The 72,089-nt window shown below is 42.6% G+C and overlaps 1 protein-coding gene across 1 annotated transcript; it reads left to right on the top strand.

The window, feature by feature from the left end:
• Nucleotides 1-26,458: 26,458 nt before the first annotated feature.
• Nucleotides 26,459-47,988, top strand: LOC147441941 (aspartic proteinase oryzasin-1-like). Its single transcript, XM_086528331.1, has 13 exons — nt 26,459-26,862; nt 27,073-27,133; nt 27,217-27,311; nt 27,478-27,590; nt 27,877-28,045; nt 28,141-28,180; nt 28,302-28,366; nt 46,089-46,202; nt 46,291-46,349; nt 46,722-46,872; nt 46,965-47,084; nt 47,480-47,562; nt 47,646-47,988. Exons 1-13 carry the CDS (start codon nt 26,512-26,514, stop codon nt 47,728-47,730), a joined length of 1,506 nt encoding a protein of 501 aa, XP_086384457.1. The 5' UTR covers nt 26,459-26,511; the 3' UTR covers nt 47,731-47,988.
• The last annotated feature ends 24,101 nt before the right edge of the window (nt 47,989-72,089 follow it).

The following is a 72,089-nucleotide window of genomic DNA, read 5'->3' as shown; positions in this document are numbered from 1 at the left end:
GCTCTCAATAATGTATTAATGTCTTGCGTTGAATGATGAAAGAAAGCTAGAAAGCTACAGCCGATTAAAAGACTTTTTGAGAAAGAGAAAAAAGCATGCACGACTTGAGAGAGAGAGAAAGAGAGAGGAGGGGGGGGGGGGGGGGGGGAACACAACCAGATGCTCATTAGTTCACCAATGGAGCATGAAGATTTGGGGCTATCAAAGAAGGAACTCTTTCGCAGAGCAAGACCAATGATTATCGATGAGGATAAAATGATCTTGCCTTAGGTGCACAATAGGAGGGTGCATTTGGGACAAGTTGGTGTCTCGCTGAAAGGATGTATGAATAATATGTCACTTGTGTAACCTATAAGGCTTTCTACTAACTCTAGAAGGGGTTTCTATAAGGTGGTGTTTAGGTCCCTGGCTGAGAGGGAGTGCATTTTGGGATTTGCAAGTTGGAAATTCATAGGGAGTCTAGTATACATTTTGTCATGGTCCTCTTGGATGAATGAGGTGTTGGTGTGCGAATGTCCGGTGTGGAGTTCCTTATCAAAATTGCATATACTCAATGAAACAAAAATCAAGCCCATTGATAGCTCTTATGGAAGGGTTCTCTATGTGCCTCTATGGCTACATAGGGAAACTCTAACTGCAAGGCACGTATCTTGCAGAATTGTAGGAATGAGCCGCTAGAGGTTATTCTACTATAGGACTCGCAAGGAAGTGAAATGGGCATATGCTCCATTTCTTGATGCTTGCTACAAATGTAGAGAAGTAGGTCAATTTGCAAGAGACTGCCCAATGAAAGTAGAGGAAGGTAAGTGAGTCTAATAAGAAGGAGGGTCCAATCTCTAATAATGGGACTTCTAAGGTTGAGCTGTCTGGGAAAATTGTTGTCTTTCCTTTTTTGTAAGCCAACCCAAAGCAGTGGAGCCAGGGGACATCCTTGTCTTATTGACCTCTTTAACTCAAAGGAAGGCGTGAGAGATCCATTCAGACAAACCTTAGACCTAGCATTCCCAAACAAGGTATTTACCATATTGATAAAGGGGGGATTTAGGCCCATATCTTGGAGGGATTGTGAGGTGCAGCCCCATTCCAATCTATCATAGGTTTTTTCAAAATCTAGTTTAAAGAAGAAAAAATCATGTTTAGATTCTTCTCCATACTCTATACCCTCCCATAGTGAGAAAATGGCCTTTAACAAAACCTTTTTGCTCCGGTCTAATCCATTTGGGGAGGAGAACAAATAATCTACTCGCAAGAGCCTTAGCAAAAAAAAGTATAAGCAGTGCACAACATAGTTATGGGTCTCTAGTTGGAAAGCACTTCTTTTTCCCCTTCTTGTGTATGAGCTTGATGACGCCTTCATTGACTGTTTTAGGTAGAGCACTAAAGTGAATGGATTGTTTTCGTACCTGCATAAGGGAAGAGATTAACAGGGGCTGAAATTTTTTGAAAAAACTTGAAAGGAATCCATCTAATCCAAGGACTTTTGTGATTCTTTAGAGATTGAATGGCTGCTTCCGGATCTGGGGGCATCAGCTCAGCATCTAATTGAAGAGCTAGGATCCACTACTTTAGCCCTTACCTAACTAATCAATTGTTTACATTTAGCTTTGAGAGGGTGCTTTGAAGGGTTTTCTAAGAAGATACTGTTGACGTGGTCAAAGACCATTTATACATTCTCTGCCTCATCTTTGGCAAATATGCCATCCTCTTTAATCAGGACAGGAACTGAGTCCTTACTTTGCTCCTTCTTCACTAGCTTGAGCATTTCTTTCGATGGCATGTCAACCTTACCAGCCCGTCGCTCCGTGAAAAAAAGTTCAAGGTATTGACAAGAGATTTCCTCCTCTCTTCTCATCCTTTGTTTCAAGACCACTAACTCCTCTTGGAGGGAGATGTCCCCCTCATCAATCAGCTTTTCTATTGCCTATAGTCTAAAGTGCTTACCATTTCTTCTTTCCTCTCTTATCCTATGCACATATTTCCTCATTTTAACTAGGAAAGCTTGAGTTTCTTTCACAACACTGGACCAGAGTCTTTGGCAGGGCTAGCTTTCCCTTCGAACTTTCCTTGCCATATTGTAGATATTCCTTGTTGCACTAAAGGAAGCTCAGGGTCAGTGTTGAAGCATGAAGCCTAGGATTTTCCATCAATTGTCTCCAGAGACACTGGGACAGGGTAGTGCTCTGACAAATTGATGGTGGTATAGACTGATAGCTTGGACTTGTTGTTTACCATCCAAAATGCATAACGTCTATCTAGCCTTGCTTTTCTCACATGCTCCCCAATCATGTTATTGGACCAAGTAAAGAATTTCTCGATCCTTGTCTCAAGCAAGTCATGGAAGGCTTTAGGGGCTTTTTAGGAGACCTTTTCTCTTCCTTGAATAGCATGGCCTAGCCCCTTCCACCTGTTGGACTTAGGGTTGCAGAGAAATACACACAGCTTGGAGAAGACGAAGGAAGCTCAAGGCACACAATAGAGAGTGTGTTACTTAGTGTGCAATGGAAAGATAGATAGCCCTAGAGTGATGGGCGTATATACAATTCACGGGGGAAGAAAACCTCCTAAAGAGGGAAAAAATGCCTCGGCGGTCCTAGTGTGTTCACACACATCACTACCACATGTATATGGTAACAAATCCCCCCTGGAGTGATGCGGTGAACGAGAGCTGGCACATGAGTAAAGGGAAGTGCCATGCCCTGAGGACAGGATCAGTCCACAAAGGGGAGTAAGCCCAAAGCTTTGCGGAAAGCTTCAAGCTTCTCATGAGACAATGCCTTTGTGAAAAGATCTGCAAGGTTGTCCTGTGTTGGCACATAAGCCAAGCTGATCTCTCCTGCTGAGAGCCTCTCCCTGACATAGTGGTAATGCACCTCAATGTGCTTTGTGCGAGCATGAAAAATTGGGTTCCTCGCAACTGCCAATGCGCTCTGACTGTCAGTGTAGATAGTGTTGGCAGTGTCCTGTCCAACACCCATATCAGCCATAAGGCGTCTGAGCCATACACACTCAACCGTAGCTGTGAAGACTACCCTGTACTCAGCCTCACAACTCGAAGTGGCCAGAGTAGGTTGCTTCTTGCTCAACCATGATATACATGAACTGCCAAGCATGAAACAAAAACCACTTGTGGACACTCGCGTGTCAAAACAACCAGCCCAATCTGAGTCCGAAAAAGCATGTAAGTCTGGCGGCAATGATCCCCCCTTGGGATAAAACAAGCCAAGATGTAAAGTGCCACTAAGGTAGCGGAAAATCCTCTTGACAGCCTGCCAATGCTTAGACCCTGGGCTATGCATAAATCTGCTGAGTTGTGAGACTGCAAACTGAATATCCGACCTCGTGTTGCATACATAAATGAGGCATCCAACAGCAATTTGGTAAAGAGTGACATCAGCAGGATCGCCAGCATCATGTAGACTCAACTTCAAACCTGTTTCCATGGGAGTGGGAATAGGTTTGCAATCCTCAAGTCCAAACTTACATAGCAATGTCTCTATGTAACTTTTCTTAAACTGTATACCCAAGTAATGATGCAACAACCCCAAATCTTTCATCTTGAAAGTAGCATTCAAATCAACCTTAAATTCAGCAATATGTCTCTCATTTGGTCCAGTGATCAGCAAATCATCAACATAAAGAACCACAATGAGAAGTACATCACCCTCACGCTTTACATACAGTGTGCTTTCTGTTGGACTGTTACGAAAGCCTTGTTTGACCAAATGAGTGTCAGCTTTCTCATACCAAGCACGAGGAGATTGCTTCAACCCATACAAAGCCTTGTTACATTTGCACACTTTGTCCTCTTGTCCTTTTATGACAAAACCGCGAGGCTGCCTTACATAAACTTCCTCAAATATGTCACCATTCAAGAAAGCAGTAACAATGTCTGATTGATGTACATCCCAACCAAAATGAGCTGCCAATGCAGATAGAAAACGTACAGTAGTCATACGACAAGTGGGAGCAAAAGTCTCTTCATAATCTATGCCTTTTTGTTGTGCATAACCCTTTGCAACAAGTCAAGCCTTATGGCGATCGATCTCACCATCCAGCTTGCGTTTCAACTTGTAAACCCACTTCGTACCAATGGCCTTTTTGCCAGGAGGCAAATCACATAAAGTCCATGTCTCATTCTCTATAAGTGCATCATATTTGATTGCATGGCAGCCATCCAATTTTCTGAATTCTGTGCTTCATCAAAAGACAGAGGCTCCTCAACATCATGTAAACTAGACACAGCCAAAGCATAACAATCTGATGCATAAGATGCATGGCGAGAGCCTGAACGAGTACGACTAGACAAAGGTGCATCCAATTTACTGTCACGCAAAGTGTGCACCAGCCATTTTGGCATACCTCTAGCCTGCTCATTTTCAGCCCTTTCCTCATCAAGTACATCATGTACATCTGCATCAGTAATAGGCTGATCAAAAACATTTTCAAAAACCCCCATAGGCTGTACATTTGCCTCATTGGAACTTACATTCGTATTTCCACCACTGAAAAGAGGCAACAAAGTGTCATAAATGTCCTGTGAGCTTACATTACTGTCTCTAGTACATGACAGCAAGGGCTCAACAGAATCTTCCACAAACACTACATCCCGAGAAACCAAAATACGTTTTGTTTGTGGATGATACAACCTGTAACCTTTGCTTTCAGCACTATAACCAACAAAAATACATTTGACAACCTTATCATCCAATTTTATGCGCTGCACTTGTGGCACCAAAGTATCTGCCAAACAGCCAAAAACACGCATGTGCTCAATAGAAGGCTTTCTATCATGCCAAGCTTCATATGGAGTAATAGACTGCAAAGATTTCATAGGACACTTGTTTAGTACATAAGTGGCACACATGATGGCCTCAAGCCAAAAAGAATGCGGCAAAGCTTGACTTTTGACCATACATCGCGTCATTTCCGTCAGTGACCTGTTTTTCCTCTCAGCAACACCATTTTGCTGAGCCGTATAAGGCACTGTACATTGGTGTTTTATCCCACGACTAGCCAGAAATACATTAAATTCATGAGACATATACTCCCCCCCTCGATCTGAACGGAGGGTGCCCATAGTACATTTCGAGACATTTTCAGCCATAGCCAGAAATTGTTTGAAGCACATAAAGACTTCGGACTTCGCTTTAAGCGGAAATACCCATGCATGCCTGGAGTAATCATCAATGAAAGTCACGAAGTACAGGTAATTGCCCAAGGACGGAGTTTGCATGGGCCCACAAACATCACTATGCACAAGCTGCAACCTGCACATGGCGCGAACTGAACCATCCTTTGGAAATTTAGAACGCTGCATCTTACCCCAAATACAGCCTTCACAAACATGTTTGACAGGTGCTTCAAGAGGTGGCAAAGAAGCAACCATATCAGATGTCTGCAAACGCAGCAAACTGGCAAAATTCAGATAACTAGAACGTGCATGCCAAAGTTTTGCATCTGAAATAGCCCTTGAATCTGCAATAGCATTTGCAAAATTTTGTCCACACTTGTCATACAAAGTGAGCTTATACAGCCCACGGCACAAAAGCCCAGATGCAACAATTTCATCACCAAAACTGAGATCATGAACTGTACATCTGTCATCCACAAATTTGACTACAAGTCCAAGTCTAGCAAGTGCGGATACAGACAAGAGATTCTTCTTGATCCCAGGTACATAAAGTGCATCAACAAGTGTGAAGGAACTGCCATTAGCAGCAGTGAACACAATCTTTCCAACTCCCTGAACTGGATAAGGCGTTGTTGGCACAAGTGGCTGAGTTCCCATGAGGGACAGACTCGAGAGAGGTAAACAATTCACGATGTGAGGTAATGTGCTTTGTAGCACCACTGTCGAAATACCACACATGTGAATCTGCAGCAACTGACAAGCATGCATCATGGACAACAGGATTGTAAGTGCACTCTGCGCTAAAAGCCCATTCTGCATCAACATCAGCATTACAGTCTCCTTTCACAGAAGACTCAACAATGGCTGCATTTGTAGTGGAACCAGCATTTGCATTGGAACCACCCTCTTTCTTCTTAGCCTCTTTGGCCTTCAACTTAGGACACGACTTGATCAAGTGATCATTGGCTTTACAATAATGGAAATGCATCTTCTTTTTGCCCTTATCACCAGAATTGCCAGACGAAGTACTGCCAGCAGAAGCATTAGGAACAGAATTTTTGCCACTCGCAGCAGAACCATAGGAAGTGACTGCATTACTGTTACCACCCTTTCTTTGAGAAGCAATAAAAGCCTGTTCAACTGCATGCTACCTAGTCCTGTTTTTTCTGGAAAGTGACTCTTGCAACAGCAATGTGCATAATGCATCAAACTTGACAACTTCTGGATTTCCTTGGGTCACAAGTCTCCAAGTACTAGCAAAATTCTGGTAAGAATCTGGTAAGGCATCAAGAACAGTCTGCACAAGGGAACTGTCTGAAATAACTTTACCTACAGAAATAAGTTGCTCATTGATATCCTTGACACTAGAAAGGAAAGTGTCCATATCATCTTCCTCATGCATAATCTTCGGCTCCAGCTCTTTACGCAGCAAAGCGATTTTAGCCTCATTGCGGCTTGCATAAAGACCTGCTAGAATATCCCAAGCCTGTTTTGCAGATTTTGCTGAACGGATGTGAGGAACAATGGTGCGCTTCACAGACAACGCAATCAATGCATGAGCCTGCGCATCCTTAACATCCGAATGAGCTTGTTCTGCCGTAGGCAAAACAACTCTAACAGCTGCAATCCTTGCAGCAAGACCTGCAACATCCTCAGAACCAGGACGTACATCAATGCCCTGCACAATGTTCCAGACACCCTTTGACACAAGAACATGTTGCATCATATAAGCCCACATAGGGTAGTTGTCCCCATCCAACCTGTCCTCAGCAGCAAACATCTTGAACACATATGTGTTGTTGTTGTCAGCCATGGTAAATGATGCACCTGATGTGAAAACTGCTCGAAAATAGGAGAAACGGAGCGGGAACAACCTGTGCTATATAGCACAAACCGTAGAAGACTATAAGGCACCTGTTATGCAAAAAACGGCGATGACAGAAATTATGCACAAAATGACGAAATAGCCTGTGCAGTACTGCCTGTAGTGGAAACGGAGGCCGAAATGAGCCAAAATCAAAATTCTGAGTAGACCAAGCTCTTCGAGTTCTCCCAAAAATTTTGTCGACCTTCAAACGCTCACCAAAGCTCACTGAAATTGGAGAAAGTGAGTAGGCGTGTGCTGGAGCAGCTGGCGACTAAGCCCAGGAGGATGTGACCTGCTCTGATACCAATTGTTGGAATTAGGGTTGCAGAGAAACACACACAGCTTGGAGAAGACGAAGGAAGCTCAAGGCACACAATAGAGAGTGTGTTACTTAGTGTGCAATGGAAAGATAGATAGCCCTAGAGTGATGGGTGTATATACAATGCACGGGGGAAAAAAACCTCCTAAAGAGGGAAAAAATGCCCCGGCGGTCCTAGTGTGTTCACACACATCACTACCACATGTATATGGTAACACCACCTATCAAATACATCTTCTACCATGTTAAAGTATCCAAGGATAATGATAGGATCTTTTATGGAGAGGATGGATTCCCATAGTTGAAATCTAGATGAAGCAAGTCCCCCAACATGCGCAATAGTGCACTGACGTTTACCTCCCATTTTAGCAGCTATCCATCTGTGGAAGGAGCTAAACAAGACCTATTCAATGCAATTAGCTATACTCTCTGAGATACCTAGTACACAACCCCCACTGCCCTTGAACATGACTGGTTATATACCATTTGTGATTTTTTGAGATGTTGTGAAGCCTGTTGAGAAGCTCTTCTCCTTGGGCCTTGACTTCTTGGAGGCAGATAATATCCAAGCTGAGGTTGGTGTCTTGCATCCAGCTTTTGATGATAACAGGTCTTTGAGGGTCTATTAGCCCCTTGACATTGTGTAACAAGATTTTCATGAAGAAACTTATTTGGGTTTTTTACCTACCTTTGAGGGGAGGGTGAGGCATTCTTGTCCTTGAGTCTTTTGGTGGATCCTTTTTTTGCTTCCTTCTTAGCATCTACTACAGTCTTAGGGAAGGATTCTTCTTCAGCCTTGGTCTCCTTGATAGTTGCTTTAAGCTAGATTTTTTCCTGGGGGGAATCCCATTCCCTACCGGGGAGGGGGGGGGGGGGGGGGGGGGGGGGGTGTTTTCTTTGTCTAAGCCTTGAGGGGTTTGAAAATCCATGTCATCTACCTCTTTGGCAAGATTGGAGGTGGGGACATATGTATGTTCTTGGGGCTAGATGGAGAGTGATACCACCTCAGCCTCTAAGTTCTCCTCCTCTAGATCAAGTCAAAACTCGCATACTCAACTTACACATACAATGTATGTTCTTGGGGCTGGATGGAGAGTGATGCCACCTCAGCCTTTGAGTCCTCCTCCTCTAGATCAAGTGACAAGCCGCATACTCAACCTACACATACAATGTATGTTCTTGGGGTTGGATGGAGAGTGATACCACCTCAGCCTCTGAGTCTTCCTCCTCTAGATCAAGTGACAACTCGCATACTCAACTTACACATACAATGTAAATCCAAGCAATCATCTTAACACACGATGCACACACATGCAAGCACACTTCTCTCTCAATCCCAATGTCAAAAAATCACTCTTAATGCAAATAAAAAGCGGGATTTACTATTGTTCTGCGAATGCCAGAACAAGAGCATGCAATGTCGTATAAGAGAAGAGATGGTTGAAACAAAAGTAGTACGCAGCAAAGGGATTTTTGGAGGAACTTACTATTTTGTCCAATTACTATTTTTAGCCAGTATGGAGTCATATGGACACCTACAATGGGCTTATGATGAGAATTGCTTCAAACTTTCTATTTTGAGCACATGAGTAAAGAATGCCAAAACAGGAATGATGACTATACCAAAATGGAAAAGTATCCAAAATGAGAAGCTATTTATTTAGAGCCTCAAACAAAGTCGAAATGGAGTGGTCTTGGTGATTTGATGCCGATCTGACATGACAAAGAATATAAGCCCATCCGAGGAGCTGGCCCGTAAAACAACACTTGTAACATTTTTGATATCATTTCATTTTAGCTGAATGGGCTCGAAAGAGTTCCAATTTGTATCCCAATTTTTAGATCTCTATTTAAGTTTTGGCCAAATAATGGCGGGGCACTTAGTGTGAAGTGGAAATAGGGTTTAAAGGAAAAAGGGGAAAAGTCACTAGTTTTGGCTATCATTTGGAGAACACTAGTTGGAGAAACTTGAGAGCTCTACTCTCCCTCTTTTTGGTGAAGCTCCTCTCCTCTATACTCTACATTTTATAAGCTAAGCTCTTCTATTCAATCAAAGAATGAAGATGTCCATCTCCTTCTTCTCTATTGTTTTCTTCTTTTTGCACATGGAATAAGCTAAGTGTATGTGTGAAGCTTGTGGTTTATACAAGCTTTCCATCGGAGCTTGTGGGTTCATTGTAATGCTTAGCCTTAGTGTTATGAATGCTTTCCAATGCTTGAATGCTTGATTTTAAGTGTGTGTGAGCTTGCTTGAATTTCTAAGCTTTCCATTAAAACTTGCTTGTATGTGTGTATGAAGAAGAAGTGCTTGTGGGTAGAAAGTGAACCATTAGGCTTGGGAATTGGGTTCTTAGAGTAGCAATGAGATCTCGCTTGCATGAATAGAATGAATTGAGTGATTAGGAAAGAGCATTAGCATCTCATGAGTGTGTGTATTCAAGTGGTCTAGTGTGTTTGAGTTCACATTCTTTCTCACATTTAGTGATAAGCTTCCATGCACCGGATAGGGTAGAGTCTCCTTGAGCATCGATAGAGGTTCCCACCTTGTTGGATGCGAGGTTTGATTCTGCGCCGCTTGCCTACAAGTGTAAAGAGTCTTCCAGTCTCTCCAATGGTATCGCTGCTAGGGAACTTGGCCAAATCCGATTGAGAGCTTGTGAAAATCACCACTATCTTTTCTTTGGTTGCAAAACCATAGGGTGGATTAGTTTTAGCATGGGTGTGTGATCCCGGAGCGAGTAGATAAGTAGAAGATAAGAAAAACCCATTGGGCGATTGAGATTTCTCCCGCATTGTTCTTATTGCTTTGTTGCTTTTATGTTTTTTCAAACACAATTTATTGTGCTTGCTTGCTTTGTTTTTTGTTATTTCTTGCTTTCATGTTTTTGTCTAACATGCATACTAACACTTAAGGCATAGAATTTTGTTTGTATATAACCACCATTTGTAAATTAGCATCAAGATAGGTAGTTTGTGCTTTTTGGGACTACTTTTGCTTAGGAAGCATAAAAGATAGGTTAGACTGTATTAATTGTGAGTCTGTTGCCTCATTTGGATGCATTAGCATGTGCGCTACCTTAGATATGTGAAGCTAGTCATCGAGCACAGCACCAATCGACATAAACAAGAGGTAAAACAAGGAAAGATTTCAATGTTGCAATTTTGGTAAACTCGAGGCCTTGCGAGGCTTATTTGGTAAGAGTCGAGTCAAACCGAGGTATCATGCGTGTTTAGTCGATTAAGCCAAGCATGTGGGAGACCATTGTGGGTGAGAGTGGGCACAAAGGTTTGCGGCGAAAGGCCTTATGATCGGAAAACACTCTCCAATACATTATATCTCACCCAACGGCTTATTTGGTCAAAAAAAGTGATTCTGAAGGGCTAAGTGTGTTCGAACATGCATATGCTTCATATATGTGCTGTCAGATTTCCAAAACCCCTCCTGATTCAATCTATCTGTGTGAACATGATTGTAAAGACCAGTCGTGTCCACATCCACGATTCTGTAGCAATTTTTTAACTGTTTTTGCATATTTGGAATCTCCTCAGTGAGTATAGCCTAGTTGTGTCAAAAATTTATAAAAAAGACAAACTTTTTCCAGTCGTGTTCACAATTTTCCAGTCTGTTTGATTCTAAGCTGCTGGAATATGTTGTTTTGATTCTGAGCATACTAGCATGTTGTCCTAGCTCTGTAGAGTCATCATCCCAAGTCTTGCATAAAACGAACATTTCGTGCTTAGGGTAAACCCCTGTGTAGACATTTTTTACTCACGAATTTACCAAATCCTCCATATCTGGTAAATTTAACCTCCAATCTGATCCAAATATTTATGAACTCATTAATTGCATCTTAGACTATAATCTACTTCTCAAAAAAATAATAAATAATAAATAATAAATAAATAATATGAACTTAAGCTTAGGGAGACGACTAGGATCATTACACGCCGATTTTGTCTCAAGAATATCCACACACGGGAGTGATACATGCTCGGTAGGGAACCTTGAAAGTATCCTAGAGTGCTTGTCTTCGGACACGCATTCATATTCAATATCCATGTAAAGGGACCAAGAAGAGTCATTGGACATGCATGTAAACAGATTATGCAAATGTAAAATGGTTAAAAATCCCTTTAAGGATCCAGGTGATGAAATGAATTTTGATGTCATGCTTAGCTTTCGAAACGCTAATACATATGGAGAAGAGATTTATAAGGACCCTCTGGGTCGTTATATGTTCAAATCTATTGAATGTAGAACCCCATTCAATGACTTATCGTTGGTAAACTACCAAGGGGATCTGTATATGGGAATAGATGGAGCTTGGTATGAGGTCACCATGTATCCGGAACAAGTGGATGCATTGGGAGTTCTTCAAACTGGTAGAGTTCTAACAGTAGAGCATGTAGCTAAATCGCAGCACGACCAAGCTCGAATTTCTGACAACCTACCAAATCCAAGTACACAACCTTCTCATTTAAATCAGCACGTGGAAAGAGTATTAGTTGAATTTGAAACATGAAGGGAAATTAAGGTCACTAAGGTGTTTCATGACAATCCTCTGCAAGAAGTCTTTAGGGACTCCGTAGATGTATATTACACCACCACTAAGTTACTACACTTGTACTATGTGGTCCAACACACTCTGACTTTGGAACGTCAGAAAGGATATGATAGTTGGATTGTAGATCAGTTTGGGAACCACTTTAGGACTTTAGACTGGTAAGTTGACCTGGAAGGGAAAGAGTCCCTTTCTAAATATTAGCCTACAACTACACCCAGGGCAAGAGAAATTGCATATAGTGGAGAGACAAATGAATTTACTTTTGCACAATCACCACCTAATGCGCCATCCTTTTCGGAGTGGACTACGGGAAGAAGGTTGAGATCATAGATGCCTACACCTCCTTGATAAGAACCTCGAGAACAACCAAATGTAAATCAAGTTTGGAATAGGGCGAGCAACATCACTTAGAGATCAGGTAAGGTATGCAAGGCCTAGAGACCAACTATAATTTGCAAGACCTCCAAGAAGGCAGAAAGATGAGAACTCAAGAAGGACGGGGCCATCCTCTTTACAAAAAATGATCAAAAAATATGATGGGACAGGGGATCCTCATGATCACGTTGCATCATACAGACAAGCTATGCATGCGGAACAAGTCTGAGATGTCCATACTCAGGTAGAGGGCTTTGGACTGACTCTTGAAAGTAAATCACTGACATGGTTTCAGGCGCTTGAATCAGAGTTCAAGGATTCTCTTACGGCATTAGAGAAGGACTTTATTGCTTCTTTCTCTAAAATCGGTGTTAAGCATAACCCTGAGGCTAAAATTTATGCATTTAAACAAAAGAAACATGAAACAGCCCGGGATTGTGTCAATTGTTTGAAGCAATACATAGCAAGATGTCCGGTAGAGGAGAAGACGAGTAAATCAAACTCATTTCTCTCTTCCTAGAAGGGCTTAAGGATAAAACGCTTTTTAAACATATTAACGCCAAGAAGCACGAGTCCTTTAATGATTGTTGCATAGATGCTATGGATTTGGACGATAACTTTGATAAAAACGATGGCGCAACGAGAAAGCCGACTAGGGTGGAAGGTGTTGGGGTATAAAGCCCAATGTGGTCGCCCAGGTAAGTGGGCGGGCCGCCAGGTATGTACACATATTATTTTGTAAAAACCTAATAAGAACTCACTATGCTCTACACATTACAGTAGAGCGAGTTCACCATATCGTCGTGCTCTTCTTCTCGCACTCTCTCTCGCGTCGCACTTCCGCTTGTACTCCTTCAACTGGTATCAGAGCTTAGATCGAGGCTCGGGGCAGCACTGCAGGAGGCTAGAGTCACCAACTCCGATTGGAGTGAAATTCGACAGGCGAAGACACGGCCCCAAATCTCGTGGGAAAGCCCGAAGGCCACGGTGTTGTCAGAATTTCATTCTGAGGTCATCTCGGCCACCATTCGGCTTCGACAAAGGTCTGCGCAGGCCATTTTCGACTACGTGGTCTCAACGGGTGCAGATCCGACTCTACAAATTTGGGGTTTTCGGCCTACGACTGCAGGTGCTGAGGATATCGACACTCGCAGAGTGTTGATTTGTGGCTGTCTACACATTGAAGGACGGCTCACAGTTCTTGGAGGCGTGTCACATACGACACGGGCGCATCTACACACAGACTGTAGGCGACATCCACTAGTTCATCAGGTAGCTTGTGTTTGCTGCTTGATATTCCAGATTTCATCCTGACATTGCAGGTACTTCCACATGGGATGTATTGTCAGAGATGATGTATGTCTGTTGAGGGTTTGCTGGCTGTGAGTCTTGCAGCAAACAACCGCCGCAGCGGTTACAACATACAGTGGGAAATTTGTGGATGTATGACTTTGTGGGAAGTCTATGTACTGTCAAATTTACTGCAGCCTTTGTTGAGGGTCGAGTGAGGTTTTATTGAGCTGGGGGATTCTCGAATGTTGAGATCCTTTCGGTGATACAGGTCTTGGAGCGATCCCTCGAGCACCCTTAGATAGGCAGCTAGGATGTATTGACTGTGAGTTAGACAGTTGGGATTGCATCTTTGCTTTACTGCCGTTGAGGTTGTCGCAGTCTATGCTTACAGGACAGTGAGAGACAGTACAGGTGCAGGACAGGTTTACCCGCAGCTTACAGTGTCAGAGAGACAGTGTTTTTTGAGCTGTTTTTTGGTTTGTTTTTAGTACACCAGAGCCATTTTACAAAGGAGACTGCCAAAATTTATGCGGAATCTGAAGCTTTCTTGGTTCATTTGACAGGTTGATATTGGTTCAGAGGTCAGTTTACAGGGGAAACTCTGCCGAATTTTTCCCAAAAAAAAGTAAACTACTGTGAAGCGTAGCTATGGCTGGATCACAGGACACTGCTCTTTACAATATCAAGAAGCTGGATGGAACCAATTTTCCATTGTGGAAGAAGCAGATTTGGCACGTGTTGGTACAAAAGAAGCAGATAAAACCTATAAAGCTCAAGGGGATAAAACCAGAAGATATGGACGAAGATGAATGGAGCGAAATGGATGAATTGGCACTTTCTACCATTATGCTGACTTTGGCAGAAAGCGTTTACTTCAATGTAGCAGACGAGATGTCGGCTTATCAAGCATGGTTAAAGCTGAGTGATCTCTATGAGAAGCAGAGTGCAGCTTCATAGGTATACTGGCTTAAGAAGCTTGTTGACTTGAAGATGAAAGAAGGGACACCTATGTCCAATCATCTGAATGAATTCAACACAATATATAGTCAGTTGTCAGCTCAAGGTGTCAAGTTTGATGAACCTGTTAGAGCTATGTTCCTGTTGATCACATTGCCGGAAAGTTGGGACACTTTTCGCACAGCTTTGAGTAATTCTGCACCTCCAGATGGTTTGAACATAGCAGGTGTAGAAGGAAGTCTGCTTACTGAAGAAACCAATAGAAAGACAATGGACAAAGGCAAAGGAACAGCCTTAGTTGTCAGGGGAAGGACCAAAGAAAAGTACAAAGGTGGAAAGAGGAATCAGTCTCGTAGCAAGTCCCGCAGTGCTAAAGGCAAGAGTGACATAGAATGCTACCATTGTGGCAAGAAGGGTCTCATGAAAAGAGACTGCAGAGAATGGAAAGCAGAAAAAGGCAAAGAGAAAGCTGAAGACCATGGTGAGAAGAACAAGTCCTCAGTGAAGATTCAAGAAATAAATGTGACAAACATTGTTGCAGAGGATGACAGTCTAGTGTCAGGAGACATCTACTTCTTGAAGAATACAATGGACTCAGCTCTTCTTACAGCATCTGATGGAAATGCACTGAGTGACTGGATTATAGACTCAGGGGCATCACTTCATGTGTCTCCAAACAAGGAGTGGTTTACTTTTTATGTGACCACTAAAGATCATGTTCGGCTAGGCAATGGGCAGACATGTGAGATCTTAGGTGTTGGAGATGTTCAATTGAAGTTTCAGAATGGCTCTTCTTTCACGCTGAAGAATGTGAGACATGTTCCCGCAACTACAAAGAGCTTGATCAGCATAGGTTTACTTGATGATGCTGGCTACGTCACCACTTTTGGACAGAACATGTGGAAGATATCCAAGGGTTCTATGACAGTAGCACATGGAGTAAAGTCTGGAGGCCTTTACATGATTTATGTATCAAATGTCTCTAAAAATGTAATCAATGTAACCGAGCAGCCGAACATTTCTTTGTGGCATAGCCGGTTAGGACATATGTCCAAGAAGGGAATGGAAATCTTGTCTCGTTCTGGTTATTTGCTTGGCTTTTCATTTACTGATTTTGAATTCTGTGAACATTGTCTGTATGGTAAGCAAACACAGCAGCCACATAAGCATAGAAGCAGTAGAAGAGATACACAGTTGGCACTTGTTCATAGTGATTTGTGTGGACCTATGCCTAACCTATCTCTAGGGGGAGCTTCTTACTTTATGACATTTATAGATGATTACTCGAGGAAAGTATGGGTTTACTTTCTCAAGCACAAGGATGAAGCGTTTAGTGCTTTCAAAACGTTTCTGACACTTGTGGAGAATCAGAGTGGCAAGAAGCTTAAATGCTTACGCACTAACAATGGTGGAGAGTATGTTTCAAAGGCCTTTCAGGACTTTTGTGAGTCAAAAGGTATAAAACGTGAACTTACTGCTCCTTACAATCCTCCTCAAAATGGTGTTGCTGAGAGGATGAATAGGACCATACAAGAGAAGGTCAGAAGTATGTTGTCTAATGCACAGCTGCCAAATGGGGTTTGGGTTGAAGCTGTATCAACAGCTGTTCATTTTGTAAATAGATCTCCTAGCAAGGTTTTGCAGAAGGATTCAGTGCCAGAGATGGTATGGTCAGGCAAAATGCCCTCATACAAGCATCTCAGAGTCTTTGGCTGTGAGGCATATACTCACGTTCCAAAGGAATTTAGGAACAAACTTGAGCCAAAGAGTAGAAAGTGCATCTTTCTAGGCTATGGTAATTCTGGTGAGATGGGGTACAGACTTTGCGATCCCGAATCCAGAAAGGTTGTCCGCAGCAATGATGTTCACTTTAATGAATCCAAATATCATTCTAAACCAGAGAGGGTTGAGGAGATTAGAAGAGTTGTCTTCCAAGAAGATGGACCTGCACGTGCAAGACAAAATGTCAGGGCTCAAGAGGAGCAAGGACAGGATAGAGTGGACCCACAGGTTGTGGCTGAGCCTGAGCCACCTATTGTGCATAGATCTGGACGTGTCACGCGACCTCCTGATAGGTTTGTTCCATCTATGAACTATGTCATGTTGACTGATTGCAATGAGCCTTCATGTTACAAGGAAGCAGTGCAAATGAAGGACTCCGGGAATTGGCAATTGGCCATGCAGTCAAAGATGACAGCTCTGCATAAAAACAAGACATGGAAGCTAGTTAAATTTCCACAGGCCAAAAAGGCTCTACCTTGTAAATGGGTTTACAGGTATAAGATCACCGCTCATGATAGTCAGCCAAAGTACAAAGCAAGGCTTGTTGCCAAGGGCTTTAAGCAAGAACAAGGCATTGACTTTGATGAAGTCTTCTCTCCGGTGGTCAAGATGACTACATTGAGATGCTTTCTTGCATTGGTTGCCATATTAGATTTGGTGTTGCACCAAATGGATGTCAAGACACCGTTCTTGCATGGTGATTTAGATGTGGAAATTTACATGCAGCAGCCAGAAGGGTTTGTTGAGAAAGGCAAGGAAGATTGGGTATGCCAGTTGTTAAAGAGTCTTTATGGCTTAAAACAATCACCGAGGGCATGGTACCATAAATTCCACAAGTTTATGCTTTCTCAAGGCTACAAACGTAGTGAGTTCGATCACTGTCTATATACAAAGAAGGCTAAGGATGGTAGTTGGCTGATCCTTATTTTGTATGTGGATGACATGTTGATTGCTGGCAAGCACTTGGAAGAAATTTCAGCTTTGAAGTCAAAGATGGAAAAATCGTTTGACATGAAAGACATGGGTGAGGCAAGTCATATACTTGGTATGCGCATTGAGAGAGACAGATCAAAGAAGTTGATTTGGTTATCTCAAACAGAGTATATTGACAAGGTTTTGCAACGTTTCAATATGGAGAAGGGAAAGGCACTGAGTGTTCCATTGCCACCATATGTGAAACTTAGCAAACAAGATTGTCCTGTGTCTGAGGAAGAACAGGCTGAAATGGATAAGATTCCATATGCGTCTGCAGTGAGTAGTTTGATGTATGCAATGATTGCTACTCGCCCAGACATTGCATTTGCAGTGGGAGTAGTAAGTCGATACATGTCAAACCCAGGCAAGAAACATTGGGAGGCAGTGAAAGGAATATTGAGATACCTGAAAGCTACAAAGAGTATGCGTATATGCTATGGGAGTCAGGAGCTAAGTGTAAAGGGTTTTACAGACTGCGATTATGCAGGTGACTTAGACAACTGAAGGTCTACGTCAGGGTATGTCTTTACATTGGCTGGTGGAGCAGTATCATGGCGTTCTAGATTACAAGATTGTGTTACTCAGTCTACTACAGAGGCTGAATATGTTGCAGCATCAGAGGCATGCAAAGAATCAATTTGGCTTGATCGACTAGTAACAGATTTGGGAATCAAAGAAGAGATGCCTGTGTTATATTGTGATAGTCAAAGTGCTATACAATTGGCTCGCAATCTAGTTTATCACTCAAAGACAAAGCATGTGGATGTGAAGTATCATTTCATCAGGGAAATGCTCGAGGATAAGCAACTTCAGCTTGTCAAAGTTCACACCACAGAAAATCCTGCTGATCTACTTACAAAAGGACTTCCCTCAGAGAGCTTTGCGCATTTTTGCAAGCAGTTAGGTGTAGGGTAGTACATCACTTCTCTACATCTCTTGTATATTAGCTTGTACAGTAGCTTCTCTCACACTTAAAGTACCACATTGGACTTTAAGTGGGAGGTTGTTGGGGTATAAAGCCCAATGTGGTCGCCCAGGTAAGTGGGCGGGCCGCCAGGTATGTACACATATTCTTTTGTAAAAACCTAATAAGAACTCACTATGCTCTACACATTAGAGTAGAGCGAGTTCACCATATCGTCGTGCTCTTCTTCTCGCACTCTCTCTCGCGTCGCACTTCCGCTCGTACTCCTTCAGAAGGACGTTCTCCTCAGAGATCGATAAAGAATGAGATGACGTCAAGCGGGGAAATAAATCCTTATCAAATAGTTGAGACCATTTTACGTAGGTTAGGACAGACATACATGCCACCAATGCGACAAACATGGAACTTGGTACCTCAGACGACTGGACCGTACAAGTGCAAAATCTACTCTCAGCCCCACTGCACAGAAGACTGTCCTTCGTATATGCTAGGAGTAAATCCTCAAGCACATATGAAGCGGTGTCAAGTGTGCAAGTGGAATCCCATGCACAAAACTCAAGACTATATATACATAGCCAGATTGGCCAGAGAAAGGGAAACTGTGTTAGCAATGCATAATCAAGTAAGGCAAGGTTACTCGCAACCAACAGAATATTCTAGGCCTATGTTGGGGGCACACAATCTCCTGCTCCATGTGCAGTCCATGCTGTGAGATACGTAGAGACTCTGAATTTCATGAAACGGGATGTGAGATAGTAACTCCGGGCCCTTATTACCAAGAACTGGAACCAAAGTGGTCAAATATTCAAAGTGACTTTGTGGACATAAACGGCCCCAATGATGGAGGCTATATAGAAACCAATGCTCGTAGGACCTGTGCCTTGTATGCAGCCTCAATACCCTCGTGGTACGGCACAATCCAGCTCTAAACTATGTAATGGTTCAGAAATTGAGCGTTTGATCGGCATCAACGGCCATGATTAGACCAAGCAGCTACTTTTGGGAGTCTCACTTTAAAAATCTCATTAGGCTAACCAACTAGTCTTTCTTGGTGGGCCTTGCTATATAACATCTATAGAATACATAGGACATATGCAAATTGACATTTAGTATCTCGCACTGAAGGAAACAAGATCAAGACTAATTTGGCAAGGGCGGCGTTGCATGAAAGGGATATACATTTGAAATAATGTTTATGGAAGGAGACAAAGTTAAATGCATCAATTATTTGAGATTATAGGGATAATTACAGTTGAGATTATGTCCAAGCGAGGTTGTCTACTGATGAATTTTTTTTTCTAGCATACATGCTACATGTAAATTCTTACAAACGGAAAGTATTTCAAAAAGAAAATTTTCATCGAATGGTTGGTAGCATAGAAGGTGGATGTTGACTGTGTTTTGCCTTTCTTCTTTTGTAGTTATTATGAGTACAATGAATGAGGACAGCGATACATGTAACCTCACCTTCTTTGTTTTGTGCTATGGCATCGACAACGCATGTTGCATCGTTTGCCACACCGATTGTCAAGTCGGTGTTTTCAGTGATCATGCAACACATCCCAATTGCGATCAAATCTAGCTCGTTGAACTTAGGCTCTAGGAGCCAGTACTGAAGGACATTTATGTTACCCCCGTTCATCTTTATTTCAAATTTTATAATGTCATCTTGATTGTACAACTTATGTTTTTATAGTATTGGAAGTCTCATCTGTGAGTACAAATTATCAAAGTAGAGTTGTTGATGTAGTTATGCATATGTGCTTCATCTATAATACATGTACCCAAGGTACATTTGATCTCATCTATAGCTGGTTTTCTTTCAAGAATAATGGTCAAGAACGGAAGCAATTCAAGGTCCGTTACATGTCTTACAGAGCATGAAATCCTATAGAAAGTTGCATGTAGAAAGTGGACCGATCTTGTGATATGGCATGTGTTACAAAGCTCCAATGCGTGACTACAATCTGGGGGTAGTTGGGCAAGATTGTCTTATGATAAGGTAAAATGTCGTTTAGATTAACATGGATAGCTCCTCTATAATTATAATATATGCCTTTTTTCAGTGCAAAAAATTCTAAAACAAGCAGATATAGATAAAGCATAAATGACCTGCAACAATAAATGAAGTGCTTTACCGACCTGCAATGTTGTACTGCTGCTTTTCAATTGTCCAATCTACAGGTCGATTTTTGAGTCCAGCTACAAAGAAGTGATGTGAATAGTTAAACATATCATCTTGCAATGAAATGTCATACATTGAAAGTGCAAAGTATACAGTGCACCTCATACAGAGGTACCATACTAAAGTATGGTGGAGAGTTGGCACTATGGTCTCTCCAAAAAATTATAAGAAACGGAAGCTTTGCCATGCCCCATAGCATTTATGTGTTGCACCAAGCAAATGCGTGCGTGTGGAAAATTGGATGCAGATAACAAACCTTGCAGTATTATCAAGCTGGAGTCGTGCTTGCTATAGGTGGTTTCTACCTCAACCGCCTGTTGCACAAAATACCTTTGAGAAGATGTGAATAAATTATCACTGCCCTAAGGAAAAATGAGTGTTTGTGTTGGCTACAATACCAAAATGATGTCTGTCATCTGCAGCCATCTGAACTTGATCCGATAGCTGCTGCGTACATAGACCTTTGCTAATAGGATCCACCACCGAATCATGGTTATTAGCAAGAGAAGCTCTTTACAGGCCGGAATATTGACAATATTGTCTATAGAGTTTATGCTATCCCACCGAGTTGTTGAATGGACAGTAGTGAACTGCTCCTGGAGGCTAATAGGTACTGGCATATTGGTATGCCGGTCTCCAGACATGCCATTACTCCGCAGTCCGTGTTCGTCAGCTTCCCCAAAATCAAATCTCTTTGTGTGGAAAAAAGAATTAGCTTCTGCTTTTGCTCTTTGACTATTCTTTTTATCCTGATCAGTAGCGTAGGCACCTGCATGATTTACTATTTGACTTCCACTGCAATGCTGTTGCATCTCCTTGGAGATACACATTAACCAGCTTCGACGGACACCATATTTCCCGTTGACTTGGTAATGAGAGATGTTTCTGTTTGTCTGCAGATTGTTCCGAAATGCTTGCCTCGTCAAATTTTCAGATAGGCTATCAACAGAGTTGAACGAGGAGGATGATTGAAGCCAACGGCTCATCAGACCATGACTTGCACTAATGACAATATTCCCCAATGCCTTTCCCTCGACATTGAGCTGTCTGCTAATCCCCTCACACACTCTGCTAAAAGGGCAAGCAACTAGCACTAAAGCCATTGGCTTATGATTACTTGAGGATAACCATCAGAAGCTTTGGTGTGATCGATCCTGCTATGCTTTTTTGATCTCATGTCCACTTGTGTTCTGCCTCTGCCATTTGCATAGCCAACAGCCTGATAGCATCGATAGAAAAATGTGTTGAACGGGCTTGGGAAGGCAATGAGTGTTGGCGATTCGACTCCAGATTAGGCCAACTGATCATTGATTGAAACCTGAAATCTTCAGTTTTAGTGCTACCTGTGCCATGGGTTTGATCGCATGAAATACCCGAGGGCTCATCACGTTGGCAAGCATCCGACGTACCCTTTAACTTGATGACCTGCGATGCAACGCAGCTACAAGAGTGCGCTTTTTATTTTATTCACCTGGTAGATTTTCATGGCAAAGTTTGGCAGTGGTGTTTTCTTTAAATTTAAATCTAATGCCACATGGTGGGTGCTACGTTCAGAACACCCTTGGGCTCATCAACAAAACATGAACAAGCACATAACATGCCAGATGGAACTGCTATAGGGAGCCGACGTGAGCAGGTTCGAGAGGCTTGAGGGCCATATTGCAGGAGCTGACAAAGCGACGCTTAGACCAGGAGGAAGAGATTGTCGTGCTTCAAAGGCACCTGTTGCCACTGGCTCAGCCTACGTCAATGCTCGCCTTCTAGCCTAGAGACTCAATTCACTGTACTCCGATGCCCCGACCTGCCACCATCAACGGGCTGCAAACGTTCCTCACCTCCTGCAAATTGGCGTTGGGTGCTATGGAGGACCTGCAGGATGGCCGCATGGTGCCAGGTTGGTACCTCTTGGAGAGTTCACGAGCTGCGGAGAGGCTATTGAGTTTATTTCGGAGCTGTTGCCCGTGCAAGCTCCCTGCGGCCTGCTTGGCTTTTCTTGATTGCGCACATGAGCAACGTTGATTTTTTTCCCCCCCGAGTGCGCGATCAAAAAAAGCAGGCCATGCCGTGCGATTCTGGTAAAAGCCAATGGCTTAGATCATGCCAAGCGGCCACTTCTCGGCTCAAGAATCGGCGTTAGGCTCACCAAGTAACTAGTCTTGCTTGGTGGGCCTTGCTATATAACATCTATAGAATATAACAAGACATATGCAAATTGACTTTTAGCAGCTAGCACTGAACAAAACAAGAGCAAGACTAATTTGGGAAGGGCGGCATTGCGTGAAAGGGATATATACTCGAAAAATGCTATGGAAGGAGACAAAGTTAAGTGCATCAATTATTAGAGATTATAGGGGTAGCTACAGTTGAGATTATATCCAAGCAAGGTTGTACTACTATGTCTACAGATGAATGTTTTTTCTAGTATACATGCTAGATGTAAATTCTTGCAAACGGAAAGTATTTCAAATATAAATTTTTCATTGAATGGTACAGTAATGCAACACGTCGGCTCACATTTTTGAAGGTGGATTGGAGTGTGTTTTGCCTTTCTTCTTTTATAGTTATTTGTGTTTTTCCTTTCTTCTTTTGTAGTTGTTCCTAATACAATGAATGAGGACAATGATACGTGTAACTTCACCTTCTGTGTTCTGTGTTATGGCATCGACAATGCATGTTGCATCGTTTGCCACACCGATTGTCAAGTCAATATTTTCAATGATCATGCAGTGCACACAAATTGCGATCAAATCCAGCTCATTGAACTTAGGGTCTAGGAGCCACTACTGAAGGACATTTATGTTACTCGCGTTCGTCTTCATTTCAAGTTTTGTAATGTCAGTTTGATTGTACAATTTATTCAAGACAAGGTTGTTATGGTGTTGAACGTTTGATATGTGAGTACAGATTATCGTAAGAGATTGTTGATGTAGTCATGCACATGCACTTCATCTATAATACATGCACCCAAGGTACAATTGATCCCATCTACAACTGGTTTTCTTTCATGAAAAAAATGGTGATAAACTGAAGAGATTCAGGGTCCGTTGCATGTCTTATAGAGCATGACATCTTGTACAAAGTTGCATGTAGCCAGTGGACCGAACTTGTGATATGGCATGTGTTACAAAGCTCCCGTGCGTGACTACAATCTGGGGGTAGTTGGGCAAGATCACCGAGCAAGAGAACACATTTTTTGTTGAAGGGGTCTGCCAATTTATTGCTTGTTACATTAATATTTTGTCTTACGATTAGGTCAAAAGTCGTTTGAGTTAATATGGATAGCTCGTCTATAATTATAATATCTACCTCTTTTATGTCCAAATATCGCTCATAGGTCTCATGAATAGAGAGAGGACAATGTTGATTCGTGGTTGGTATCTTGAACTGGTAATGGATTGTAGATACAATGCTATTAAGCCTTGTTGCTGCCGCTTCGATGACAAAGCGTCCAACAATAATACAGAAGTGAGGGCAATAGGAGTGTCTATTTCATTTATCTGTCGACCTCGTTTATTGCTATATATGTGAGGTATGCCATCTTGCAGCAGAGACATATTTCTAGATTGTGAGCGAAGATGTCACATTCCATGCTCCAATCTTTATACAATGCAGTGATTTCAAACCATGACATAGCATATGGATGGTAAGCTAGTTTCAAGCTTGTTGAGTTTGCTCTTTAGCTTAATGACGCTTGGACTGTAATCTTCTAGGTATTGAGAATTTTATACCGACACCTAGTACGGGAGAAACGAGGACATATATAGTATGAAATCAATTATTTAGACACCTAGTATGGTATAAATTATTCAGAGCTAAAGTAAAGATGTACAAGATGAATTCACTACTGTGATACACCACATGCTTCACTACTTGTGTATTCACTACTGTAAATACATCACATACGTTTGGCAAGCAACCATATGCAAAAAGTTGCATGTAACTCACGTGCAGATGTTGATCGACATTGAGTGTATAGTTCTGAAAGCGAGATCCAAATAACCAAAGCAAACGAAGTAATGCGAAAAATTCTAAAACAAGTAGATAAAGAAAGAATGAACTGCAACAATAAATGAGGTGCTTTATTGACTTGCAATGTTGTACTCTTGCTTTTTGATTGTTCAATCTATAGGTCGATATGTGAGTCAAGCTACAAAAAAGCAATGTGAATAGTTAAACATATCGTCTTGCAATGAAACGTCACACTGAAAGGGAAAAGTATATTGTGCACGTCATACAGAGGTGTCATACAAAAGTATGGCGGAGAGTTGGCACTGTGGTCTCTCCAAAAAATTATAAGAAACGGAAGCCGTGCCCTGCCCTGTAGCATTTATGTGTTGCGCCAAGCAAACACATGCACATGGAAAATTGGATGCAGATAACGGACCTTTCAATGTCGTCGAGCTGGAGTTGCACTTGTGCAATTGGAACGTGCACTGTTGTGAATATATGTCCTCCCTGCCATACACAAAACATGCAGATGTAACTCTATGCTCTATGTTCTATGATCAATATTACCCTCTCTCTCTCTCTCTCTCTCACACACACACACACACACACACACACACACAATTGTAAGCTGCTTTGGGCATCAATTATGTCTTCTTGCCTCCTTGCTGACTAACTTGCGTTATGTATCGATACCAGATTGATGTTTGTATTTGCAACCATCTGAACTTGATCCGATAGCGTTGCGTACATGGACCTTTTCTCATAGGATCTATGTCCACTTCGACGTTTATTCTTTCCATTTCTTCGGCCTCTTCCGACGTCTGCATCGCCAACACCCTGGCATCAACAGAAAAATGTGTTGAACGAGCCTACGAAGGCAATGAGTTTTGGTGGTTCGACTCTAGATTAGGCCAACTGATCATCGATTGAAATTTGATTATCTTTTGTTTCAGTAGCACTAGAAGAGACCTCTGCCATTTGTGGATCGCACGAAATATGTGATCTTTGAGAATGCTCATCACGTCGGCAAGCATCCGAAGTACCCTCCAACTTGATGATCTACGAAATATAACCAGGGTTTGAAAGGTCTCCGGTACTCCTTTACGATTTTCCCTGGCTTACTGCTGCACAGGCAAACTGCGCGGAAAAGAATTGGTGTGAATCTTGAGAATTAGGCATATGGGAACCTTCTGCATCAGAATATATACTTGGAGCGGCATAATGCTATCCATAACTAGTTGCGCCTGCAGAAACGAGCTGACTAAGGTAGTTGAATCTGGACATATTGTTCAGCTGGTGCTCCAAAATCTACTAGATAGAGTAGGATCTTTGTGGAACTGGATTTTGTGTGGATGCATGCACATTCACTCTGGTGCACAGAAATACAAGCTCCATAGTTTGTTACTCGCCTGTAGCACAAGGTTGTTCAATCTTTTTTTGAGCTTTTTGCACGGGGTATATTTTAGAGCTTTTCATGGAAGTGATGTTTAAAAAATAATAATTATATCTAATGCCACGTGGTGGCTTCTGCGTTCAGGAATGAGCCTTGGGCTCACCAAGTAAATAATAAATAAAAATAAAAATAAAAATAATAAATATGTAGTATAAAATTGAGGATTACGTAAATATGCAACTAAAAGTATGTGCCCTCAATTGTGAAAAATGTCGAAATAGCGGGAATCTTGAGGGGATACTCATTGTTTTCTAGAGAGGAAAGGCAAAAGGTCAGGATCAGTTGGCGGCTGAGCGTGCAAGGGTGGGCCGTGGCCATCAAGTGCTGGGCATCGCCACCACGCATCTGGTGTCGTTGCTGCTGGAGTGAAGGAGGAGCAGGCTGAGGAAAGCGACGACCTGAGAGCAGATTGGCCGATGGTTTATGTTTTTATATTAAGATTGGGCTCTCTGCATCACCTGTGACTGCCTGGTTTGATGGTTATCTCGTACGACTCTGTACTCCTGCTCAGGCTGCGAGAGTTCGAAACTTGTTTCCCATTTAACTTTTAATAGTTGATTTGATGTGATTGATGTGGGAATCCTAGAAGATTCTCCATAATAAAATCCGAAAGTCACCATTTATGTCAGTATAAACCACTACGACAAGAAAACGTTAAACAGCACCTCTAACAATATATAGTATATAGATTTAGAAAGCAACCTCTTCTTCCATCTTCGAACGAGAGTCTTGAGCGATGGCGCGCTCGCACAAGCTTCTCCTCCTCTGCTGTGCCCTCTTCCTCATCCTCGCAACCCCCTCTCTAGCTTCACAGAGGCTCAACAGGATCACCCTCAAGAAGCAGCCAATCGACCAGGAGACCCTTCGGTCCGCTCGTCTTCGCCTTCATGATCGCAACAGCGAGCTTCGCAACCTTGGAGATGCCCAGCAGCGTCGTCGCTATAGTGATGCAGTTGAACTGAAAAATTATCTTGATGCACAGTACTATGGAGAAATTGGTATTGGTACTCCCCCACAGGTTTTTACAGTTGTGTTTGACACCGGTAGCTCCAACCTATGGGTTCCATCCTCGAAGTGCCGACTTTCGGTACGTTCCACATGAGCCACTCAAAGACATATAGGATTACAACAATCTCTCCTGTTGTGGCACACTTTCTTGATCATTTACAAAGGAATCACCAATGCAAATGGAACAACACATGCATTTTTTTACTCAGCCTGATTACTCCTGTTTACAAATCTTTTTTGCTTAGTTTTAACATTATCTGACTCATCTAATTTGTAACCAATTTTGCAGTTAGCTTGCTATCTTCATCCCAAGTTTAAGGGAAGCCAGTCATCATCATACAAGGCTGATGGTACGTATCCGAGGTGCTCTTTGCTTAAGTTCTTGTCATCATGATGAGGATTGTCTCAAGAGATTCTGTATAATGTGTTGCAGGTTCGGAGTGCAACATTCGATACGGGACAGGAGCAGTTTATGGTGTTTTGGCCGAGGATACTGTTACTGTGGGTGACCTCGGGGTCACGAATCAGGTATGAGTAGGGAATTGTTGCCTATTTTTCTGATTGTTTTGGCAATATAGCTATGTGGGCATGCACACATGCATAGATGCCGTCATTGGAGCTGTGGGCTTGGTTCCTTCATGGAGGGATCTCTTTTGGCTTGTGTCATTATGATGTAAACTATCTCTCATTGCAGAAATTCATGGAAGCAACGAAAGAGCCGGGTCTGACCTTTATGCTCGCAAAATTCGATGGTATACTGGGGCTTGGTTTCCAGGAAATTGCAGTGGATAATGTCACTCCAGTTTGGTAAAGTTTGCAAACTAGCCCCATTTTGTTCCATGAAAAAATTACTGTTTTGCAAGCAGTGTTCCGGAAAACACATTTTTTTAACCATATTCTATGCTAGTTTGAAGAGGAAAATTCATAATTTTTTTTAATCAAACTTTTACAATATTTTTCTCAAATTTTCAGGGATATTTTTTTCTTTTTCTTTTGCTCCTAACCGGCATTATTATATTTTCAAGAGGCATGATTGTAAGCTGAGAAACATTTTTCCCCAGCACTGTTCCCAAGCTATGTTCTTTTCACTCAGGTACAACATGCTAGACCAGGAGCTTGTCTCGGAGCCAGTGTTCTCTTTCTGGCTCAACAGAAATGCTGATGACGACATTGGAGGGGAAATTATCTTTGGTGGCATGGATCCAGATCATTTTATTGGAAACCACACCTATGTGCCTGTCTCACGCAAGGGTTATTGGCAGGTTTGTATTGAAATACACTTAGTAAGGTTGGTATTTACACGTAGTAAGGTTGATATTTGGCTCTTCATCAAGTCACACGTGCTTTTGCTCTGCAGTTTGACATGGGAGATGTCCTTGTGGATGGGGAGAGTACAGGTAGATATAATTTGTGGATCTTTATCGAATTGATTTTGCAGATGTTGCATGCCATCACACTTTATTATGCATGGGGTCAGACATAAATATTGATAAGGCTTTACTGTTTTAATGTCGTTAGGCTTCTGCGCGGATGGCTGTGCAGCTATTGCCGATTCTGGGACTTCTCTTTTGGCTGGTCCAACGGTAAATTATTATCATATTTCTTGTAATTATTGCAAAAGTTCTGCAGCTTGTTGAAGGGGTCTTTGGTGCCCAAGTGATCGGGTGTCCCGAGTGCCATGCCACTCTTGCTCGGGTGTCCCGAGTGCCATCTGAACCAAACCATAGATAGTTGCGCACAAGGTGCCTGAGACAAGAGGCCACTCCCAGGTGTAGCATCCAGCATGAAGCGATATACCAAGTGGTGGCTAGCAAAACCTGATTCACCACAAGAGCTCGGTCTACAAGAGAAAGACAATGATTGAGCTCTTGCGGATAGAATCAAGCACCAGAGTGAACTGTTGCTCAAGAGTGATCTCAAGGCCAATCTGAAAGCCCAGTATCTACATGTTTGCCCAAGCTTTAACCAGGTGAATCCATCATCCACACCCCATGTGCATCGTGCATCTGTGCCAATCAGAATACCAGAAGACTTATTCCAATTGACACGAGCACCACTAGTTGTGCAAAATCGGTCTATCAAGCCACGAATACGGTCTAGAGAGGCCTCAAGCAGTAAAAAGCATCGTATCATCAACATACCCAGAATCAAGTAACTCCTACTGCTCACCAGCGGGCAAAGGAAACCTAAGACCATGCATAGCCGTGGCCTGTTTGCATATGAAAGACGAGAGCACCTCTGCAAAAAACAGAAACAAATACTTAACACATCGCCTGTGCTACTTCTTCTTCACTGGCGGGTGCCCACTTGACTGCTGTGAACACAATGTGAAAACGCAGAGTGTTCTGCTGTGCGGAATAAGACTGTGAGAATGCGAGAGAATGAGATAGAGATGTACACGGTAACCCTTGGGTTACCTAACATGCGAATGCTTGATTATGTATGCTTTACACTGCTGAAAACGCAGTTGCGTTTTCTGGCTAAAATCTGCAAAAACGCTGATGCACTTTAGGCTGAAATCTGCGTGTGCGCGGAGCATGAGACTGTTGACTGCGGGTGGGCGAAGCACGGGCTGCTTCTTCACGTGAGGCTGATGAAGTGGAAACACACTTCTGCTTGATGAATCATGAGAAAATGCATAGGCTTAGGTTTTCTTTTATATGCATAAATCAATTTGGTTGACTTACTTAAGTTTGTCTTCCAATAATTGATTTAATTTAGCCTATGATTTTAATGCAGTTTTAATGGTTTTCGAAAATGCTCTAACTTGCTTGTTCGGACTCGAAATTGAGTTCCGAAACTTGTTGTTAAATGCATATGCTATGTAGCTGACTCGGAGACTCTCATGAGTGGCGTACGACAACTGCGGGAAAACCCTAAAAATGCTCATGTGGGAAAATTGCAGGAAACTGCTGTTGTGCTTAGGCGCCAGTGTGAGAGCGTCACCGTGCATCGAGAGGTGGTGCATGTGGCATTCCCTTCTGCTTGAATTGGTGGTAACTGCATGGCGTCCAAATAGTCTGCCAACAATTGGGGAAATTTCAAGAAGAAATCTTGGGCAAGCCAAACCGCCTCATGTGTGCCATGGTCTTGGAACTTGGTGAGGAACTGCCTCTGCCGTTTTCCAGAACCATGCTTCCATTGGTGTAGAAAAATCTGCTCAGTTCAATGACTTCTGCTTTATCTAGGACCTCGGGCTGCTGCTCATTTGGGATGTCTATGATTTGAGGTCCGGTGTATAGCTTTAGCCATGACACATGAAAAACATTATGCATAGTCCATGAAGGAGGAAGTCTGTGCTGCATAGAAACTTCGTTGATGACTTTGTTGATGGGAAAGTGTCCGAAGCTATAAAAAGACAACTTGAGGCATCGCTTGCCCACCTGCTTGTCACAAGAGTCCCATGGCCATGGACACAAGAAAGCCATCTGGGCTTGACGTACGTCGCAACCCTAACATTGCGCGACATGATGCAAGTAGCAGGTTCCCAAAAAGTATGGGAGGTGCTAGGGAGAATCTTCCCACAGGACATTGTATCATCCAGGGAAAGCTTGTGCTCTTGCACAAAGAGAACATCCACATCACCGGAGAGAGACACGTGGTGCAGTTTGGGCCTGCACAGGGGGGAATCTGTTGCTCAGAAGATCTCTGTCTTTGAGGGTGTTGAGCAAAGGTCCCATGGCGTTGACGAGGTAGCCGAGGGCAATCATGAGCCAAATGACCAAAAGCTTGGCAGCCCAAGCACTGATCCGTGTTGGGTTAAAGGCCTAAATAATCCCTTTTTGTACATTTTTATACTTTGTCGAGGTTCATATTGAACCTGGACACATTTTTTTAAAGTCACTTATAATAAAAGTGAGAAAACCCAAAACTCATTGATTGAGTTTTTTCCAAAAACGTTAGCTCTCTCTCTCTCTCTCTCTCTCTCTCTCTCTCTCTCTCTCTCCCTGCTTCGATCCCTAGTGCTTCCTCTCTGCTGCACTCCGCCTCTTGCTTCTTGCCCCAATCCTGCACTACATCGCGACGCGCACCTACCGGTACCTTCTGCTTCGCGCTTTCAACTGGTATCAGAGCCCTAGGGTTTCTAAACAATCCTGCGTAGTCTGCTGGACAACGAGTTAAAATTGCTCTCCCGCGCTTCCATTGCGAAGCCCCTTGCTTCCGGAGTCGAAAACCTCACCAAAACAGCCCAAAACAGGCTGTTTTTAGGTCAAAACAGGTGATTTACAGGTTATAACTGGTCAAAACAGCAATACGCAGGTGTACCAAAGTTGTGGGATCACATGTATTGATATTTGTCGCGACAAATTGAGTGAAAAGCTGAGTATAGGTGCTTGAAATTGCACTTTTCAGCTGAAATTTCAGATTTGGACAGTTACATGTAAAGAAATTGTGGTCTATTGTATGCAAAGTCTTGTGGTTGCTCCTATTTGCTGAAATTTTCAGCCTATTGTATCTCTCTTGTATACACACTTGTGGTTGAATTAAAATGGCTTCTTCCTCTTCCGCATTTTACACTAAAAGTTTGATGGAAATCAAACGGTTCGATGGTCAAGGTTTCGACCTCTGGCAAGAACGCATGCAAGCCTCAAGGTATCCTTTTCTTAAAGGATTGTGAAGATGCACTGGAAGAGAATAAGCCGCCAGGTTTGTCTTACGAAGAGTGGGCCAGGTTGAATAAGAAGGCTATGGCCTACATCAAAATGGCTATCAATGATGACATTTTGACGGACATCAAGCGTTTGGACTCTGCTTATGCAATATGGCAAAAGCTAAAGTCCAATTATGAAAACACCACGCGTGTGAACTAGGTGCATTTGATGCGAAAGTTGGTGAATATGTAGCTTGATGACTCGAAGTCAGCTTCTGAGCATTTGAGTGCTTTTACAGGTGTATTGAGTTAGTTGCAAGACAGTTGACTTCAACAATTTGATGATAAGTTGAAAGCTATTTTCTTGCTTATGACATTGCTAGATACTTGGGAAACCCTAGTTGTCTCCTTGAGCAACAGTCCAACCCTCACGTATGACGGTCTATTCTCAATGAAGGTGGCAGTTCTGCCTACAATGTAAGAGGTAGAAATCAAAAGCGTGATGCGGGCAACAGGATTGAAAATAGAAGTAAGAGCAAGACAAAGGATAAGGATGTCACTTGTTATCAATGTGGCAGAAAGGGTCACAAGAAACCCGATTTGCAGGTATTTCAAGAAAGAGCAGGAAAGGAAGAAGTGCAAGATAAGAAGAAAGATGAGAAGAAAGGGGAAAAATCAGCAGGTGAGTTTCCTCTAGGGATGGTGAGAATGTAAATGTATCCTCTAGTGTGGTCATTGAGGAGTTGTCAGACGTTGAGGAAATCTTGGTTGCGGCTTCATGCCCCTCTGATTTGGTGATAGCTAATGCAGAAGACATGCTTATCTCGGAGAAAGATGTCATTGATGCATTGCTCAGTGCTAATGATGGCCTATCCCAGTCATGGATAGTGGATTCTGGTGCTTCATTCCATGTGACTCCATCTTTGGAGTGTTTTGCTACATATGCTGCAGGCAATTATGGCAAGGTGTACCTTGGTGATAATTTTGCTTGCAATATTGAGGGAATGGGTACTTGCGTTTGGCTCTTAACAATGGTCAAGAGCTTGTGTTAAATGATGTCAGGTTTGTACCAGGCATTAAGAAAAGTTTGCTATCTGTTGGCCAGTTAGATGCACATGGTTATACTACCATCTTTGCTGGGGGTTCATGGAAGTTGCTTAAGAGCTCTATGCTTGTTGCAAAAGGGTCTAAAAGAGGTACTTTGTACTATCTTCGATGCAAAGCTTTGCCTGGCAAGTTTCTTGCTGTTGCTGAAGTTGCTTCACACACGGGATTGTGGCATAAGAGACTTAGCCATATGAGCCAAAAGGGTATTGATGTGCTTTTCTCTCTGAAGAGGGTTGATGTAAAAGGCAAAAACTTGGATTTTTGTAACGATTGTCTTTATGGAAAGCAAAAGAAATCTCTTATTACTTTGGTGTCTCTCGCAAAGCTAATCCTCTTGATCTTATTCACTCCGATGTATGCACTATGCCTGTTAAGTCTTTTGGTGGTACATTGTATTTTGTTACATTCATTGATGACTGTACTAGGAAAGGATGGGTGCATTTGTTGAAAAGTATGAGCGAGACTTTTAATGCTTTTAAGAAGTTTCATGCTTTTGTCACTACGCAAAAGAGTACTAAGCTTAAATGTCTCAGATCTGATAATGGAGGAGAGTATGTATCTGTTGAATTTCAGCGTTTTTGTGATGAAAATGGGATTAAAAGGGAGTTGACAGTCCCTTATAATCCGTCTTCTAATGGTGTGGCTGAGAGGTATAATCGTACTTTATGCGAGAGAGTGCGTTGCATGTTGTCCACCGCTAATCTTTCCCAAGAGTTTTGGGAAGAGGCATTGAAAACTGCAGTTCATATTTGCAATCGCTTTCCTAATAGTACGCTAAAAAATGACATTCCAGAGGAGGTTTGGTCTGGCAAACCTGCCTCTTATGATCATTTGAGAGTATTTGGCTGCGAAGCTTTTGTTCATGTACGCAATGACTTGAGAACAATGAAGTTCATTAAAGGAGTCTTCCTAGGTTATGGGGAAGAAGGTGAAATGGGCTATAGAGTGTGGTTACCACAATTTAGAAAGGTAATATGCAGTCGAGATGTAGTGTTCAATGAGGCAAAATTGCTAAAGAATGCTACAAAATTTGATGCTGACAAAAAAACAGTCAGATTTCAGCCTTACGTGCCACCCATTGATGTTGAAAAAGAGCCTCATGATGCATTACCGCAAGCTGAAATTGATAATCAGCCGGTTAACCTTGAGTTAGAAGAGGTAGGACATGATTTTGATCCTCCTAATGAGGATGGACAGCCACCTGAATTGGCTGAAAATGATTTTCAGCAGCATGATAGAGCTGAAAATGAGTTGCCTTATGATGTAGAACTGTTGCCTGAGAATGTAAATCATTGGGTACGCAGGTCAACTCGTTTGAGAAGGCAACCGCAGAGATTTCACCCCTCTTTGGATCATGTAATGTTGACAGATGAGGGTGAACCTCTTACATATAAAGAGGCCAAATCATGTGAGTCAAGCAGTAAGTGGGAGCTTGCGATGCAAGAGGAAATGAAATCCTTGTATGCAAATGATACTTGGGATCTCGTGTCATTGCCTAAAGGGAGAAAGGTTCTTCCTAACAAGTGGGTATACAAGATTAAGATAGTGGATGAAAAACTGTAACAGACTTGGACACTCCAAGTCAAAAATCAATCACGACAGCACCAAATAACCACTTCAAAACAATTCACAGATCACAATAGATTTGCACTGGCCCGGCGGAGTTCCGTGCCTAGAGATATTGGCCCCAAAGACTGGCACCCCTTTCGGTATTTCTTTATGTAATAATCAATTTTCAAAGTACAAGAGAGCGGTTAGGGTTTCACTCTCAGACTCTGCATCCAGATGCTCTGCAGAGCGAGCCCTAAAAAGTTTACAAGGGATGCTCAAAAGCAGAGCCCCAAAAGCTTCAAAAATAAAGCAGACTCTGTTTCTCTCTCAAACTCTCTTTAGGGCTTTCATTCAAATAAAGCAATGGACTCTCTCTCTCTTTCATGCTCCAATTTGCGTCGCCAAATGCTTGCTTTTCTGTTCCGTAATTTTCGCCGCAAATCCCGGAATACCCTTACTACTGCCATGTGGCATTTTTGTTGCCGGAATTAGGGTTTCAACCACATTTAGGGTTAGGGTTTCCAGAATTAGGGTTTCTGGCAGAAATCAAGGTTTCTGCTCTTGGTAGCCACGTCATCACTTTTTGACATACTCCCCTCTTGAAAGCATTGTAATCGCCCTCGATTACACCTGCAAAACAAACAGAGGCCATAAACCGTCTTAGCAAACACTGACTATTAGTACCTACGTACTAGGAACACACATCTAGCACATGTACCAATCGATAGTCACATCACACGACATCACAGGACATCACTAGACATCACATCACATGACATTCAACATTCGTTCGGATCTTAGACCATGATTTATCGGCAATGTAGCTAGCAATCGCATCTAGATCCAATCGGGACCTCATTGATGTCCGATTGACCAACCCCTATTGCAACCATGTCTATTCAACATCAATTAGACCAAAATGCTGCAGTCATTTCGTCTATTAGTTTCTGCACTTAAAAGAAGTCAAGAACAAATCTGTATCATAATCAGGAATTCCATTTCATAAAGTCATATAGCAGAATATTGTCAGCTTTCAGTATCCTTGAAGCTCAAAGAGACATCAATGACTCTATTATCTAAATCAAGGCATTTGTTGACAAAGGAGCGGAGTGACTCTTCTCTTGTGCATCCCACTGCACCAGATCTCCGGCCAAGCTGAATTCTGGGTTCCATTTGGAGTAGACTATGCTAAACCAAAAGCATCGAGGTAAAGTTTCACAATCTGAGGAGTATCTGCTAGGTCCTCCTCCTCCATCCACTTTGCATCCAATGCAGGAAAGTTCTTGAACTTAACCAAGAACCGCCTTCGGACTTTACCTTTATTCTTCGTATCCTTATGTGCCAAAATTTGTTCAGGAACAAGGATCTCCTCGTTTTCTTCCACTTCCGATTGCTCATCAGGCTCCCCATCATCAGGCACATCACCTTTAAAAGGTTTCAAGAGACTCACATGAAATGCATTGTGAATCCTCCAAGTATCTGCCAGTTTTAGTCGGAAGGAGACATCATTTATCTTTTCAGGGATTTGGAAAGGTCCGTAGTATCGCATACTAAGCTTTGGAAAAACTCCTTTCTCTTTTTCTTTCTCAGGTGTGCCTTCTCAAAACGTAAGAGAAGCCAATCATCCTCCTTCAGTTTCAAGTCGCGACGATCGCGACTGCTGCGTTTTTGTGTCGTTCTTGAGACTTCTGCAAAGTCTCGAAACCTTGGCAAAAGCCGTATCTAAGTCTCGCGTATATTCATCCGCTTCAAAAATCTTATCTTTCGTGCTTAGGAAGGGTGGAACCTTCGTAGCACCTTCAACAATCTCAAATGGCGCCTTCCCCGTCGAAGAGTGTATCGTGTTATTGTAGGCAAAATCCACAAAAGGTAGGTACTTTTCCCATTGAGTCTTCTGATCCGAGATATAAGACTTCAATAAATCTAGAACCACTGAATTTGCAATCTCAGATTGCCCATTAGTTTGCGGGTGGAACGATGACGAGAACTGCAACCGCGTGCCAATGTTCTCCCAAATTGCCTTCCAAAACAAACTCGTAAATCTGGGGTCTCTGTCGGAGCCAATCGTCTCAGGCATGCCATGTAATCTGAAGATCTGGGCCACAAACAGTCTCGCTAAGTGATCCGGCTTGATTGTTTTCTTCACTGGAATGAAATGAGCCTGTTTGCTAAATCTGTCAATAACAGTTCAGATGCCATCGTGACCACTCTGTGTTCTCGGGAGATCAAAAATGAAATCATTGCAATACTTTCCCAGGGCCGGGTGGGTATGGGCAAAGGTTGTAACAATCCTTGTGCTTTATGCCTTTCAAACTTGACCTTTTGGCATACTAAGCAACTGCGCACAAACTCTACCACATTCTTTTTGAGTCTCGGCCAAAAGAAGTATCTCTCTACCCCTTTCATGGTGGTAGCAATGCCGCGGTGACCCGTAAAAGGTGGACAGTGGCATTTAGTCATAACCTTTTCTCGCAACGGCTTTGTAACGCACAACATGGTTTTTCTCATCAAGTAGCCTTCCCGAATGGAGTATCCCGCTACTGTCTCCCCATCCCGTATTCGTGTGAAAATATGTGCAAAATCTGTATCTGTGGCATACTGGTCGACCATATCCTCGAAGCTCCTATGATGTATCGCGGAAATAGCCAGAACCAACGGTTTTCGAGACAAAGCATCTGCCACCACATTCTTTTGTCCTTGCACATGGACAATGTGGAAGTGAAACTGTGACAAGATGTTCGCCCACCGCATTTGCTTTTCGAAAGCTGCTTCTGTGACAAGAAGTAGCGGCAAACTCTGATGGACTGTAAAGACAGTAAAATCTGCTCCGAGTAGGTAATGCCGCCACTAAGTAAGAGCATGGATAACCGCCAAAAGCTCTTTCTCATAAATCCGTGCTGTCATCTCCGGCCTTGAGAACAATCGGCTCTCGTAAGCAATGACATGGCCTTGCATTAAGACCGCACCCAGACTACGACCACAAGCATCACAATATACTTCAAATGACTTCTGCAAAAGTCAAAACTGGTCCCGTAGTCAATTTCTCTTTCAATGTGTGAAAGGCAGTCACCTCTGTGGGTCCCCACGAGAAAAGGACTCCTTTTTGTGTCAAGATATGCGAAGGGGAAGCAACCTCTGCAAACTTTCGAATGAACCGCCTGTAGTACGAACATAGTCCCAAGAAGCTTCTAACTTCATGGATATTCTTCAAATCGGGCCAATCACATATAGTCTCTATCTTGGCCGGATTCATTTGCACTGCTGCTGCTGAGACAATGTGTCCCAAAAAGTGTATCTCTGGTAGGAAAAATTCACTTTTCTTTGCATAATCACTAACTTGTGATCTCGTAATGCCTGAAAGACCTAAAGCAGATGATCTGTGTGTTCTGCCTCATTCTTGGAGAAAATAATGATGTCGTCAAAGAAAGTGCCAACAAATAGCCTGTACTCTCGAGAAATCCTGTCCATCATTCGGTTAAATGTCGCAGGAGCATTGGTTAAGCCAAAAGGCATCACCAAAAACTCAAATAACCCAAAAGTCTCCCGACGCGATTCTGATATGATGATATCCACTCTTCAGATCAATCCTGCTAAAGCACGAGGATCCCTGTAATCTGTCGAGTATATCATCGATCCTAGGAATCGGAAATCTGTTCTTGATGGTGATTTTGTTGAGAGCTCTATAATCGATGCACATTCTCCAAGATCCGTCTTTCTTCAAAACCAACAACACTGGAGAGCAATACGGTGAAGTACTAGGCTGGACAAGACCCTTTTCCAAGAGGTCTTTCACTTGGTTCATAATCTCTTCATTCTGTGCTCTGCTCACACGGTAAGGTGGCCGGTTCGGTGGTGTGCTTCCAGGTATCAGATCAATGGTATGATCTTTAGGACGAGCAGGTGGTAACTCGCCTGGTAGGCCCTTTGAGAAGCAATTGGTGTGAGAGTGGAGAAAATCTTGGAGTTCTTTATCAAATTTAGACATATTTGTCCTATCCTTATCGCTCAATTCTTTCATAAAGATCGAGTAAACAAACAGACTGGATTTCATTAATTTAGAAATGGCCGAAGCCGATACAATAGGGACAGACTCGCCCTTCAGTTTAATATCAAGTACAATGGTTCTGCCCTTCTCTGTAGTCAAAGTCTCTTTCCTCGCCCGATAATCGACCACAGCGTTGTTCTTGTGGTACCAGGGAATTCCTAAGAGAACATCACAACCCTCCAAAGGCATTATGAAAAGTCCTCATGCCCCAAATACCCATGACAATGCAACCGAAGTTTGCCAATGACAGGTGTAATGGCTACGTCCCTGCCGGGTGCCGCTAGAACTGCCTCCGCAAGTGGTCCCATCCGATTGGGAGTGATCTCGAGCCGCGCCGCCAATTCCGGTGAAATGAAGTTGCCTTGGCTCATCCATCAAAGAAGATCAGGGCTTCTTGATCTTTCACTTTGCCCCAAGCTCGGCAAAGTTCTGTACTCTCGTCCATGGTGTTGGGATCGGTACCCACACAATCTGGAACCAGTCCTGTTTTCATCTTGCCTTTTCGTCCACGTTCCTTAGCCTTTTCCCATCCGATCGGGAGTGATCTCGAGCCGCGCCGCCAATTCCGGTGAAATGAAGTTGCCTTGGCTCATCCATCAAAGAAGATGAGGGCCTCTTGATCTTTCACTTTGCCCCAAGCTCGGCAAAGTTCTGTACTCTCGTCCATGGTGTTGGGATCGGTACCCACACAATCTGGAACCAGTCCTGTTTTCATCTTGCCTTTTCGTCCACGTTCCTTAGCTGCTCTCGAACTCTCAGGCCTGTCGTCGTCCTTATCATTCTGTTCTTTCGGTGCCTTTTAGGGCACTTCGCGGAGATATGTCCATGTTCCCCGCATCCAAAGCACTTCCCCTCCTTGATGAAGCGAGCTCGCTCCTGAGGAGTAAGCTTGGGTTGTGCATCCTTCTTCTCTGGGTTGCTCTTTCTCTTTGTACTTTCATTCCCAGAAGTCTGTTCGGCTCGTTGTGTCATGGCCTCATCGGTGGGGTAGGTCAGATTGCCAGAGTGAATGGCAAGGCCCCGCTTCGCATGACTCATCAACTCCTGAATAGAAGCCGACTTCTGTTCCAAGCAGTGATCTCGGATCTCTGTAGGTAGACCCAAGGTGAACCGCTCAATCTGTTCTTTGAACGAGATCTTCTTGAATGAAGAGGCGGGTAGAAAAGAGCTCCAGAATCTTTCACAGTAAGCATTTATTGTATCTCTCTTGGTCATCCGAAGATGATTCCAAGCAGCTCGTATATCGCGTTCATACTCTTGCGTCAACCAAGAAGAAATAAAAAGCTTCTTAAATTTCAGCCATTTAACTGGTGCAGTCTTGTTTAAAAGAAGCGTGGACCACCAAGTTCGAGCATTCCCCTTAAAGTAAGAGGCAGCTCTCCGAATCTTGGAGTGCTCTGAGTAGCGTCCTCCCGCGAAAGCGATGCCAAACTGCTGTATAAAAGACAAAGCCTTCAAAGCATCTGAATATCCTGAAAAAGTGTCAAATTTGATTGACTGTCCACTTTCTTGCTTTTATCTTCGAGAAAGTCGTACTGGTTGGCTTTATAAAAATTCTTCTTGTTCGCATAAAATTTTCCGTCATCGGAGTTTGAAGTGTCTGTAGACGAGTCCTCTGTAGAACTGTCAGTCACTGGGCGAGATTTAGGCTTCTTTGCCTTTTTCTTGCCTTTCCGAAGCATTGTTTCTTGCTTCGTTTTTTGCCTTTTCTGTCTTCTTCGCTCGAATCTGAAGAGCTAGAAGAACTATCAGAAGAAGAAGAAGAAGAAGAAGAATTGGGTACTCCTTCAAAGTGAACACGCTTCTTCGGTTTCTTCGCTTTGTCAAATGTCGATTGACGACCCAAATAACCCGGGAAGTCGGTGCCTTTCTTCTGCTTTTTGCCGTGCTTTTTGGCTTTCTTCTATGCGTCAAAAAGCTGAGCAATCCGTGCATCAACCACCTCTTCTAATTCCTTCTCTGAATATTGCTTGTGATCAGAAGGTTTCTTGAGAGCGGGTTTCGGGGTGGTGGTGTGGTTTTCTGCCACTGCGCATGCACTTCCTGAAAAGAAGTCTCGCTCATATATTTTGCCAATTTCGGATCCTTCGCAAAACTGAGCATTATCTTTGTTGCATCGCCAATCAATTGACGACGCTTCATCTCTCTTTGCTCTGCCTGAGTAGGCCGAGGCGGGCCATACTCTCTGCCGGAATCTTCGTTGTGATCCCTGCCCGCATCTCTAGATGCAAAGGGAGTCGATTGATCCTTGCGTGAAGCCATAGGTGCCGCGGAAAAAAAAAATGGGGATTGGATTTCCCGTAGAAGAGAAATCGGCCGTGCTCTGATACCACTGTAACAGACTTGGACACTCCAAGTCAAAAATCAATCATGACAGCACCAAATAACCACTTCAAAACAATTCACAGATCACAATAGATTTGCACCGGCCCGGCGGAGTTCCGTGCCTAGAGATATTGGCCCCAAAGACTGGCGCCCCTTTTGATATTTCTTTATGTATTAATCAATCTTCAAAGTACAAGAGAGCGGTTAGGGTTTCACTCTCAGACTCTGCGTCCAGATGCTCTGCAGAGTGAGCCCTAAACCACTTATTTAAAGTTTACAAGGGATGCCCAAAAGCAAAGCCCCAAAAGCTTAAAAAATAAAGCAGACTTTGTTTCTCTCTCAAACCCTCTTTAGGGCTTTCATTCAAATAAAGCAATGGACTCTCTCTCTTTCATGCTCCAATTTGCGTTGCCAAAAGCTGGCTTTTCTGTTCCGTAATTTCCGCCGCAAATTCCGGAATATCTGTACTACTGCCATGTGGCATTTTTGCGCCCAAATTAGGGTTTCAGCCACATTTAGGGTTAGGGTTTCTAGAATCAGGGTTTCTGGCAGAAATTAGGGTTTGCAGGTTTTAGGGTTTCTGGCAGAAATCAGGGTTTCTGCTCTTGGTAGCCACATCATCACTTTTTGACAAAAACCCAAGTACAAGGCAAGATTGGTTGCAAAAGGATATGCACAGAAAGAAGGAATTGATTTTCAAGAAATCTTTTCTCCTGTTGTAAAGCTTACAACTTTATGTGTCCTTTTTGCTCTTGTTGCGGTGCTTGATTTGCAATTGAATCAAATGGATGTAAAGACTACGTTTTTGCATGGTGACATTGAAGAGGACATATACATGAAACAGCCTGAAGGTTTTGTAGTTCCTACACGCGAGGAACTTGTATGCAAACTGAAAAGGGCTCTGTATGGTTTGAGACAATCATCACGACAGTGGTATAAAGAGTTTGACACTTTTATGTTGTCTCAAGGCTTTAAACGCAGCCATGCAGACCATTGTTTGTATACGAAAAGGGATGAAGATGGTAGTCCCATCGTACTTGTTCCCTATGTTGATGACATGCTGCTTGCCGGGAAACATAAGACTAGTCTTGATGCTCTGAAACGTAAGCTAAATTCAGCATTTGCTATGAAGGATTTAGGTGATGCAGAGCATATTTTGGGCATGCGTATTAAAAGAGATAGAAAGCTGAAATTACTGTTTTTATCTCAAGAAAGGTACATTGCAAAAGTACTTGACAGATTTAATATGGCTGATGCTCAGTCTCTTGGGGTACCTTTACCTCCATGCACTAAGCTTAGCAAAGCAAATTGCCCAAAGGATGAGGTGGCATTGAAAGCAATGAAGGGAATCCCTTATGCATCAGTTTGTGGTTCTCTTATGTATGCTATGGTTGCCACTCATCCCGACATTGCTTATGCAGTGGGAGTTGTTAGTCGATACATGTCGAATCCTGGCAAAGTGCATTGGGAAGCTGTCAAATGCATTCTGAGATATTTGAAAGGTACACAATCAAAGTGTATCTGTTATGGCAAAAGTGACTTAAAGTTGCAGGGATATTCTGATGCAGACATGGCAGGTGACATGGATACGAGGAAATCTACCAGTGGATATGTATTGCCATTGTTGGTGGTGCAGTCTCTTAGTGTTCTAGGTTATAGAAAATTGTGGCATTGAGTACTACTGAGGCTGAATATATTTCAGCCATAGAGGCTTCAAAAGAGGCCATTTGGTTGGGCAGACTTGCAAAAGAACTTGGCATGCCTGCTCATACACCCGTGTTGGGTTGTGATAGTCAGAGTGCTGTCTATTTAGCCAAAAATTCCATGTTTCATGCGCGTACCAAACACATAGACGTGCGGTACCACTTCATACGACAGGTATTGGAGGATGGTCTAGTCACCTTGACTAAGATCCATACACATGATAACTTTGGAGATGTTCTCACCAAGAGTCTTGCTAAGGCTCAACATGAGCATTGCATACAGCTGGTGGGAGTTGGTTAACTTAAAGGCGTCATTTATGCCTTTTAAGTGGGAGGTTTGTTGGGTTAAAGGCCTAAATAACCCCTTTTATACATTTTTATACTTTGTCCAGGTTCATATTGAACCTGGACACATTTTTTTAAAGTCACTTATAATAAAAGTGGGAAAACCCAAAACTCACTGATTGAGTTTTCCCCAAAAACGTGAGCTCTCTCTCTCTCTCTCTCTCTCTCCCTGCTTCGATCCCTAGCGCTTCCTCTCTGCTACACTCCGCCTCCTGCTTCTTGCTCCAATCCTGCACTACATCGTGACGCGCACCTATCGGTACCTTCTGCTTCGCGCTTTCAATCCGGACATTTAGAAACGGAGACCCTTTGTCAAAAAGAGGAATCCCTCCAAAGAAACTCTACCACATCGGTAAGGAAAAAGAAGCCTTCGCCCAAACTTGGATCCTGGGAGTCTTGGAACCGGTGACAAGGGACCGTGGCATGATAACACCCATCTGAGAAGCCACCGAAGAGCCGAGTCCTCTCCAACTCCAAGTTTCCATTGGCATCCTCTCCCTCTCCAAGTCTCCATTATCCCACTCCACTCCAAGTGGCTACTTGCAATGCAAGCCTCCATCCTCTCCTCTTCCTCCATCATCCATCCAACCCCCTTCTTTATCATCCACTCTCTTCTCCTCCACTTTTATCCAACACTTTATTGAGTCTTGACTCTCGAGTCTTCTCATAATGGCTCAAGATAAGCATGAAGCTTTTGAGTTGCTTGCCATACATGTGGAGAAGGATACAAAGCACCATTGGACATGCAAGTATTGCCGAGAGTGATACACAAATGGTGCAACTAGGCTTCTCCAACACCTTTCAAAGACCCGGGGGGTAAGTTGTAGCATGCAAGGAGATCCCCTAAGTGTCACCGATGAGATCCTCTTGAAGATGAGAGGTGGTGCCATCGGTAGTGGGCACCAACACCCACATATGATGAAGCCTCCAACATTGGTGCATCCCTCATATGGTACTACTTGCTGTGTCTTGTTGATGAGGGGGAACCTAGTTCCACCCCATTGAGCAAGATGGCTCTTGCATCCTCATTTTCAACATGAGAGTTCAAGTTTGCTAGTTGAGCCATCAATGATCTCAAGCGTCCTAGAAGTTCACCAAAGGTTTCTTGAGGTCACACATGGGAACGATAAAGTTGCCCCTTGAAGATGATCTTTAAATTCTTCATGCCGGTTCTGAGGCCAATAATACCAAGCTCCATAACCCTCTTCACAAGATGGAGCTTCAATTGGAACTTCTAGATAGTGAAGTTATTACCACTAAAGTTTCCAATACGGTATCCCAGGATAGCGTTGATTGTTTGATTATGAATCCATGGCGAGGAATCAAGATAGATTGTATTCTTGTAGTAGGATCAATGGATTTAAAAAGAAAAAAAGAATTTAGGCTTGACGATGAGATTTGAGCTCTAGAGGTAGTAAAGAAAATTTTGATCTACTAGTTGAAAAGCTTAGAACCGTGGGAATAAGAATTAGCTTAATGTGAGAAAATTGGTATAAAGGCATAAGACAAATGCTTAGAAAAGCTTAGGTGTGGGTTTATGGAAGAACGTGAATACCTCTCATAAAAGCTCTACCTCTGTGATATAAAAGCTCCCTTTTTTTGTGAGAAACAAGACTGACGCTTTTCATTACTGAAAATTACAAGAACAAATCAGTCATAATACAATGATATCCGGGGGAAACCTCCCCCCCCGCCCTTCCTCAAAAGGTAAACAAGAAAGTATGGGGGAAATGCCTAGGAGATATGTGATCCAATCGGAATCCCAAGGGGAAGTCAAGCTGACTCTCCGGACTGCATCATTGTCCTGAACCATTCTCTGCTCTTTGTGCTAATCACTAAACCACGGGTCCTCTAGTTGGAATGTCACAAAGCCTTGCATCCAAGCTGACAATACCTACTCAGTGATCCCAAGAAAGGATGTGGACTTGGTTTCCATACTATAAGCAAGGAGAGGAAATCCAATCATCTGGTAGAGTGAAGCCTACCCTTCGGACACTATTTCAGGGAATTCGGCCTCATATTCTCGGTCAGTGAGGGAGGCAAAGAAGTGGCTTGGAGATGAGAATCAAGATTAGGTTTCTCATTGAGGAACACCGGGAGAATCCCTCAATGGGAAGACTGGTATGGTATGATGCAGATTCTTCTTGGTACCTGCCAGTGTTTGAAACATATACCCGATCATAGGTGTCGACTCCATGCCTTGGGAGACAAATTGTGAAGAGTATCTACCTATAAGGATCTAGCGGTGAATTAAGCAAGAGACATTCTCCAAGGTCCAAGAGGGAAAAACATGAGTAGGTAGACACATGGATTGAGGATACTTTGAGGGAGGTATCGTAGACCATCCAATGTCTCTGTGGCTCTCTCTCTCCTGTCTCTGTGTATGGTCATCTCTAGCTTGAGGTTGCTGTCTCTGACAGTGGAGTTTGTTGACCCTAATGGTGTCTCTGCTGTTGCTGCTTGGTGTCTCTGGTGGGTTTCAGACCTAACGGTCTACCTTTGATAAGGCCTAGGGCAATCCTTGACCGAATGTCCCATCAAGTGACATCGGAAACATTGATTAAGACGGCCCGACACAAAAATTTTATGTGAACGAATTACACCCACACCCTCCCACTCGAAAGAAATCATCTCCAAGAAGCATAGTTACAGGGGATGGCCATTTTAAGACCTGGGGATGGGGGGATGGCAGCATATTCCCGTCCCATGTTCCCCCATCCCCCATAGTACAGACAAGTTTGTCACAGGGGATAATCATTTTGGACCTTTGCCATCCCCCATTCCCATTCCCATCCCCGTTTCCCATCCCGTGTGACTATGCCAAGAAGTCCATGAAGGGGAGCATAGCCACTTTTATGGATGAGATAGGTGAGTGAAAACCAATAAGACTCCTGGAGGGTGCACCAGGATGGATGCAAACTCCTCGAGTAGACTAGGAACTCTGAACTTGGGAGGTAGCCCCGGAAAGGATAATTTTATTAGAAATATGGGCACTTTATACCTATCCTCGAAGCTAGTAAGGTCAAAATTTGGATACCAAGGGACCAGGAAGACCAATCTATCACCAATGGAGACACGAGATTGAGCCTGTAGGGAAGAGGAACACGTGTCTAAAGAAAGAACAATCATGAATGTTCCTCTCCTGAGACTTGGATATCATCGATCCATCCTTCTTGTACGACTAGGGAGGCTTGCAGCCAATGTCTCGAGCCTGCACCAACTCCTCCCCTTCCTCTCGTGCTCCCTGCCACCGCCTTCCTTTCCCTGTCGTGCAGATTGCGAGACTGCTCGACGATCGTGAGTGATTTGGCATCTGATTTTTCAGCACGGGAGTGCAGCAAGGCATCAACATTTTCATCCGTAGCAGGAGGAGAACATTTGCTGTTTTTCAGCAGCAGGAGGGGAAGAACATCAGCGTTTTTCACACGTTTGCGCAGGGAAAAACAGCATCGTTTCAGCTCCAGAGGGGGGAAAACGTCAGCGTTTTTCATCTGGTTACATTTGTATCCTATTTAATGCTATCTTTAGCTATGGCTAAAAACTTACATGCTGTTTTCGATGTTTAGTTAGAGCTTTTGTGTATCTGTTCTATGTTTTATGTAGCCCACATCACGAAGGTTTATGTTATGTGATGACAGGCGATCGTAGCAGTTATCAATGAAGCCATTGGAGCAACAGGATTAATGAGTTGGGAATGCAAAACAATGGTCAACCAATATGGAGATCAAATTATTGAGATGCTGCTTCAAAAGGTTTGATGTCATTCAGCAACAAAGTACTGTGAAGCTTTCAGATGGATATGAGAAGAGCTTGAAACACTTGAATCTTTCAATCATGCAGATGAATCCCTTGACAATATGTACACAGTTGGGAATGTGCTCATCTGCAAAGAAATTCAGGTGCATGTTTCCTTCGATTCAAAGTTTAGGTTTAGATTACCATTGAAGGTTTTTGGCTTTTGATGGGTTGGAGGCGTTACAGGTAGTTAAGAGTGGATAGTTATTGTGGAGGACCGGGAGTTACATTTGTTTAGGAGAACAGAGTCATAGTCTCTTCTACGTTGTTTACATGGAAAAGATGATATAAAGGGCAAATGTAGCATTAAGGCTTGGCTGTCCATATTACTATTATCCATTTTTGTCACAAGGGGCGCCAAGTTTTTTGCGTCAACTTGTTTTGCATATCTTCTAGTGGCATTTCTCATTGTTGCGCTTGTTATGCAGTGGTGATGTAGTAATCTTACATTGACTGTTCTTTTTTTGGTTGATTAGTTCAAACCTGGCATCAGTGGTGGATGGTACCGAAGGTGTAAATGGTTTCAAAGATGCTGGGTGCTCTATGTGTGAAATGGCAGTAATCTGGGCACAAAATCAACTCATGAAAAACCAATCCTCAGAGGCGATCAAATCTTATCTTAACAATGTGAGTCTTTTGGGTGTAAAAGAGCAGTTTTGGTGAGACCCATCTTTAAGAGTGGTTTTGTTTTCCACAAGCTTGACTTTTGGCTTTATCAGGTGTGTGAGCACCTGCCAAATTTGAATGGAGAGGCGGCAGTAGACTGTGACCAAGTCGATTCAATGCCAGATGTCACTTTTACAATTGGAGGCACACAATTTAAACTCACTGCTGAGCAGGTAAGTTTAGTTTATGCAAAATAGTCATTTGGGTGCTGTAAACCTCCACATTTCTTCAAGACATGAGAATGTAAGAGATGAAAATTTTCTTGGGTATTATTCTAAATTGCACGACCATTTATGAGTAATTTAGAAGGCTTGGGTAATCTATTGCATGGGGAATCACCTCAAGAAATTGGAAGGCATAAAATTGACGGAAATCAGAATATCTCAGGTTCAAGGCTGCATTGGGTATTTTTTAGGTTGAAAATTTTATCAAACAAAATATAGCTTATCTTGAACTCACGTTGTACATTTAGATTTTTTGAGGTGCACATCCCTCCGGGGGGCTGTTTTCTTTTGCGGTTGACCAAGCTCTACTGTTCATTCTTTTCTTTTGCTGTTGAATGTGGCAGTACATCTTGAAGGTTGGAGAAGGCGACCAAGCACAATGCATTAGTGGATTTATGGGCCTTGACGTACCTTCAGGTCCTTTATGGTAGGTTATCAGGATCTGGCTCTCAATTGTCAGTGTTGTATATAATATTGTCGAGCTGTGTCTAACTTTCACTTCACTTCTAGGATTTTGGGAGATGTTTTCATGGGAGTTTATCACACTGTTTTCGACTATGGGAACCTCCAACTTGGTTTTGCAACAGCTGCATAGAGAGGGTTCCCACAGGGCAAAATATTGTACAGATACTTGTCTACTTGTACATAGGCATTACCTGGCTTCATAGATAGCTCAACAAAGCTCCTCGTGACCTAGAGAACCTACCAATGTCCTCGGCAAATGGTGGACAAAAGAAGGTTTTTGATTATAGCAAATCACTTTCTTAAGAGTAGAGTGGAACTGTTGATAATACTTATAACACTTAACTTTTTTAAGTCCGGAGTATGCGGTAAATTGGTGGTAGTTGGAACTGTCAAGTCTCTCTATTTTTGTGCATTTGTTTGCCTAATTTTCTGGACTAATTGAATAAATTACACAAGAGAGCATGGTGCAATGGAAATGTGCTCTTAAACGACCAAATAAGTGTGTGTGTGTGTGTGGTGTGTCGTGCGTGCGTGCGCAATTTATTTGTCTAGTTAAAGACAAAGCACACGCATGGATTCGATGGGCTTTCACGAATTTAGAGTTACAATGTGTGTGTGTGAGAGAGAGAGAGAGAGAGAGAGAGAGAACCCTACCGATGGATACAGCTGCTCCCTCGCAGCCCTCTGTAGCCTCTGCCCTTCCCCTCCACGCGCCCCTACCCGTGCGGCCTGGTTCCCCTCCTCTTCTGCGTCCTGATTCTACCTTGCTGCCTGCCTCCCCTCAAGCCTTCTGTCTTCATACCTGATTCTCCAGCTACTGCCTTGCTTCCTTCAACACGGAGCCCGTCAGGACAATTCTCTGTGGTTGGAGAAGGCTGCTTTCGTGCCCTTGGTCCCACACTAGTTCCCCCCTGGCACTTGATTGGTGGTTTTTCCCTATGTTGATTCTACTGGTTCGTCGGTGCCCTGCTAGTTTCGGGGTTTGTCTTTCCTTTTCGGTTCTTGTTTTGTTTTTGATTTTGTGTTTGTGTTGGCATGTGTTCCTCTGATGGTTTGCTTTTGGGTGTGTGTGGGTTTGAGTGTGTGCGGGTGTGTGCATGGAAGCTTGCCTTCAGATTTTCTGTGTGTGTGTGTGTGTGTGCGCGCGTCCTTAAGGCTTGCTTATGGGGGTGTGCGTGGAAGCTTGTCCTTTAAGGTTTGCTTTGTTTGCTTTTTGTTTTCATCATTAATGTTTTGCTTTCTTTCCTCTTTTCTTGGTTGGCTTGGGTTTGTTTGTTTGGAGTCTCAGTTTTGATTGTTGCTTGTTTGCGGTTGGTTTGTTCGGGGTTTACCAGCGACGCCCATCTCACCTCTTTTCACCAAGCTTCTTCATCCGGTTTCCGCTTGGATGCTGTGTGGAAGTCTCCTACTCTGCCTCCTATAAGTTCCCTCTAATGCATGGCTCTAAAATACAATGCATCATGTGATCCCCATGCACATTCAGTATCTTTCAAACATGTATTGAGAGTTGAATATGTAATGATCCAATTTGAAGGTTTTGGATTGACCTTGGAAGGCACGGCCCTCACTCTAGCTATGGTCTCCACCTTTGGCTCCTTCAGCAAGCAAGTGGACTGTTCTCCTTGTTAGCTGGGATGCACTACTTTATAGTTGTTGACTCTGCGTTTGGTTGAAGTGCATATTGTTCAGAGACTACTGACGTCCTCTCTCCACTAGAGGTTTTTTACCCTGGCCTTCAGTCTTTTTCGTTTGGCCATGTGCCTAGTTGTATCCAGTTTTTCATTTTTTTGTTTGATGCCTATGGGCCTGCTATGTAAACAGTGATGTACTTGCTCTTAGGATGGGGATATTTCAAGTAGCAGAATCAGCCTCCTTTCCTTGAGAGAGAGAGAGAGAGAGAGAGAGAGAGAGAGAGAGAGAGCTGTATTGACCCGATGAGTAAACAAGAGATAGGCATGGTATTGTGACTTAGAATGCTTTCCATTAATTTTTTAGCAAAAGGTGGCTTTTGCTAAGAATCCTCTAGAAGAAAACAGTAGAAAGCACATTAGTCTTTTCTTGATTTTGTGAAGCCCATATGGGGTCTTCCATTTGTAATTGTGGCTTACAAATAACATCCTCTCTCCTTTTCGCAGTCCTAATATATCGTGACTTACAGTTGTAAGATACCCCAGGCGCAAAAATCGTGGAGATGTGTACTTGAATAATCATCAAAGAACAATAGAAGGATGAGAAATTTAGAATCTCTTATTCAAGGTAAAAGCATTAGACAATCATATAAGCATAATGATGATATAGAGACGAAAAAAGGACACAATTTGGAAAGTTAGTATTTCCTCCCACTAAGCATAGTTAGTATTAACTATGCTTAACACAATGTTGGCGAGATTTGACATCATTATAAAACAAGAGTACAATTAAGTTTGTGATCACACCATTGTCTTGGCATCATTATAATACTTGGTGGCCTTCCTTGGCACCTTTGTCTTTGGGTGGTTTTCCTCATGAGCAATCGACCTCTCTCTTTCTCCACACACACACACAAACACAAAGGTTACATATGTTTTTTCAACTTAGGACCTTTTTAGCCAGTTGAGCCCCAGAGGTTGCTCCGTGTTGCTTGCATCCCAACCATCAACTAGTTACAGCATCTACACACGGTGGGTTTCTAGACCCACACTCTCTATTTAAAGGATGACTCAAGGATGCGTTGCATAAACTTTTGCAAATGTGCAAAAGTTTGCATAGTTTAATAAAGTAAAGGCTTTTGCATAGCCTACAATAGGAAACTAGCAATCTTTGTCTAGTTATAGGCCTAGCAAACGTGAGAATGCAATATCAAAAAGTTTTTTGGTGAGTTTACAAACTCAACGTTTGTAAGCGTTGTTATTGTCTTCATAGGGTCCTTTTCAAAGACAATAAAGTAATCAATGTACGCTCTCTTTTCACAAGCTAAATTGCCCATCGCTTTGAATAACGACCTCACGCTCTCACTTTGCACACATTACTATCGAAGAAAAACAGTGAGAAGGGCGATGATGGGTTTTCGCGGCATGGACAAGGGTAGCCATTTGTTGAAAGCTTTAGAGTAAATTTTCCTCGTCCCACAAGCTTGTGTATATGCTCTCTCTCTCTCTCTCTCTTTTCGACACACACACACACACACACACACAAGCCCACTCCTCACGCTCCTGCCTCCCCGGGTCGAAAGTGTAGAAAGTCAATTTCATATTTTTCCTCCATTACGCTACTCGGGCTCTCCCCCATTGCAGAAATTCAGATTTCGGCAGAAATTCAAAGACCCTCATCATGCTATTCAACCTTTCTCCCCCCCTGTAGAAATTTAGATTTCAACAGAAACCTAGAATCTTGCAGAAATTCAAAAAATTCAGCAATGCATAAATCTTTTAGATTTTCAACAGTTTCAGAAATTTTTAGAATTGCAAATAATGTAGATAGGTGTGTCATAAACATGGATGTGTGATGTGGGAATACCTATTGGTTCAGAACGACAAATGTGCAACACACATGTGTACATAATGTGAAAACACGTATATACATAGTGTGGTTTTCTCTACTCTCTTTCTCCTTCTACCTTTTCCTCTCCCATTGTGGTTCTCGAACATGAAGAAGCACGTTGACAAGGATGACCCTTTGGAAGAGGCCATTCAAAAATGCAAAGAAGAAATGTGTGAGACCATCTACAAGATTAATTGCCACCTCCTAGGCACAATAAAGACGCTTGAAGAGCACGTGTCGGCTCAGGAGAGCAAGATAAATATACTTGAAGTTTGTGTGACTGCCCAAGATGAGGAGATTGCATTACTCAAGAAAGAGCTTGAAGAGGTGTGATCACGAAGCACACTCAAAGAGGGATAGCTTCAACCCTCAGTAATTGAAGAACTCAACATGATTAAAGAGCAAGTGCGGGCCATCAAAGAGGGATAGGAGCAACACAAAGAAATGATGACTTCTTGGGTGGATGTTGTTACAAAGACTCAACTGAGAAGTGGACGAGGCAGATAAATGGATCGAGGTTGTCAAGAAAGGAAAAGGCAAGGAAACAACACCAACACCTACAATTATTAACTTGACACTAGAAGAGGACCAAGGAGACGGGTGCGTCCCTTACATGTGAGAATTTGTGGCCGTAAAGACAAAGAGAATGTGGACGAAGAGGTAAAATAACTCATGACTATGATGGGGGTTAATGAGCTGACGCATACGAGAGCTTGGAGAGTCGGCAATAAGAAAAATGGAAGCAATGGGAAAAACTCGAAGGAAAGGGCACTTATCCTTCGTTTCCCCTCCATGGAAGCGAAGAAGGACTTTTTGAAGAAGAGACCAACTCTTAAGAAGGCGGGCGTCTTTCTTGGAGATGACCTCACCCTCTTGCAGATTTCTCATTTGCAGGAGGTAATGCTAGATATTAGAGCGGCAAGGGAAAAAGGTAAGATTGTTTTTTTCCAAGATGGAAGGTTGGTGATATTGGAGTGACGCTCCGGATGACGGTGCGAGACCTGTGGGACCACACTAAAGATGGCAACATGGAACTATAATGGGTCACTTCATCTTGATATAGGGGCCTTTGAGGACAATTATATGGGGATCGACATCGTCTTTTACTTAGTGGGAGACATCTTGTCGAGAGCAAAGACGAGATTAGAGCACATAGGCAGAGGGTTAGGAGGAGTAGGAGTCCTATTCAAAGAGGAGTTACAGCTCCTTGTGCACATTGTCCAAAGAGATGATCATGCCAGATACATGTGGGTGAGATTGAGAGTTGAGACATGTAGATCCTTTTACATTGCTATATGTTACTTTGCCCCTAGCACATCAGTGTATGCAACACCTAGAGGACAGTCTCCTTTCTGTGCACTAGATGAGGACAACAACCATTTCTATATGTTACTTTGCCCCTAGCACATCAGTGTATACAACACCTAGAGGACAGTCTCCTTTCTGTGCACTAGATGAGTGTAGTCATCAACCATTTCTTCACAACAATCATGCTCTTCACCTATTGTTTCCTAAGGTCAGATCGTATGGGACCAACTATACAATGTCTTATATGACCCAACATGTTCTTACCTTTTCTAGAGACGGTGACATCATTCTCTTGGGGGACTCTAATGCTTGCAGGAGAAATCATTAAAAAAATTTCTATGATACATTAGATGAGATATGGAGAGATCTAGATACCAGTGACATGGGACTGGACATACGTTCACAGGATGAGGAGTACACTGAATACAGGAGATATTTGATGGAAATGGGGGCCCCACATGGATTGGCCGTACTCACTTGTCTACAACAATTTCCCACGGCGGCTGGTTTTACTTGCTTCCCACATAGGCATGGGGCCATCACAATGGACTATGTCATGGCACAACTGAGATTTATCCGCTTCATTCACAATTTCATAATAGGACCCAGACCAATGGGTGTAGTAATGGATCATGGTCTCTTGACATTTTTAGTCTCCTTTCACTACAACCGAGGTGTCAAGAAGGAGGACACATACCCGCTATATATTTACATGAGAGACTGACCCTATCTATACAGAGGAGATCTATGGTCATCTATGTACAACAACTAGGCCATGACGTTCAGTGGTGGAGCTCACCACTTTGCTAATTGAGACATTGCATAATGCAGCAGTAGAGGCATACCCACATACTCAACCTGATTAGAGACCTCGTCCTGGGAGCATGCCTCAGAACAACTGGTATGATGTGGAATGTCGAGGGACAAGAGCACAAATTTAGAGGGATCTTCTCCTAGGGATCATCGATCAGACAGTCTCGGATAGCCTTCTGGCGTCTTGTGCGATGGAAGAAGCGAGCATTCCTACCTCAGATGGAGTGGGACTTATACCAGTTTTTCTTGAGTAGAGACTCAGGAGAGGCACGGCATCTCTTTATGAGCACTCCCCTCCCCTAGTGATCACTTCCTTATATACGGCCCACGGACAGACACCCCAAACCCTTCTAAGCCATGCCCATCTACAAGTACCTTCTTTACCACTCAGACGGTAAAGATGACCATTGACAGAATGAAGACTAGGAGGGCATATGATCATGATGGACTAGTGACAGAGCACTTTATACATGCTAGAGATATGGTTGCAAAGGTTCTTGCAGTCATGTTCAATCGTGTCATGTGTGAGGGGTCTATGTGAGACTGCCTACTATTGTGCCTATCTTCAAGGTAGGTGATCCTATGGAGTCTAGAAACTACCGTACTATTATGATTGGACACACATTGGCACAGTTGTATGCATCTATCCTTGAGCAACAATTGAGCAGATGGGCAGAGAGTGCGGGTGTACGGACAGTGGGACAAGTCGATTTCAGGAGAGGCTTCTCCACTCTTGATCACATTCTAACACTCACATCCATCATCAATGAGGGGAGGGCACATGGGATACGGATTTACAATGAGGGGAGGGCACATGGGAGACGAATTTAGTGTAGCTTTGTGGATTTTCAAAAAGCATTTGACATGGTGCCCAGAGCCAGATTGATCAGGAAATGGGAGTGCCTAATGAGTTGATTTGGAGGATCATGGCTCTATTAAAATCAATTATGGGACATGTACGCACTCCAGAGGGGATGTCTGATTTAGTGCACTCCACTATTGGTGTGAATAGCAAGTCTGTCCATTGTCTCCTACTCTATTTTTTATGTATGTAGATGAGGTTTTTTATTATATTGATAGAGATAGTGACAGAGACGGGCCAATTGGCAGGGACATGGATTCCATTGTTGCTGTATGTTGATGATATCGTGTTGATATCGGACTTACTCGAGTGTATGCAATGACATTTGGATGCATTACATAGCTTTGCGGAGGATAGTGGATTGTCTATAAACCTTGGTGAAACCAAGGTTATGGTGTTTAACACCACACTACAGTGGATCAGGAGATCAACATCTACGTTCACCTATGGTCAAGAGAATGTGGAGTACACAGATGCATGCACTTATCTTGGGGTAATCTTCACTGGCCAAGGCTTTCTTTGAAGAAGCAACATAGGCTAGACTCACCCGAGCGTTATGCGGCCTTGGGAGGATTGGAGAGGATGTGTCACAGGTTCAATTCTAGGAACCCCGAACAAAACTTGGCTCTTTGATACCTTAGTAGCTTTAACTATGCTGTATGGAGTTCAAGTTTGGGGACCCTCTATAGGTCACGATGGGTGGAGAGGTATGGGGATATGCTTGGTATCTATGATCTCTCAGATGATTAGAGACAAGGCCTTCGTACCACATGAAATCATTAGATCTGAGTTCGCAACCCCCCCTCCCCCCCCCATGGAGATAGAGACGTTTATCAGATTAGTCTCCTTTATGCACAACTTATGGGATACTACTAGAGTATGCCCGACTGGCCCTTGAGTCCATACAGTTAGCTCTAAAGGGGGACACATCATGTTGGTATACATATTACATATATTTCATCATGGTTCCAAATACATGGCTTCAATATGGAAAACTTACCCCCCTTGTAGTACTCACTTGATGCACCATCACTGTCTCTTACACGGGTGGAGATTACCAGACTCATTCGCTAGGACCTAACCCATTTGGGACAGCAGGAGGAATTGGATAGAACTGATGTAGGAGTTGGGTATGAAGATGGATTTCTATAAAGAGCATCTTCTCCAACTCACATGGGATGGATTTGTGATTTGACCCAGCTATTTGGATACATAGCTTCATGGGTTACGGTGTGCCATTGGTTAGATATGGACATCTTCCCACCAGCTTGAGATTGAGATTGGTAGATTTAGAGGGATACCAGTAGCCAACATGATATGCTACCAGGGATGGAGATGCTTTACATATGCCAGTGCACAATTTACTACAAGATACAAGGTTTCTTCCATTGTCTATTTAGAGATGGATTCGGACCCCTCTCTAGAGTCACAAGCTATCTGGACCAGAGATGCCTTGAATTGTATCTATGTTACCTAGACACAGAGACAACTTACTGAGGAGATCTGAAGAGAGACAAGAGACAAATTACCGATTTCATCACACCAGACAATGGAGTCACCGAGGAGCATCCACCATTGCAAAGCTCAACTCATACTCATACTCCCGGTACTTTCATTAATCGAGCATTGGATATAGGGAGATCGAGATGCGTGCAACAAAAGGAGGATCTTCACAGTATCGATGGAGACAATAGTTGACGATTCGAGCCATACTATCTTGACATCCAGAGTATATATGATGATAGACTCATGAACCATTATATCACCCTCTTGTACAAGGAACCCATTGTATCAATGATCACACACATATCCCACACAACACCAACTAGTAGCTTTCCCAGTTTCATTTTTAGCACCTCTTTAGATTCAGCAGTTTGTATCGCTCTGGTCTCGTAGGTTGTTTTGGCCTTTAAAAGATGTTAATATATCATTTCATTTCATCTCTCTCTCTCTCTCTCTCTCTCTCTCTCTGTGCTTTTTTGTGGACAACTGTGGTACTAGTTCTAACTATGGGCAGATGGCAAGTCCTTACCAATACAATACATTACCAACACCTTCAAAGTCTCAACATTGATCAAAAAAGAATGACACGAATGATTCTCCGCAATGAGTATAAGAGAGCAGCAATGGTATAACACAATGGAAGTGATTGTACCAAATTCCAATATGTATGGGAGAGCCAGACATTCCATGCAAGAATGGTGGAGTTGCAGATGGGACTAGGTAAAAGCCAATGCTCTTCACATAATTCCTAAATATATAGATACTATAGCTAGCATTGAGGATGAAAAATTCAAAAAGAAAAAGAGACCAAAACACCAATGTTGGGCCTAGAAGCAAGACTGCAGACATAGAGAAACACGAAAGCAAGCGCTCACAGTCAACTTTCCTTGGGCATTCTGCCTCTGCTCTGACAGAGGGAGAATCAACGATCTACGAGAGGAGATTGCGCATGAGGCTAAGTTGAAAGAAGAGGCACAACACAAAAACAATCCTGATGGTAGACATGATAACAAAAGTGAACGTGATAGTTACCTTAAAGGCAGAAGTCGGAGAAGGGATAATGATGGAGATCACAGTGGACATGATTGACACAATGATCATTAGGAAGAGAATGGGGTATAGAAGGCTAGCATGGTGGGGTAGATAGCCTAGATATGCCTATATACAAATACTTTTTCCTTTTTTCTTGAAAAGCATGCAGATTTTACTAGATCTAGTGGAGTTACTCTCCCTCCAAAAGTACTTTTTAAATTTTCAAATATTAAAAATTTCCCTCTCTTATTCCCTCTTTGTGTTCTCTCTCTTCTTCTTTCTCCCCCTCCATAAGTTCCCCAAGCTCTCTCTCTCTCTCTCTCTCTCTCTCTCTCTCCTCATTTGTTAAAAAGTGCATATTTGTAGTCTTTATCCAAATCTCTCATGCCATCTCTCCCTCTCCGCCAAGGATTTCATTGATGTGATCACGATCGTGTGATTACGTTAATAACTCTAGTAATTACACAAGAAAAAGACGTGATCACATTAATTGTTTATGTGACTTTGATGATGAACTGCAAAAACCCATAGAGCTGCTTAGACCAACGGGTAAAAGCATATTCCCTAAGGGCCCGCCCGATTTTTTAATTTTCTCAACGGGCCCGTCAGGAAAATTAAAATATCCGGCGGGCCCTTAGGGAATATGCTTTTACCTGTTGGTCTAACCAGCTCTATGGGTTTTTGTAGTTCATCATCAAAGTCACGTTCCCACCAGGAAAATAAAAAACCCAGTTGGCATTATTATATAAAGTAAACCTCGTGCTTATCGTGGTGCTTTGACTAGGAAAATCCCTGGGGAGTGTATCCGAGTGTCGGGTATAGTCATCTCCTTGTGAATTGACCTAAGGTTACAGAGTCACAGGTTCTTTTTTTGGGCCGAACGTGATTCTTAATTCGGTAACCACTTCTAAAAATATTTAAATCCTTTACCAAACATATAGGTACGAAACCAAAACAATTGAAAATTTGGAGGGTCATGCTAATTGCGACAGAGCCATTGGTCCAAATGAGGGCTGCAATTGGTTTTAGACTCAGATGAGCATATGCAAATGACAAGTCGATAGTAAAGGGTGGGATGTCCTGTACTAGTGTACTGGGCATATAAAGATCCTTGAAGTCTTGCTAATTTCACCATCATAGATATGAGTTGATATACATTGTCACTGCACAATATAAGAGCTATAATCTTTAATTGGGTAAAAATAGCTTTAATATATTGAATTGGTTGCATAAGTGGGCTACAATCCTTGACTGGGTACAAGTAGTCCCCAATTGTGTGATTGTATTGAAGATTTCTTTCCGTTATTTCTGGCATTGATTTATACACATAGTGCATTATATATTGTGAAAGATTGTTAGTGCATGACATGACCAATCATAGATATTATCGCTTTCATTTGTGTGTTGCAAATAATTGAAATCGTTCAGTGTAGGATTTGATTATTCTTTGTAGCATTTGATATTAGATGTGTCTTATTGTTTGCAAATCAAAGAGGATGTATAAATAATAATAATAATAATAATTGCATTGAGAAATTCATAGCATTGTTGTATTTATTATGTCGTGCAGAGAGTGCATTGCAATGTGTATGTTTGCTCACAATGTAGGTGATTGATATGTGGATTAACTAGAGTGCATTGCAAATCTCATATCGTGCAGATTTGATTACTTTCTTAGTGATTGGTTTCTAATATCTATTGAAAAGAAGAAAAATATTTTAAAAACTGAACATCTAGTTCTTTTGTCTTCATTTTTAAATTAAAAGCAATGGAGCAGAATGCCGGCACAAGTGGTACGAAGAAGCCAAAGAATAAAAAAGCTCATGGCAAAGAGTGGGATCATGCTCACAACATATGCGGTGAATAAATGGAGTGGCAATGTAAATTTTGCTTCACAACAAAATCAAGCGGTGCACCACGTATTATGGACCATTTTTTTAGTAGCATTAAAAAGAGTTGTAAGAAATGTGAACATCCTCAGGCACATGAAATTGCAAAGCATTTGAGAGAAGAGCTTTCCAAAAAAGGTGGCAAGAGACTTAGATATATAGCTCTGTTATGGATGCAAGTCAAGAGCAGTCAGATGCAAATATTAACTCTGTTGATCTTGTGGTGACACCAACTAACCTTGGAGAACAGCCTGCGCAGGGAGAGGAAATGTCAAGCAGCGTTCCGTTTCAACGTCACAATGAAGGTGGACTTCGTCAAATGCTTAAAAAATTATTGCATCAAAGATTTCGGATGCAGTCTCTAGAAGAAGCACAAACTGCACTCGCCAAAGCAATTATCTTTACTAGAAGTGCTCTAGTCATGGTAGACGACAATCATTGAAAGGCCGCTTGGAAGAAAATTGGTAAGTTTGATCCACGATTTTCAGCTCCTTATTATCACACGAAACAAAATATTCTCTTGGACAAATGTTACATCGAAGTCAAAGAGCGTGTTGCCAAAATAATACTTGGCAATATTTCGCTTTCAAGATGCACAATTGTGAAATGTTCAAAGAAGACCATCGATCAATGTAATGTTGGTTTGTCCAAGGGGAGAAACGTTCATAAAGGCGATTGACAGTTCTGGTGCAATTAAAAGTGGCAAATATTTTTCTGAGGTCTTGATTAATGTAATGAAATCGGAGCTGAACATGTCGTTCAAGTAGTCATGGACAATGCAAAGAACTGTAAAAATGCTAGTAAATTAATAAAGAAGTGCTTTCCACACATTTTCACCAATTGGTTGTAATACGCACAGCTTAAACTTGGTGCTGAAGGATTGTACACTAGTGAAGAAACCACATGGTTCGCCAAAATAATTGACACAACACGCCAAGTTGTGAAATTTACCTTGAAATGACAAAGAGTGCTCGATTTGTACAGAACGCACATGTCAGTGCTATTGAAACTTCCTGCTGAAACTCGATTTTGCACGTATTTTTATGCATTGGAATCACTTATCCGCAATAAGTGCGCTGCAATCGATACTTTCAATTGCACGGCCTTTGATGAATGGCAGCTTGAGCAGAAAGAAAAAGTGAAAGAGAAAATTACATGTCTAGGTGGCTCTATAAAAAAAGCTTCTTGGTGAAGGAGTGTAATGGATGCATACCATGTGATGATGCCCGTTATGTTCGTGATTCGCAACCTTGATCAAAAGGCGCCAAATATGGGCAAAGTGTAGATGACATGGCGGTCAGTCCAAGACAGTCTTGAAAATCTCGAGGAGCTAAAAGAGTCTGTAACAGAGAAGGAGTGGCGACTATCATTCTCTGACAAACAACTAAAAAATTTGGCCAAGTATTTTCATGCAAGATGGAAGAGCGCTCATAGTCCACTCCATAGTGTGGCTTACATGCTCGATCCAAAGTATTGGAATTTAGATATGATGTCCAATACAGAGGCGGACAACGATTTCTATCACGTAGTCAACACGTTCTACTCCAATGTTTAGGACAAATTGATGGTATCAAAGAAATGAGTGCATTTAGATTAAAAGAAGGTCCTTTTGCGAATGATTTTGTACATTCAATGGCAAAAGAGCAACTTGCATGGAAGTGGTGGATGGTGAATGGTGGAGAGCATTATTTGACCTTACGTCCCCTTGGAATGAAAGTACTGGCACAATGTGTAGCAAACTCAAGCTCACAGAGAAACTAGAGTATGTACAAGTATGTTCATAGCACTAGTCGCAAAAGACTATTAACAGAAAAAGCTAAAAAATTAGTGTATATATTTTGCAACAAAAAGATATTCCATAGCTACAACATCTTCTTCTAGATTTTCAACCTCTTTCTCCATAGCTTCAAAAGCTTCTTCCAGATCTGCAACCTCTTTTTCCATAGCTCCAACATTCCCTTCTAGATTTGCAACCTCTTTCTCCATAGCTCGAGCATCTCCTTCCAAATTTACGACATCTTTCTCCATATCTCGAACATATCCTTCCTTGATCAAGGTTCCCTAGCTCACTTTCACTCTCTTCCCAAGCTTGCATCTTGCTTTCGAGTTCCAAGACCTCTTTCTTGATGTGAAATATCAACTGTCATAATAATCAATATCTAATTCTCCTAAATGATTTTCTCATGTTAAACTGATCATTTAATATGGGGAAGTACCAGGGGAGAAAAAGCTAGAATATTGGTTAAGCTAGCAGACCGGCCACAATAAGGATCCAAAGGAGGGAAAATAGGGATCCAAAGGGGGGGCCATCTGCAAAAGAGCCATGTGCAACAATGGGCTAAAAAGACCCTAAGGTTCAGCTCATTAAGACTTCCAAAATGCCAAGGTTCCAAAATTCAAAGGTTGTGTCCAAAGGTCAACCATGGGGGAATTGGATGCTTTGTGTGTGCCAAAAAAGTCTTTACAAATCCCTACTTAGGAGGGGGTGAGCCTTGCTTGTAGGGGATGAGAGAGAAAGCCACACACACACACACACACACACACACAAGCTCCCTTTACACAAAGGGAATGAGGGACACATGTCAGCTCCCTAGGCCAGATGCCCACAAGGTGTACCCAATTCCTATTGGATGGCCTTGGAGGTGGACCAATGAGAATTAGGCTAGAGTAAATCTAGTTTAATTAATTTAAAAACACTTAATAAAAGAACCAATGAGAATTAAGTCCTCTAGAAGACTATTGGACAGTCTCCCAAGGGGTCCAATGAGCATTCAACAGCCCAATGGCTTGCCTGATTCCTATTGGCCAGGAGGCAAAGGGGTCCAATGAGAGTTTAGTTGAATTATTAAATTACCTAAAGCTCTCACAAAAGGGGAAAGGGGGACACATGTCAGAAGGCTATCACTTATGCTTCTTAATTGTCATTGGCTAGCCCTAGGGAGGTCCAATGAGAGGATAGCAAGAGCAAATAGCAAGAGGGGTCGCCCAAGAGAGAGAGGGGGCTGATTTTTACAAGGATTATCAAACACACACTCACACAATCTCATGTGTGAAGTAAAGAAGACTCTCTTTCCTTCTCAAGCTTTAATGGAAAGCTTACCACCTACTCCAAGTTTGTGAGAAGGGAGGCCTACACCAACAACTCTTGGCTTTGTGATGCAAATCCAACCAAGAGCCAAGCTTCAATGCATGCTCATCTCCTCTACCATGCTAATTACTAAGCTAAGCTATGCTAATATGAGTGATTATGTGAGGAGATGTACATCTTTCTCGTAAGGCTACTCCTTCTTCCTCTCAATCTACTCTCATACCCTGCTAGCTCTCACCATCTTCGAAGGTGTGTGAGGTCTTGGGTCTGAGACCGGGGAGAATTAAATTTGTGTTTGATAAGTGTTTTGCTTAGTGCATGAAGCTTTCATCTTCATTGCACTAGCTAGTCTTGAAGAAACACAAAGAATTGTATTGTACAATGTCTCTCTTGATGGGAGAAACCATAATACAAAGCCTTTTGGAGGGGGGACCGGCTCCATGCAAATCCGGTCCTCAACTGTTGTCAATAGCTTAATTTCTCTCTCTTTTGAAAGTATTGTTCATGCTATCCAACTAGGTGTTATGCTTTTTTTTGCTCTCTCCACCCAAGCACTCTTGTAATTCTCATTAGGAATCTATTCTAATGAATGTTACCATATACATGTGGTAGTGATGTGCGTGAACACACTAGGACCGCCGGGGCATTTTTTCCGTCTTTAGGAGTTTTTTCCCCCCGTGCATTGTATATACGCCCATCACTCTAGGGCTATCTATCTTTCCATAGCACACTAAGTAACACACTCTCTATTGTGTGCCTTGAGATTCCTTCGTCTTCTCCAAGCTGTGTGTGTGTTTCTCTGCAACCCTAATTTCAACAATTGGTATTAGAGCAGGTCACGTCCTCCCGGGCTTAGTCGCCAGCTGCTCCAGCACACACCTGCTCACTTTCTCCGATTTCAGTGAGCTTTGGCGAGCGTTCGCAGGTCGACAAAAATTTTGGGTAAGTTCGAAGAGTTTGGTCTGCTCAGAATTTTGATTTGGGCTCATTTCGGCCTCCGTTTCCACTACAGGCTACTAGTACTGCACATGCTATTTCGTCATTTTGTGCAGAATTTCTATCAGTGCGTTTCCTACATTACAGGTGCCTTATAGTCTTCTATGGTTTGTGCTATATAGCACAGGTTGTTCCCGCTCCGTTTCTCCTATTTTCGGGCAGTTTTCACATCAGGTGCAGCATTTACCATGGCTGACAACAACAACACAGATGTGTTCAAGATGTTTGCTGCTGAGGAAAGGTTGGATGGGGACAACTACCCTATGTGGGCTTATATGATGCAAAGAGTATTGTCAAAGGGTGTCTGGAACATTGTGCAGGGCATTGATGTACGTCCTGGTTCTGAGGATGTAGGCGATGTTGAGGATGTTGCAGGTCTCGCTGCAAGGATTGTAGCTGTTAGAGTTGTTTTGCCTACGGCAGAACAAGCTCGTTGGGATGTTAAGGATGCGCAGGCTCATGCATTGATTGCGTTGTCTGTGAAGCGCACCATCGTTCCTCACATCCGTTCAGCAAAATCTGCAAAACAGGCTTGGGATATTTTAGCAGGTCTTTATGCAAGCGGCAATGAGGCTAAAATTGCTTTGCTGCGTAAAGAGCTGGAGTGGAAGATTATGCATGAGGAAGATGATATGGACACTTTCCTTGCTAGTGTCAAGGACATCAATGAGTAGCTTATTTCTACATGTGAAGTCATTTTAGACAGTTCCCTTGTGTAGACTGTTCTTGATGCCTTACCAGATTCTTACCAGACTTTTGCTAGTACTTGGAGATTGATGACCCAAGGAAATCCTGAAGTTTTCAAGTTTGAAGCATGGCATGATAGAAAACCTTCTATTGAGCACATGCGTGTTTTTGGCTGTTTGGCATATGCTTTGGTGCCACAAGTGCAGCGTAGAAAATTGGATGATAATGCTGCCAAATGTATTTTTGTTGGTTATAGTGCTGAAAGTAAAGGTTACAGGTTGTATCATCCGCAAACAAAACGTATTCTGGTTTCTCGGGATGTAGTGTTTGTGGAAGATTCTGTTCAGCCCTTGCTGTCATGTACTAGAGACAGTAATGTAAGCTCACATGACATTTATGGCACTTTGTTGCCTCTTTTCAGTGGTGGAAATACGAATGTAAGTTCCAATGAGGCAAATGTACAGCCTATGGGGGTTTCTGAAAATGTTCTAGATCAGCCTATTACTAATGCAGATGTACATGATGTACTTGATGAGGAAAGGGCTGAAAATGAGCAGGCTAGAGGTATGCCAAAATGGTTGGTGCACACTTTGCGTGACAGTAAATTGGATGCACCTTTGTCTAGTCGTACTCGCTCAGGCTCTCCCCATGCATCTTATGCATCAGATTGTTATGCTTTGGCTGTGTCTAGCTTACATGATGTTGATGAGCCTCTGACTTTTGATGAAGCACAAAATTCAGAAAATTGGATGGCTGCCATGCAATTAGAATATGATGCACTTATAGAAAATGACACATGGACTTTATGTGATTTGCCTCCTGGCAAAAAGGCCAATGGTACGAAGTGGGTTTACAAGTTGAAACGCAAGCCGGATGGTGAGATCGATCGCCATAAGGCTCGACTTGTTGCAAAGGGTTATGCACAACAAAAAGGCATAGATTATAAAGAGACTTTTGCTCCCACTTGTTGTATGACTACTGTGCATTTTCTATGTGCATTGGCAGCTCATTTTGGTTGGGATGTACATCAATCAGACATTGTTACTGCTTTCTTGAATGGTGACATATTTGAGGAAGTTTATGTAACGCAGCCTCACGGTTTTGTCATAAAAGCACAAGAGGACAAAGTGTGCAAATGTAACAAGGCTTTGTATGGGTTGAACCAATCTCCTAGGGCTTGGTATGAGAAAGCTGACACTCATTTGGTCAAACAAGGCTTTCGTAACAGTCCAACAGAAAGCACATTGTATGTAAAGCATGAGGGTGATGTACTTCTCATTGTGGTTCTTTATGTTGATGATTTTCTGATCACTGGACCAAATGAGAGACATATTGCTGAATTTAAGGCTGATTTGAATGCTACTTTCAAGATGAAAGATTTGGGGTTGTTGCATCATTATTTGGGTATACAGTTTAAGCAGTGTGATGGTGGTATTGCCTTGTGTCAAAAAAGTTACATAGAGACATTGCTATGTAAGTTTGGACTTGAGGATTGCAAACCTATTGCCACTCCCATGGAAACAGGTTTGAAGTTGAGTCTACATGATGTTGGTGATCCTGCTGATGTCACTCTTTACCAAACTGCTGTTGGCTGCCTCATTTATGTATGCAACACGAGGCCAGATATTCAGTTTGCAGTCTCACAGGTCAACAGATTTATGCATAGCCCAGGGTCTAAGCATTGGCAGGCTGTCAAGAGGATTTTCCGCTACCTTAGTGACACTTTACATCTTGGCTTGTTTTATCCCAAGGGGGGATCATTGCCACCAGACTTACATGCTTTTTCAGACTCAGATTGTGGGCTAGTTGTTTTGACACGCGAGTGTCCACAAGTGGTTTTTGTTTCATGCTTGGAAGTTCATGTATATCATGGTTGAGCAAGAAGCAACCTACTGTGGCCACTTCGAGTTGTGAGGTTGAGTACAGGGTAGTCTTCGAAGCTACGGTTGAGTGTGTATGGCTCAGACGCCTTATGGCTGATTTGGGTGTTGGACAGGACACTGCCAACACTATCTACACTGACAGTCAGAGCGCATTGGCAGTTGCGAGGAACCCAATTTTTCATGCTCGCAAAAAGCACATTGAGGTGCATTACCACTATGTCAGGGAGAGGCTCTCAACAGGAGAGATCAGCTTGGCTTATGTGCCAACACAGGACAACCTTGCAGATCTTTTCACAAAGGCATTGTCTCGTGAGAAGCTTGAAGCTTTCCGCAAAGCTTTGGGCTTACTCCCCTTTGTGGACTGATCCTGTCCTCAGGGCATGGCACTTCCCTTTACTCATGTGCCAGCTCTCGTTCACCGCATCACTCCAGGGGGGATTTGTTACCATATACATGTGGTAGTGATGTGTGTGAACACACTAGGAACGCCGGGGCATTTTTTCCCTCTTTAGGAGGTTTTTTCCCCCGTGCATTGTATATACGCCCATCACTCTAGGGCTATCTATCTTTCCATAGCACACTAAGTAACACACTCTCTATTGTGTGCCTTGAGCTTCCTTTGTCTTCTCCAAGCTGTGTGTGTTTCTCTGCAACCCTAATTCCAACAATGAAATGCCCACTATGTTCATGCTAATTTCTGCTACACACATGTTTTTAAGCCATTAAATGTTACTTTGGTATCAGAGCACAAGGTTTCTCTTTTCTTGCTCAAGAAGGGAGGTCGTCAAGCTAGTTATAAATGGTTGGTATTATTAATTGCCTGTGAGTAAGTAGAATAGGGATTTTTCAGCCTTGCAGTGCGCCTGCCTTCGTGCAGTTAACGGGGCATCACCGTTGAGAGCTATGGTCTTAATAGTGGAGTCCTACGGGGCTTGCCTACGGCTTAACCACTATTGAGCTATTAGAAGCTTGACAGGAGCCAGTGTTGTTTTGGTGTTGAACGACCCTCTCTTCTATTCCTTGCAATTAATGGTATTCGAGCCATGGGTACAGTAGCTTGAGTGCTTTTTCTAAAGGGGTAAAGAGGAGTAGCAACTAGGGCTTGAAGTGCCAAAGTACACCTAAACAGTTTACACCTAAAAGTTGTTAGACTGACTGACAATAGTAAAGAGAGTGAAATTAATGTTGATAACTTTGATTTTGCTAATGAGGAAGCTACTAATGATGCTCCGATGCTTGTTAACTATCTTGTATCTAGGCTTCAACAAGCCATGGGCAATCCATCTCTCCAAAGTGAAGTGCAACGGCAGCTCCGTGCTCATGGGATTCTCCAAGCTCATCACCATGACGAGAGAACACCTAGGAAGCCTCCTTGTGACACTTCCAAAAGAGGTCTCTCTCCGATTGGGGAAGAAGAAGAGAATCCATACGAAGGGCTCAAGAATTTACTTCTTGATGATGCATCTCCTTCCCAAAGGAGAACTCAAGAGCCTCCACCAAAGGAACGAGAAAGAAGTGAGTCTCCCACCACCGCAGCGGAAATGGCTCCACGAAGACGACGGGCTAAACGCTCTCCATCACCACCAAAGTGGAGAATACCATCACACCCTTCTCCACACCATGATTCAAAGAGGGATGATAAAAAGCAAGAGAAGAAAAAGGCGAGAAAGAGGACACCCTCTTCTCCATCTTCTTCATCCTCTTCCTCTTATGAAAGTGATGGTGAAGACGACGAAGATCAAGACAAGAAAAAGGCGAGAAAGAGGTCACCCTCTTCTCCACCTTCCTCAAATTCTTCACCTTCTGAAGAAAGTGATGGTGCAACCTTTGAACCATCAAAAAGAAGAGGCCATAGGAAATATTATGCCGCGTGGAAGAGGTCGTCCAAGCTGAAGAAGTTCAAAGAGGGAGGGAAGAGCATCTCTTTCCTTACCTATGATGGCACCTTTGGTGCTACGGACAAAATCTTGGCCTTTATCCAACAGTTTGAGGCGGCGTTTGGAGATGAGGGCTTCATGGAGTCCTCTACGCTACGCCATGTAGCTATGCACTTTCAAAAGTCTGTCAGGCAATGGTGGTCTAGCCTACGAGCCAACGGTAAAGCTCCGCGAACATGGAAAGCTTTAAGATGTCCCATTATGAAGTAGTTTTTGGCCACTGATGCCAAAGACAAAGTACTCACTGAATGGCGAAGCTTAAAGATCTCTCCCTATGAATCCATCCACAAATATGTAGACAAGTTTTGGGACCTACAACTCAAAGCCACTGTCTTCAAAAAGTTGGATTTTGGAGAGCAAAAGCAACAATTTTGTGTGGGCTTAACCGAAGAAATGGCGGAGTATGTCAACTCCCAAAGGCCACGTACCATATCGACGGTAATACACCATACTATGGTGGCCTCTTGAATCAATTTCCAAAGGGGCTAAAAGAAATAATAAGCCCACGGAAAACAAGGGTTCCAACAAGCCTAAGGGGAAGGACAATGTCCAAAAGTCTTCTAAGGGCAACTCCAACAAAGCTAAAGAGAAGGGAGTTTACAAAGGTAAAAATAAACTCTCTCCTGAAGAGATTGAGCGTTATCGCAAGGATAACCGGTGTTTCAAGTGCGGTGAACAAGGGCATGCGTACCACGCTTGTCCCCAAAAGAACAACCGCCAAGATCCCCCTAGAGCTACCTTGGTTGAAATCCAAGAGGAGGAGACTCACCAAATTCACCACAAAGGATCTCCTCTATGCCATGCTTGGGGAAAGGTAAGAGAACATGATGCTTTTATTCTCTTTGACCCTGGTTCTACTCACAATTTTATATCTATAGAGTTGGCCACCAAGCTAGGCATACAAGCCTACGAGATGGGAGATGTCCTACCCGTAGACAGTGCTTTCAAGGGGCAAGAAGCTTCAATCACTCCCTTAATCGGGAAATTGAGGCTTCATGTCCAAAGCTATGTGGACAAAGAGGACTTCTTTATCTCTCCTCTCAAGCATGAGGATGTAATCCTAGGGGCACCATGGTTTGATCGCCTGGCTACCAATGTTAAATTCCCTGAAAGGAGAATCTCCTTTAAGTTCAGGGAAAAAGACATGTATATAGATGCTAAGGAAATGGGTAACACTATCCCCATTGTACATACACCAGCTTTAAACAAGTCAATAAAGAGCTCTATTTCCGTGTACATGATTTTTGTTAAAGATTCTCAAAATGAACCTAATGCTTTAGCAAAAGAAAATAAAAGCAACCAAAAGGAATTAGAGTTATCCAATTTTCTCAAGGGGTTTCAAGATGTTTTTATTGACGACATCCCTTGTGAGCTACCTCCTAAACGAGGTAATGATGACCATGCAATTGAACTCCTTCCAGGAAGTTCACCGCCTAACAAACCTCCTTATAGAGTTTCTCAAGCTCAACAAGAGGAGATTATGCGGCAAGTGCATGAGTTAGTTGAGAAGGGCATGGTTAGGCCTAGCTCATCTCCATTTTGCTCACCTGTGCTATTAGTGCAAAAGAAAGACGGCACATATCGTATGTGTGTCGACTATAGAGCACTAAATAGGATCACTATCAAGAATAGGTTTCCTATTCCACGGGTAGAAGACCTATTTGATAAGCTACAAGGATCGACCTAAAAAGTGGATATCATCAAATAAGGATAGTTGATCAAGACATTGTAAAGATCGCATTTTGCACCACATTTGGTCTTTACGAATACATTGTCATGCCTTTTGGCTTGACCAATGCACCAGCCACATTCAACCGCTTGATGGAGAAGCTGTTCAGGCCTCATCAAACCTTCACTGGAGTGTTCTTTGATGATATTATCATCTACTCTAATTCATTAGACGAACACAAGAAACATCCCAAGGTAATATTTCAAGTTTTAAGAGAGAATAAACTTTATGTTAATTGAAAGAAAAGTGATTTTTTCTTGCAAGAGATTTAGTATTTAGGTCACATTATCACTCAAGATGGCATCCAAATGGATCCATCAAAGTTAGAGGTAATAAAAGGATGGCCTAAACCAAGGAATCTTCATGAACTAAGAAGCTTTATAGGTATGTGTGCATACTATAGACGCTTCATAGAAAAGTTCTCACAAATTGCGGGACCATTACATGACCTAACAAAGAAAAGCGTTAGGTATACATTGTCTGCTAAGGAAAACAATGCTTTTGAAAAGCTTAAAGAAAAGCTTATCTCTCAACCTGTGCTTACACTACCGGATCTCTCAAAACCATTTGAGGTCCAATGTGATGCTTGTGGTGATTGCCTTGGAGTTGTTTTGCTCCAAGAAGGGCACGCCATAGGCTATGAAAGTCGAAGGCTCGACCCTGTTGAGAAAGCTCTAGGCATATATGAAAAGGAACTCCTTGCAGTTCTACATGCCTTAGACTCATGGAAGCACTATTTATTGGGGACTCCTTTCATTCTACGAACGGATCACCAAAGTCTTAAGTACTTCATGACGCAGACCAAGCTCTGTGACAAACAAATGAGGTGGGCAAATTTCCTTTTGCAATTTCATTTTCATATTGCTCACATTGCTGGCAAGCATAATCAAGTAGCTGATGCACTCTCAAGACGATCGAGAGTGAATGCGGTTTCCATAGCAACTCACAATGATCTATCTTCAATGATAGATGAGTATGCTATTGATCCCGATTTTAGAGATGTGATTTCAGCCCTTGCATTAGGGAAGAAAGAAGAACCATTTACTTCACAAGATGGTTATCTTCTCTATGGCAATAGACTATGCGTTACTAACTCACTACGTGAGAAAGTAATGTATGAATCTCATGCTCCACCTTATGCGGGGCATAGAGGGATTTAGTCTACCTTAAAGGGAATTGAAACATATTTCTATTGGCCTACCATGAAAGTGAACATACAAGAGTATGTTTATAAATGTGTGGTATGCCAAAAGACAAAATTTGATAGAGGGAAGCAACTTGGATTGCTTCAACCCTTGCCAATCCCTAATTCACCATGGGAGAGCATATCCATGGATTTTATCTTTGGATTGCCTAAGTCTATCCATGGGAATACGGGAATATGGATGATAGTAGACAAGTTCAGTAAACAAGCTCATTTTATACCTGTCAAAAAGACTATCAAAGCCCATCAAATGGCAACCCTCTTCATTTCACAAATTTTCAAGTACCATGGCTTGCCAATGTCCATAGTGTCGGATAGAGATCCTAGAATGACCAGTAATTATTTGGAAGGGTCTCTTTGAGAATTTAGGGACAAGGCTAAACTTCTCTTCGGCCTATCATCCACAAACGGATGGCCAAAGTGAAATAGCTAACCTAACAATTCTCGATCTACTAAAAGCCTATGTAATGGAAGTAGATCAAAGATCCCAATCGGAGAAGTACTTACGCTTAGTGGAGTATGCTTACAATAACACTGTACATACTTCCACGGGAAAAGCACCTTTCGAGGTAATTGAGGGAAGACCAAAAAGTCCCTTGCTACTTAAGGTACATGGGAAGATCTTCGCTGCAGATGAGTATAGTCGAGACCTACAAGATTTTCAAAAGATTAAGGATGCTATCTCTATCTCACAACAAAGGCAAAAGGCTATTGTTGACAAGCACAGAAGAGCCCAAGCCTTTAAAGAAAATGATTGGGTCTTATTAAAATTCCCCAAGGCTCGATTAAGGCACACGACGGACAAGAATCCTACGGGACACCAAAAGTACTATGCTAAACTACCAAAAAGGTACCATGGTCCCTTTCAGATTCTTAGGCCAATCAATGAGATGGCCTATCAACTCAAGTTGCCCAATCATTGGCTCATACACAATGCTTTCCATGTGAGCCTATTAAAGCCTTACAAAGGAGAGCCACCTCAAGAACCAACTATTGAAGACCCACCGGAGATTGAGGACCAACAGGAGGTGCTGCAGTCCGTGTCCATTCTCCGACATGAAGACAAGGTACTAAGAGGCGGTAAGACTATCCGACGATATCTTATTAAGTTTAAGAATTATCCTTTTGAAGATGCTAGATGGATGCAAGGCATACAATTAAAGGATAACCTAAACCTTGTCAATGCTTACAATGCTTCACAAGAGTAAGCAAATGTACAAAATGTTAAAAATGAACAAAATTTGTCTTATAAGACTCTCTTTTTCTTTATTGTGCACAAAAATGAAGTAGTATGCATGCTTAAATCAAGTTTGCGGAGACGACGTCTCCCAAACACCAAGTAGATCTTGTCACTCTACTATGGAAGATTGATAGGACTAATGTGCAGACATGCTTGCGGCAGCCTCAGGCTCTCAAGCACCAAATGGACTAGTCATCCATTGTGGAATGATGTCGTAGGGTAACATAGGGATCCTCTACCTGCTAAGAAAAGGATTCATGAATATGCTTTATCTTCTCCACACCATAGTCGATGACGACTATGATTTCAAGAGAGAGGTAATGTCATAATAATCAATATCTAATTCTCCTAAATGATTTTCTCATGTTAAACTGATCATTTAATATGGGGAAGTGCCAGGGGATAAAAAGCTAGAATATTGGTTAAGCTAGCAGACCGGCCACAGTAGGGATCCAAAGGAGGGAAAATAGGGATCCAAAAGGGGGGCCATCTGCAAAAGAGCCATGTGAAACAATGGGCTAAAACGACCCTAAGGTTCAGCCCATTAAGACTTCCAAAATGCCAAGGTTCCAAAATTCAAAGGTTGTGTCCAAAGGTCAACCATGGGGGAATTGCATGCTTTGTGTGTGCCAAAAAAGTCTTTACAAATCCCTACTTAGGAGGGGGTGAGCCTTGCTTGTAGGGGATGAGAGAGAAAGCCACACACACACACACACACACACACAAGCTCCCTTTACACAAAGGGAATGAGGGACACATGTCAGCTCCCTAGGCCAGATGCCCACAAGGTGTACCCAAT

This window comes from Adiantum capillus-veneris, chromosome 14 (genome assembly GCF_014529385.1).
Source record: "Adiantum capillus-veneris isolate H3 chromosome 14, ASM1452938v2, whole genome shotgun sequence".
NCBI lineage: Eukaryota > Viridiplantae > Streptophyta > Polypodiopsida > Polypodiales > Pteridaceae > Adiantum > Adiantum capillus-veneris.
This window is presented reverse-complemented; position numbering and strand designations above follow the sequence as displayed.

Bases quoted from the DNA above. Each gene is read 5' to 3' on its own strand.
- LOC147441941 (XM_086528331.1), top strand. From the start codon at position 26,512: ATGGCGCGCTCGCACAAGCTTCTCCTCCTCTGCTGTGCCCTCTTCCTC. The intron at 28,367-46,088 runs GTAAATTATTAT...ATGTGATGACAG, and splicing joins CTCTTTTGGCTGGTCCAACG to GCGATCGTAGCAGTTATCAA. The intron at 47,563-47,645 runs GTAGGTTATCAG...CTTCACTTCTAG, and splicing joins GTACCTTCAGGTCCTTTATG to GATTTTGGGAGATGTTTTCA.